General features: G+C 42.2%; 2 protein-coding genes and 1 long non-coding RNA gene across 3 annotated transcripts in view; 1 reads left to right on the forward strand and 2 right to left on the reverse strand.

Moving 5' to 3' along the window:
• Nucleotides 1–9304: 9304 nt before the first annotated feature.
• C8A (complement C8 alpha chain) lies at nt 9305–42748 on the forward strand. Its single transcript, XM_083742748.1, has 11 exons — nt 9305–9659; nt 23256–23352; nt 24333–24477; nt 27241–27379; nt 27862–28051; nt 29696–29896; nt 32137–32377; nt 38017–38151; nt 39175–39332; nt 41882–42104; nt 42591–42748. Exons 1-11 carry the CDS (start codon nt 9544–9546, stop codon nt 42740–42742), a joined length of 1797 nt encoding a protein of 598 aa, XP_083598874.1. The 5' UTR covers nt 9305–9543; the 3' UTR covers nt 42743–42748.
• Nucleotides 42749–43809: 1061 nt separating this feature from the next.
• Nucleotides 43810–47481, reverse strand: LOC310846392. The gene is made up of 2 exons (XR_014565267.1): nt 43966–47481; nt 43810–43935 (listed from the first exon to the last, which is right to left on the reverse strand). It is a non-coding gene; the product is annotated as an uncharacterized lncRNA (long non-coding RNA).
• Nucleotides 47482–52385: 4904 nt separating this feature from the next.
• Nucleotides 52386–72089, reverse strand: part of C8B (complement C8 beta chain) — a 30138-nt gene continuing 10434 nt past the window's right edge. The window contains exons 4-12 of the mRNA XM_083742747.1: nt 69554–69695; nt 67095–67227; nt 66336–66533; nt 63533–63773; nt 58843–58971; nt 57756–57919; nt 55993–56146; nt 54704–54772; nt 52386–53464 (exon numbers count right to left, since the gene is read on the reverse strand). Coding sequence (XP_083598873.1) covers nt 53319–53464; nt 54704–54772; nt 55993–56146; nt 57756–57919; nt 58843–58971; nt 63533–63773; nt 66336–66533; nt 67095–67227; nt 69554–69695 — 1376 coding nt within the window. The 3' untranslated portion in view covers nt 52386–53318. The remainder of the gene's footprint in view (nt 53465–54703; nt 54773–55992; nt 56147–57755; nt 57920–58842; nt 58972–63532; nt 63774–66335; nt 66534–67094; nt 67228–69553; nt 69696–72089) is intronic.

The following is a 72089-nucleotide window of genomic DNA, read 5'->3' on the forward strand; positions in this document are numbered from 1 at the left end:
GATGGCCGCTATTTCCAGGAACTGTTCTCATTGTGAGACTTTTGTGGGTGAGCTGAGAGTTTGTTTGGACCCAGGGTGAGAACCCAGAGGCCAGGAGGGGGGGGGTGTCAGAAGGAAAATGAATTTATATTGATTTATATAGATTAGTACTGGGGCCCGGGTGGCGCTGTGGGTTAACCACAGAGCCTAGGGCTTGCTGATCAGAAGGTCAGCGGTTCGAATCCCTGTGACGGCGTAAGCTCCCGTTGCTCGGTCGCTGCTCCTGCCAACCTAGCAGTTCGAAAGCACCTCAAAGTGCAAGTAGATAAATAGGTACCTCTCCGGCGGGAAGGTAAATGGTGTTTCCATGCGCTGCTCTGGTTCGCCAGAAGCGGCTTAGTCATGCTGGCCACATGACCCGGAAGCCGTACGCCGGCTCCTTCAGCCAATAAAGCGAGATGAGCGCCGCAACCCCAGAGTCGGCCACGACTGGACCTAATGGTCAGGGATCCCTTTACCTTTATATAGATTAGTAAGTTTGCATTCATGCAGCATTTTTAAATGTAACTGCGAATTTTTGTAAGTTGTCAGTTGTTGCTTCGGTTTTCTGTACACCGCTTAGAGATATTTTAAATATAATAAGCTTTATGGAAATTAAATAATCAGTCTCCCATCAGACCCAGCCAGCATAGTCTGTGGCCAGGTATGATGGCAGCTGTAATCCAACAACACTTGGAAGGCCACAAGTTCCCTATCCCTGCATTATAGCTTCAAAGTGCAGGGAGTTTTAAGCCACTCTGTATGCAAGGAGAATGGGCAGTTTTTTCTATATTGTCCCAGGTTCTTTTATTGTGGTGGTGGTGGGGAATAAGAATGCCTGGGGTGAAAATGCCCTTCCTTGTTTTGTGTATGGCAGACCACGTGCTGACAATTACCACATGGAGCAATTTAAAGCAGCCTCGACGCGGCAGCAATGTATAACTCAGCCCCAAGTCAACATCCCATCCTTACGCTGACCCTTGATGTGCGGCTGTCTTTTTAAATGCCATTCTCTTCCTCTTTACCAGCAGTAAGCCTGAGGAGGGACAGCTATCATCTTTCATCATACAAGCAGTGCTTTCTCTGCTATAAATCTCGCCGTACAACCAGGTTTCCTGAAGCCTAAATGCAAAGTTAAGATATGGGAAGAGACACTTCCCCAGAGCAAAAGAGCTGTGCTTTTATTGCCAGGTAACAGAGATCGGTACGTTCCTTCCCACACACAGCCCTCCCCCAACACTTCACAGTGTGGTGTTGTGGGTAGAGAGCAAAGTTTGGTTATGAGTCCTGAAGCAGCAAGCAAGGAAGATCTATCCTGGCAAGGGGAGAGGAGGAATGGGGTGAGATGGCTGAGGGGTGGGGAGGTCAGAGCAGTGTGCTTGGATATATCGCCTCCCTGCTGCTGAAGAATGTTCCAGAAGAGGAGGGAGGATTGTGCAAGCAAGTCATCCCCCTGCCTCCTGAGAGTGAGGTTGCCCTGGCAACTGAGGAAGTGCATAGGACGTGCATAGGACGGAAGTGCATAGGACACTGAGCTGGCCTAGCAGACCCAGGTCCCACCTCCCACGACCCACTGTTGGATGCACCAACACAATATAGCTCATGCTATTTGCAGGAGTGCCTGCCTGCTTGACAAGCTCCATTTCTCGAGGTGAGAATCACATGAATGACTGTGCCTATCTCACTCTTCTAAAGGTGAGCAAAGTGGGCATGTCAGGTGTGGAGTCAACGCTTTAGCTTACTCCTAGCGGCATATCTCAAAACCTTGCTTCTGAACTATATAGGCTGCGTAACCTGTATCTTGATCTGTGTTTTAACTGTGTGCTGACTTTTGGAATAAAGCCTTTGGGAATTCTTGAGTCGAGAGCCTGTGTCTGAAAGTGGGAGCCAGGACAATGGGAGACCCAGAGTCAGGTTCCAATCCGTCATTTCTGGGTTATTATTGGAAGGGTAAATAACTATAGAACTGTAAAGCACTTTGTACACTGAAAGGTGCCTTATTAAAAAAACAACGACTATTAAGCTGCTCATTTCTGCTCTTTAGTGAGTTGCTTCTTAGAATCTGACCTATCACTTTTCCCCCACAGGACAGGACATAGCAATTACTTTATATCTCTCTAGTGGATAATTGTTTATAAGCACAGGGCTGTGAATTCAGCAAATCTGAGAATGAGTTTTCACAATCACACTTGTACTGGTGAAAGGGAAGTGAAACCATAGAGTGTGAAGGGTTTTTTTTTGGGGGGGGGGGAGGCATTAGGCTGTATGATGTCTAAACGCCTTCTAATTTCTGGATCCAGCAAAGGTTAAAATCTAATGGAGGATCCCATTGTTGAAGTAGCCAGGCCGCTTCTGGTTAAAGGGCCCTAGTGGATGGGTCATTAGTCTAAAGAAAGGAAGTTGCTTTGTGCTGGAGGGCCATGGGTGGGCCCCCTCCCTCACCTGGCTGGTAGTGACAATAACCAGAGCTGAGTTGTTTGTGTGAGCTGAACTGCAAGTAGGCCATTGGAAGAGGTCAGGGCATGAGAACCATGCCTGCTTTCTGCTTGAATCCAAGGCTGTGTCTATCGGAGAAGAAAGGCCCTCTTGGGGTGTTAATGCTGCGAGTCCTTCCATCACAGACTTAGGTTGTATATATGTGTAAATAAACCATATATCATAAAGACACCAAAGTCTGCACTGTCCCTTGTTCCCAGGAAACTGAATCTTGGGTAAGTGCCTGGAACCCCAGGAATCTCGCACTACTTGGAGATTAGCGTAGTGTACAACAGTATGTTTCTGTTCCATCATCACCTGAGCTGTGCAGTTTATTTCATAGTGCTGATGCCCAACTCTTTGAAGAGTGAAACCCAGCTGTGGAAAGTCATTTGTTACTTTAGCTTGTAATCCTGGAGCTGGTTCATCACCTGATTGCAGCTCTGCTTCTCTCTGAAAAGCAGACCGATTCTCTGTTAGAAAAACACTGGGGCCTAATTTGAATAGTAGAATGTCTGGCATCTGGTGGGCAGGGCTTTGTGTTGTGCTCTGGAATTGGCCCCTCCCTTTGGGTATTCAATTAAGTTCAGTTAGAGAGGCCAACTGCCATTCTTGCCTCATGTTGTTTTAGTTTCTCTCAGACAGTATGTTATTGTGTTACAATGTTTTATTATTACTGGAGCTTTGTTTGACATATACGCGAGCTGCTTACTTTGCTGAAAGAAAAGAAACTCTGCTGAAGAATGATGGAATATCCTAAACTGAGGGGGGTGGGATATTCCTAGTCTGACAGGAGGATTAGTGTTTTTTTTTAATCACCCCCATCCTCTAAAACATCCCCCCCCCCGCCCCACTGGAACGTCCTCAACACACGTTCAAAGCAATCCAACCTTGAAATGTCAAGGAAATGAATGTGAAATGTCAAGGAAGGAAAGTAGGACCCATACTTCAAGGAAGGGAGTAGCATAGGAAGTTGCCTCACACTGAGTCAGACTGTTGGCTCATCTGACTCAAGATTGTCTACCCTGACTGTCAGCTGCTCTACAGAATTTCAAACAGGGGACATTTCCAGCCCTACCTGGAGATGATACTTGGGACCTTCTGAGATGGTTTGCTGCTGAACTATGGCTCTGTCCTCTTGCTTTATGGAAGGACTCCTAAACTGACTTATCAGCTTGTTGAGGCCTGACTCATAATGGAAGAGAGCTTTACTACAAGATTCAGCAAGACTGTGTGCTCCTTTGAAAATAACAATCAATGTCATTCCTGAAACACATTGATCTCATGAGAATGGCAAAAGCCCACAATATATAATTTGATGTGTGGAATGAGATGAGGGACATCCTAACTGGAGAAAGGGATTTGCTCTTGCAGTATTTGCTTTTATTTTGAGACAAGCATTACAGGTCCACCTGGATTTATCCTAGGAACACAGGGTGAGTGTGGTGGCACTCTGTTACCCCTCCAGCTGTTTTATACCAAGTTAGACCATTGTCCCATCTCCTTTAGCATTGTCTACACTGACTGCAGTGGCTCTCCAAGGCTTCAGGTGTGGAACATTTCTAGCCCCACCTGGAGATGCCAGGAATTGAACATGCCACCTTTTGCGTGCTAGACACCTGCTGAAAACCTGTCCGTTCCAGCAAGCCTATCCAGATGTTTAATTTTGTTACTTGCATTTGTCTCAGTGTCTTATTGATTCTACCTTTGATTTTAGTGATAAATGATGATTTTAGGCATATTTGTATTTAATTGGTTTAGGTATTTTAGCCATTTCATTCATTTATTTATAATGCTATCTGCACACCACTTGGGGAATTTCTTTTGATCAAGCAGTTTTATGAGTTCCCTCAATAAATAAACCAAGTGAATGAGTGTTTTGTTGAATGTAAATTTTATGTGGACATAACAAACCTTGTTGAAGCAAGAACTGTTTTATTTTGTGTTTGTGGAAGAGCCTTTACAGTCTAACCATATGCATATTTTATTGAGTGAAAGTTTCATTGAGCTCAGTGGGAATGGCTGCCGAAGGGGTCACAGGATTGCACCCCAGGCTCCTATGTCCCGCTTGCAGCTTTCCACCAACCTTCCGCAGGTGCCTTTCATCCCAGTTTGGTAGGGCCAGTCATGTTCAAATTGTTGTCTGAAAAGGGTTTGGCTGCAAATCTCCACTAGAGGGTGAGCTAAGCTAGCGATACCCATATTGGGTTTCTTTGATGTAATTCCTCCAGCATTTGAGGAAGGAAGGGGGGGGGGTAGAATATCTGCAGCACTTATTGATCCTTAAGTTAAACACAGACAAGGTGGGTAATGAAAACTTTTACTGGGCCAACTTATAAATTATTTGCCAGACCAATAAAATTTATTGCACATCTATTATTTTTCCCCTCAGCAATTTTTAAGAGAGCTCTAGCCAAACAGGACAATGAAAAAACCAAAACAAATGGGAAAGTGTTTTTTGGGCTGTCAATTGCACTGAATTTCCCCTATGCCTGACCAAATGCTTCTGATATGCTGCTTGCTGTGTCCATAGATAGGGCTGTCCTTGAGATAACAACCTTTCCCAAGTTTGCCCAGGACAATCCCAACCAACTTGAGCCGCCCCACAATTTTTCTAATAGGCACTTCAAATCCTAAATATCCTGGTTTTATTTCCTCTCTTGTCTCCTGAACAGGCCAGACGGGAGAAGCAAAGAAAGCATTTGAATCTGGCTTCTGCTGAGTCATACCACTCTCCATAATGCAACTTCTGATGAGTCATACCACTGATTCATCCAGCCTCGTATTGTCTGTTCGGATTAGCAATGCCTCCTGATGGGTTCGTGGTACGGTCCCAAGTCTGCTACCCGATAACTAAAGGTTTCACTAAAGGTGCCAGTATACTCTATAGACCATGGGGGGGGGGGTTTGCAAAAAAGCAGGACCCTTCTCCCTGCACAACTTTTAATAACTATCTCTCCTGCAGTTTGACATTGTTTTACCATTTAGTTTCACAACCCAGGTCAATCAAGAGTGTCGACCTGCAAATGAGAACAATATGAGCACAAGGGTTAGTCGTGTGCCTAACATGCCTAGCATGTGGAACCACCCAGTTACATGGGTAGCTGTGGTCATGAGAATGGGTCCATTGTTTTGTTGCAGAGCACGTGTAGTGCATGCAGAAGGTCCAAGTTTCAATTCCTGGCATTTCCAGCCCAAAGGATTGGGCAGTAGGTGCCAGGAATGACCTCTGCCTTAGGATCTGGAGAGCCCTTGCCAGTCAGTGTAGACCATGTGGACTATAGGGATGAAGAGTTTGATGTAGTATATAAAGTGGCTTCCTGTGTTCTTATGACATAATGATGGGCTCATCCAGACTTCCTTTTGTACTCTGTTTCTAGGCACAAGTCTGAGCTTTAAATCTGTGCTCCGAATGAGATGATAGATAGATAGAGGATAGTACTGGTGCTTTCCCTGCAAAAACTTGTATTTTACCACTACATCAGAGCAAATGGCAAATGAGTTTTCCATGGATCGCCACTTGCTCCAATTCAGTGGTAAACCATGTTTTTTTTCCCCCCAGGGAAAGCATGGGGGGGGGACCACACCCTGCTCAGACACAGAGCTTTAAACCTGTACCTGGAAAGTGGAGCACAAAAGGAAGTCTGGATGAGTCCTATCTAATAGCATTTATCCACACATTGAACAAAAAGAATTGCATTTCCACAGACCACAGCAAAGTGTGTGGGGTGTTTGTGTGTGTGTGGGGGGGTGATATTTGGTTCCCAGGATTCAGCTCTAGAACTGGGCCATTTGGATGCAAGATTTCTGATGAGTCAGTGGAGGTAGCTTCAAGCCTTCTGCCTCACATCTAAGTCATTCCCCATTTGTTTCTCTTGCCTGCCATCCTATAAGGCTCTTTAGGGCTGTGCCTCTAGTGACTGATGGCTACCACTGAAAGCTGTTGTTTGCCTTTTATGCTTATCGCAAACAAAGGGTTGCAGTAAGAGGGCTACCAGGATTGTGCCAAGATACGTGATCTCTGTCCAGTGTGACAGAATTAGCACCCTTCTCCCTTTTTGTTCCTTTCATACATCTGAAGTTTCATCCAGGTACGGGTCTTATTTTATGACATTCTGTTCCGAGATGGGAGCAATTTTGTGATCTGTGACCATGCATGGATTCTTTTTATGCCTTTTGGATTTGGTGTGGGAAACTGAGCTAGGAGGACAGTCTCTTGAAGGTCATTGTGCCAGCCAGCCAGCCAGCCAGATTGATAGCAGGATATCCACCCAGTATTTCAGGCTACTTCAGCTCCTCATTTTCTTCTACGTATGTGGAAGTATAACTTTTAACTATCATTTTCAATATGGAACACCTTGCAATGGGAGACTTGTTATATTTTACCCGCAATTTGCTCCGCTGCTTAAATCGCTCTAACCCTCTCCTGCCCCCTGCAACACACACACACTACAATGACCTACCTACCAGCACTCTGAAATTGGAGATGTGCTTGATTGCACAAGGCTGTCCGCAGCCTTATTTCTAGAAGAAGATCCACAAATAACTTTAATCACATGTGGTATGTTTCTGATGCTGCTATCAGGAGGCGGAAAATGGATATAATGCTTCTATAATATCTCTAGATGCTGAGAAGGGAGGCATTTGACTGTGCAAAGCAGTCATTTATATTAAAGGTCGGTCAGGCTTTGGACTTGAGAGATTCTCAATGGCTGGGGTTCACTCAGCATATAGAATTAAAGGTGAATTTCATATTTTAAGTTGCCGCTTTCTTCTCTCAAATTGCTTTAGAAAACAAAGATTTAGATCCCAGTGATGCAGTGACTGAGTAGGCAAACATGACAGCCGTTATGAGCTGAGCAATAACTCACTCTGCCTCGGATGCTAGAAACTCTTTTATTGAGACAGGCAATGGGGGGGAAATGAATTGCCATTTCCTTTAGGGCCCTGTACTGTGTACATTTTGTTTTTCCTAAGTGAATTCTTCCGTAAGATGCAGTGCACCATTTTGCAAAGCTCTCCCACATGACAATCCCTGGGTTGCCAGGTGGTAAGTGTGGGTGACTTTGCAGAGGTCCAATGAGGCCTAGATGGTTTAAAGAGTTAAAGGTGTGTGCAATCATTTTGTATTTTTGTAGCAGGATGACTCATATCCAGTGCCAACAAACTGGCATTTTAATACATTCTTGGCTTCATTTGAGTCAGGTTTCACCAGGGCTTGAGCACTGAACTGGTTTGAATGTCAGGAATCAACTGCAAAGGAATAAAAAAGACAACCTCAGCAACTTACTTATCACTCTCCCTTCCTGACTCATCTGAGCTTAAACGGGACAGGCCTCCTGGTTTAGCAGGAATGATGTGGACATAGACCGGACCCTCACACCCTACTTTTTAATAAATCAGTCAGTGGACACATGTACTGATACTTGGTTAGCGGCTCCCATGACATGAGCAGACAGCCATTTACCAAAAGGTAACTTTGCCAAATGGTAACTCAGCTGGATAGCTCAGCTGGCTAGAGCGTGGTGTTGATAATGCCAAGGTTGCAGGTTTGATCCCCGTAAGGGATAGCTGCATATTCCTGCATTTCAGGGTGTTGGACTAAATCAGTCTTTCCCAAACTTGGGTCTTCAGTGGTTTTTGGACTACATCTCCCATCATCCCTAGCTAGCAGGACTAGTGGTCAGGGATTATGAGAACTGCAGTCCAAAAACAGATGGAGACCCAAGTTTGGGAAACACTGGACTAGATGATCCTCAGGATCCATTCCAATTCTATGAAGCTCATAAAAGACTTTAGCGTTCTCCTGCCAAGTGTTCGGAGTGTACCAAGGGCAGCTGTGTGATTACGTGATCATCAGCCCACCCACTGTAGAACAGTCTTGGAAAGTTATGTTGCGTAAAAGTACCCCCTGCCCACAGCACCAACCTGGGCAGTGTCCTAAATCAGAATGCTAGGCCATTAAAAGATCAAGTTATACTTTCATCTCTGCAGCTACCTCCAGCCGCCTAAGCTAGAGTAAATTTGATACTGTGTCAAGGATGAGGTTCAGTGCTTCTGACTGAAAAGGAAGCAATGCTACTAGCACCAGATCTCTTGGCACTGTTAAATTGTATGGCTCAGGCTACTCAATTACTGCATTCCACCAAGCTCCCAAAGCATACATATGTAGAGATTGCATGCATTGATTTCTACATACAGCCAGATTTTTCTAACCAACATGGACAACTCAGGGTAGTTAATGATAGTTAAAGGCAACATCTGCCTCTGGAGGTGCTCAGCGTGTTAAAAGCTCAGTGTAGAAAGGAGAAAAATGAGAACAAATCCTCTAGTATCTGGATGCAAAAGACAGTAACATTGCTTTCCCTTTTCTTAGCCTCACACATGCAGAGTGCATAAGAACAGACTTTTGGATCAGGCCAATGGCCTATCTAGCCCAGAATCCTGTTCTCACCGTGTCCAGTCAGGTGCCTGTGGGGAAACGCGCAAGCAGCACTCTCGTCTCCTGTGGTTTCCAGCAACTGCTTTTCAAAAGCATTGCTGCCTCCAGCTGTGAAGGAAGAACATAGTCATCATGGCTAGCAGCATCCGGTACCCATATTATCCATGAATTTGTCTAATCCTGTTTTAGTTGGTTGATATCACTGCATGCTTAGATTTTTGTGTGTGCTGAAAATGTACCAAACAATAACCAACCACCTGCACCCAAAACTTTATTTTTTAATGTGGCTCCCTTAACAAGGGGGAGTTTTCTATAAAGGAAACCATTTTTGCCTAATGGCTACTCATAGGGTTTCAGTTCAGTTCCACTGATAGCACTTGCATTGACTTTAGCATGCAAACAACCATTTCCCCCTTTGCCCAATGTTCGGGAATCTATTTCCAAAACAGTGATGTCCTTCAGATTATAGTCTGGGCCTTTTGTTAATGATTCACAATACTATGAGAGCTCAGGGTGCAACCTTCTTTTTTAAAAAGCTCACTCTCCAAAACAGGTACCTGGAGGTTTCCAAACCAAAAATGAAAAGCATTTGTTTTTATTAAAAGAAAATGTGGTTCCATCTGAGTAGGCTTTTTCCTCCTATGATTCTCTGGATAGCTTATCTACTATCATGTCAGGATACAGTTGCAGCACACAGTAAGCTAACAGGATTGCCATCCCAGAGGTAAGTCTATCTCCATGTAATTTAAGATACTGCCTTACATATAGAAATTGCTGTCTATCTGGTCAGTGCATCAATTCAGACTGAGAATGAGGCATGTGGGTCCTATTACTTTTAAGCAGCTAGCAGAAAACGATTTATACAATAGTCCCATCACAATATGGTGAGAGGGCTGAAACATGAACCATTTGAAGTCTTATAATTATACCTTTTTTAATACATTTCCTTCTGCACTACAATTTTTTCTTCAAGATTTCATTCCTCAGTTCTCATCTTTCACATATTCTAATTTGATATGCAGCTTTTAAACTGCCGTTGTTTCATAACACAATGAGCTGATACGGTATTTCATATTATTTCGGTGATAATGAAGTAATTCAGACAAAAGTGAGAGAAAATATATCAAGATGCCGTTTCTTCTTCTCTTTCAATATCCTATTGGATAATAAATAATAAATAATAAATAATAATGTTGTGTGTGGGTTTGGGTTGTATGTATTTAAATCATGTATTAAAGGAAACTCTATGGGGTTTTTCCCAAGCTGCTAATTGCAAACTGGACCAAAGGAAATATAATGTAGAAAGATCAAAAAGTGGTATCAGTAATAATTGGGATATAGACGCAGGGAGGGGGGAGGCAGAGGAAAGAAAAGATACATTTAATTATGAAGGCTTATTCTAGTAATCCTTACAGAAACCAAATAAAGAACAGATTTTTGATGTTTGATGAAGTTATCAAACAAAGCAGGATAATGAAGAAGCACATTTTAAATCTAGGTGAAGGTGAACTCACTGAATACTTTTCGGAAAGCTGAAGGATAGAGGCATCAAATCTTTCTACCACCACAATATATGTACACACCCACACCCCTACACCCCTCTCTCTTTGTTTGACTGCTGCTTGTCCACAGACACCCTGCAATTTGATCCTGCACACAACTGATGTATATCCACAGGCTCATCTCCTGAGCATTTGAGTTTTTCATTTAGTGTTCTTTCTTCTGTAGCTTCTGATGAATCTCTCTTCTAATTATCAGTAGTATTACCATAACCCTGCAAAAAGAAAAAGAAAAAAATTACACAGCCTCCTAAGCAAAAAACAGCCTGTCTGTCACACGACAAAACAGGCTCTAGCCTACAACACCTCACTCCTACCAGGATAAAGTGTCAGTTTTTAAGGTGCCCTAGGAGTCTTTGCTGTTTTGTTCTGCTTGTTGGTGTTAACAGATGATAACCGATAATGATGGAGCTCTAGTCAGAAACTCAACAATAACAAGTAATTCTGGGACCATCTCCTCCCCTTCTCCATCAATGAATAATCAAACTAGATGTGTTCCTTATTATGGAATATGTAGGATGCAAATCATGGCTATGTCTCACAGTGGGAAAATACATATTTTGCTTTGTTCTTTGTCTAGGCTCCTTTTAGAGGATATACCCCAAAGGGACACATCCTCGCACTGTTGTAGCTTGCAGGCTCTTGTTAGTCACTTGACAGAATTTCAATGCGGGAAACACAAAGGCCACAGATACAAAGAGCTTCTTTAGTTGTGCTCACTGGGACTTTTGCCCTCTTCCCCCTCCCTTCCTCATTCCAATAGCAAGATACTTATGTCATAGGAACATAGGAAGCTGCCTTATATCACATCAAACTACTTGTCCATACATCCCTATGTTGTCCGCTACAGGGGTGGAGAAACTGTGGCCAGCCAGATGTTGTTTGACTACAACTCCCATTAGCCGTGACCATTGGCCTTGCCAGCTGGGTCTGATGTGAGGACCACAGGTTCCCCATTCCTGCTCTAATTTGACTAACAGTGGATCTTGGGGATCCCAGGCACACCATGACCTAATACTGAATCCTTCTAAATGGAGACACCAGGGCCTGAACCAAGATGTTTAGGGGAAGGGCAGTAGCCCATTGGTTGCCAGGATCTCCAGCAGAGGCTGGGAGAGATTGCCTGTCTGAAACCCTGGAAAGATGCTGTCTGCCAACGTAGACAATATTGAGCTTGATGGACCAGGGGCACCTGAGGTGAAACTCCCCACTGCCACCCTGTGATGGGGGCACAAACTCTGTAACAAGTCCTCCCCACTGGGGTGGTTGTCATTTAGGGTTCTCTCACCCCTGCCCAGCAACGGGGCTTTGCTCCAGCTCTTCCCTTCAAGAGAAACCAGTGCAAAGCCCCATCACACCACTGTGTCAGTCTCTCTGTGAAATCTGCACCCAGTGGCAAAGCAGGATGGTGGAATGCCTCCCCTCTCTGCCCTTCAGCATTCCACAGAGCTTTGCCACCAGCCCCTCTCTGCCCTTAGAGGCAGGGGAGACCAGTGGCAAAGCTGGGGAGCAGAACAGGTGTGCCACCCCTTGAGGGGATGCTGACTGAGGTGGCCATCCCACCTAGCCTCATGGGTGGGTGGGTTCTGAGATGGACTAGTGGGTTTGACTTAGTAAAGGACAGCATATGGAGGATGTTCCTCTCCTATCACACAGTGTTTTTTAAGTCTTGTCAAGATACAAAGGTGGTTTCCCATGCAGCATGGGGAGGGGCAGGGGGAGATAAGAGTGCCATTGTTCCTGCTCAAGAAACACAAGACCAGAGTCCTAATCCCATTTGGGGGATGTTGATATTCCATGCCCAAAATTCTCTGTCAGGGGCAGCTCAGGAGTTCATGTCTGCCATGGCAAACATGGGTCTGTCCCAGATAATTTCAGCAGTGCCCTCTCAAGATTTGGACTTTGTGCTGGATGGGATGAGGGTAATCTGAGGGTGGAGGAAAATGATATAGTTCCATGGTCATGGACAGATGACCTGCTCAGGTCAGTCCATTCACTGAGGCTCGCCTTTATGTCTTAAATAGCTATGGGTGAATCTGTCAGTTTCAGTTCTCTCAATTTCTCATTTTTCCACTCTTAGATTCAATTCTCTATCTATCTATCTATCTATCTATCTATCTATCTATCATCTATCTATCATCTATCTATCATCTATCTATCATCTACCATCTCCTCACAAAATGCATTAGCAGTTTAGTGTGAATTCCTCCTAATAAACACATTTTTGTATGCACTTTTGACTAGTATGCACATTGTTTGAAGCAGTTTCCCCTAAGGCAGTGCAATTTTGCATGTTACTTTCACTTTTGTATGCATATTGGTGCACATTGGATAAGTGAATCACAAAATTCAGCAAAGTGCACCTTGCAATGGATATTTGGGTTTCAGTTCAGGCATTGGTTTGAGGAATGTGAAATAGGTAGCTGCTCATTAAATGAAATATGGAAAAAACACCTCTCCCATGCCATTAGTTTCAGCATCCCCTGAAATGTACTTACTTGGCTGGGAGAAAGCATTTTCCATGGCTTCACCTGCACTCAGGCAGTCGCTTCTGGGGGAAACACAGCCACACTTCTCCTTTAATGGCCATCAAGAACTTACTAAAAAAGCAAAGAAACACATCCTTTTAAAGGTTTCTTTGGGGTGGATGGCTGCTTTATTGTATTAGTTCTTATCTGCATCTTTTGGAATAACTTTTACTGCAGCTGCTTCTGTCTTGTTATTTTTACGGTTCTCCTTAGTGTTTTTTTGCAGCTGATATTTTAAACGATTGAATTATGGTTTGACTTTTTTGCTAGCTTCCCTTACTTTTTTATGAGGGAAAAAAGGTTATACATGGTTAAAATAAATTACAACTCAGCACATGGTGCTAGCTGCATTGTTATTTGGGTAAGTCCTAAATTTTCACCCTCCTTGCAGCAGATATGCTGTCTGTCTGTCTGTCTGTCTGTCTGTCTGTCTGTCTGTCTGTCTATCTATCAGGCTCTCAGGCTATCTATCTAACTTGTTGAATCCATAGCCCAGATTAATGGTTGTGTCTTGGGTCATGTTTGGCTCATGCATTTCAAAGGAATCGTGTGAGCACCTTCATCTGAAAAGATTTAATGGGGATTAATCACCCATCCTGCCTTTTCAGAGTTGAACAGGATCCGACACAATCCTGTCGGATATCTCTGGAGAATGTTGCAGTTATCGTGTAATGGAAAGGCTCAAGAGATCACTCTAAAAAGTGTTTCCATGAGCTTCAAACATTATCTTAGAAATTACCTTTCAGCTCAGGATGGGTAACAAAAGCAGCTGATGTCATGTATTGTGTATGGGCCCTGTGAAGCTGATTGCCAGTCCACCAGTTTTAGGAAAGGAAGGGAGGAAGGCAGGAAATAGTAACTTTCCAAAGACCATTCACAGGCCAACTTTTCAGGCCCAAGTCCAGCATTCTAGCTACAGTACTGTACTGTTGGCTTTTGAAGCCACAAAGACTGCCCAACAGTTGTTTGTATTGCAGATGGCACTGTTTTTAAAAGCCTATTTTACTTGGATTGGAATGGATTTAATTCATCTGCATCTACACATTTAATCTGCTTGCATTGGAATTTATTATTGATTTTGTTGAGCTTTAAAGGAAACCCACAGGACACAGTATATTTTCATGGAGAATTTCTGATGCATTTTTATCCATTCTAGCCCTGAATGTTAAATTTGGCCTTATGCCTAATGCTTCCTGGTTTTATGTGGAATTTGTTACAGGATCAGGAAGAATTCAGAGTGAGTAATGCACTCTGTATTATACCTCAACAATGGGAATATAAAATCAGTTAATTTTGTTTTGAATGGACAGGCTTATGTGTGCCTATTCACACCGCCATTTCCAGGTATAGTTGCTAACGAAAACTCCAATGGATGCCCAGCCTTCATTCATCTACTAATGTACATATACTGCCACACACAGAATCCAGCTTTTGATACACAATCACAATATCTGTGAGCAATAGACTGGGATCTTAAAGGCATAAGATGTAGGGTTGTCTATACTAGGGCATACCCTCCAACACATCAAAGGCAACACATCAAAGGCAAAACACAGGATGCCATCTTCTGGGACTCCATCTTCCTGTTTTTTCTCATGAGAGGATGATGGCCATTTTGGGCGCTGCAATCTCTGTTGGCTTTTTGCAGTATGGTAGCGCTGCAGAGAGCTTGCTGGGGAGACCATGCATTAAAAAGAAAGGGACTCAAAAATAACTTAAACAAGGTTTTAATTACAAAAGAACAAAAACTCCTTATACACTAAATACATTAACAATAAACCAGACCAACCACCAACCCAACCCCCAGGGTAATGGGAAAGCTAGGTGCTGCTCCTTATATACTACATCCAAATGCTGACACACCTTAATCAATGCAACTCAGCAGCACCTGCTATGTTTCACAGCTGTAAAGCTGGGTCTCGTTATCTTGCTCAGGCCCTTGCTCCGGCCCCTTAAAGACATACACATCAGGTGGAACAATGATGAACCTTTACATTTAAAGAAACCATTCAACATTTCCCCTGCGGTTCATCATTGTGGAACAAAAACATAAAGCATACTTTGTACATGTCTTTCATGTGTAACCTTTGGAAGTGCTTTTGTAAAAATGTCCGCAATTTGATTATCACCTGGGACATATTCAAATACAATCATTTCGTCAGCAGTTAATTTCTTTACAAACTCCAAACGTAATCTTAAGACTCTGGTGCGCTGCGTATTGGTTTCTGAACATAGGATAGCAAGTCCACTCTGGGAATCAAGGTAAACTTTTACTGGTAGTGTTACTTGCATCTGTAGGTCTGCAAATACTTGCAGATACCATTCTACATCACGAGTGGCCTGAACGCATGCACATAATTCACTCTCGGTTGTGGAGAGACAAATAATGGTTTGTGTCTGGGACTTCCATTCAAATGGACAACCGTTATAACAAAACACCATACCAGACACACCCCTGCAATTATTTTGTTCCACTGCATGAGATGCATCACAGAAAATTTCAAAACCTTTGTCAATACTTGACGTAAACTGCAACCTATAATGTTTGGTATGTTTAAGGTACATTACCACTCTCTTAAGAGCAGAGAAACATTGTGTAGTAGGCTTTTCCACAAATTTTGCCAGAAAGTGAAAAGCATAAGTTATATCTGGTCTTGAGATTCTTTGAATGAAATTTAGCTTGCCTATAGCAGAACGATACAACGTTTTGTTAGGAAATGGCTTATCTTCATCTGTAAAGGTGAAACCACACACCATAGGCGCTTCCTTCCCATTTGCATTTTCTAAATGTAGCATTTCAACAAGATCAATTTTTGCAGTTTGATGAACCAGAAAAGATCCATTTTTGCCTTTCTCAATTTGCATGGATAAGAAATTTTTAGCTATGCCTAATTCCACCACATCAAATTTCTTCTGTAACTGTGAAACTACCTGCTCATATTCTTGTTTAGTTTTTGTAGAAATTAACACGTCATCTACATACACACATATTTTTGTTACAGAGTTTGCCCTTTCCTTTATAAACACACAATTGTCTGCCTTTCCTTGTGAAAAACCAATATCCAGCAATTCTTTTGCTAAAGTTTGGTGCCAATTCCTTCCACTTTGGTGCAGACCATAAAGGGATTTATTTAATTTGCATACCAAACCTTCAGCAGCGTCTATGCCTTCAGGAACACGCATAAAAATTTCTTCTTTTAAATCGGCAAACAAATATGCAGTTTTTATATCTAGGTGATAAACAGAATGTCCTCGTTGTGATGCATCTTTTAACAAAAGCTGAACTGTTTCATATTTTACACTTGGTGAATAACACAAATCATAATCTTCGCCTGGAATTTGTTGAAAACCTCTAGCAACTAATCTTGCCTTGTACCTTACAACTTCATTTTTGTCATTCATTTTAACTCTGTAAACCCATTTTGAATCAATAAGTCTCATATCTGGGGTTTGTGGTACAAGAGACCAATTGTTATGCTCTTTTAAAGAAGCTATCTCAGAGTTCATAGCTTTATACCAATTTACAGCTTGGTGCTTAGGTAAATTCTGAACGTCACTGTAGCTTTTTGGCTCAAAAACCACCTTATTGGCATACACAGTATTAAAATGTTCATCTGCAAATCGTTGTGGCTTCTGCCTCTTTCTATCTGAACGTCTTAGTCCAGAAGGAGAGTCAGACTCCTCAGACTTAATGGGACTAAGTGAAGTACTAGTTTCAGGTTGTAAATCATCATTGTCAGATTGAAGAGGTCCCTGTAGGCTAAGCTCACGATCAGAAAACTCAAGAGAATCTAACCTATCCTTGGGTGCCTGTGACTTTAAATCATCAAACAAATTATCAGATTCAACAGGCTTTTTGTCTTCTTCAGTTAATTCAGAAGCACTATTATTCCCTGCTGCTGCTTCTTCCTCTTCTTCCTCAGTATTATCTATACCCATCAGTATCTTGGAAAACAGCAACTCCATTCCAATTTACAGTTTGTATCATGCTTCTGGTAATATGAAATTTGCCAGTTGCTGGTATGTAAATTCTGTACGCCCCCTGCTGGTATCCCATGAATTTTCCCTGAACACTACGCTCACCCAATTTCTGCTTAGCGGGATAATGCATAATTACATCTGAACCCCAAATGCGTAGGTATTTCAGATTAGGGCGTTTTTTAAACAACTTCTCATAGGGGGTGACATCTAAACCAGAATGATAACTGTGATTTCTGACATAACAAAATGCATTAAGCGCTTCAGCCCAAAAGTCTTTGGGCAGATTAGCATCGTGCAGATAAGTTTTAACCCCTGCTTGCAGGTCACGCTGCACAACTTCAACAAGCCCATTTTGCCAGGGACTTCGGGGACAAGATAACTCATGAGTAGTCCCCTGCGCTTCCAGGAATTTCTCAAAATCGTCAGAAACAAATTCCCCACCCCGGTCAGAAAACAGGTTCTTAATTGGTTTGTTAAAGTGCGTTTTTACCCAGTTGCAAAAAACTTTGTACTTCTCAAATGCTTGTGACTTTTCAGATATTGCATAAGTCCAACAATATCTACTATACTGGTCTATGAGGGTAAGCCAGTACTTAGAACCTCCTAATGATGGTGGGAGTGGCCCAACTAAATCACAATGTACACGTTCAAATGGCTCAGTTACTTTCCTATCTGAGCACCTACCCTTGCGTGCAACCTAAATCTTATTCTTGCAACAGGATAAACATTGCATAAAGAATTTACATGGTTTTAAGTTGAGGCCATTAACAATATTCTTTGTCTTAATTACATCAGCAAAATTCAAGTGTCCCAGAATTCCGTGCACCTCATGGACACACCCAGAATGTGGCCTTACATTCCTCAACCCCTGGCTTGACTGTGCTGCTCTGCAATTTATAGGCGATTTGGAGTAGGTGCGAAAATACAGTCTATATAAACCATCAGAGTCCCGGGCATACAATAGACGTTTGTTCCCCTCAAAAAACTCACACATTAAATTTAAGAAACGCACACTTATGCCTTGACGAGCAAAACACCTTACTGATAATAAATTGTCCACTGATGGGCAGTAAATGCAATTTGCTATTGTAATGTTTAAAGAGTCAAGTTTAACAGTACCTCTGCCAAGTGACTGCAAGACTTGTGAATTGGCTAAATGTACATTACCAACTTCCTCTTCGAAAGAAATAAACAAGCTTCGATTGTTGCAAACGTGGTGAGAAGCTCCTGAGTCCACAATAAAAGAATTCCACTTGGCACCTTTTCTTTTATGACCTGTTGTCCGAGCATGAAAAGCTCGCGGCTCGTTTCTGTCTTTACGGTACGATGTTGGCTGCTGAGATGACAACCGTGACTGACTAGCAGAAACAGGGTTGGGAGTACTTTGCTTTCTTTTGGCTCTGCAGTCCTTCGCAAAATGTCCCTGCTTATTGCAGAACCAACAACACTTGGCAGCTTTAAATGCAGTTGTATCACCACAAGTTTGCATATGGCGTTCCTCATTACTTCTGGAAATAGGAGTGCTTATGGCACAAGCCTCCCTTCTATCCAACTCGCCCATTAATCTTGCCATTACCCCTTCCACAGATAATTGTGCTGGTGGAACGGCAGATATCTGGCTAGCTATACCATCAAAGTCCTTATTAAGGGAACAAAGAATGATAAAAACATACTGAATATCACTGAATATCAGGTATCTCCATGTCCCTTCGAATTAATTCACAGCGTATTGCCTCCAGACGTCTCAAGTGTGCTGCCAAATCACCACCAGGCTGCAACTTCGTCTGGTACAGCTGCTTGAAAAACGTCAATGCAGACGCTGACTCTTTTCTAATATGCACTGCTGCAAGACTGTCCCACATTTCTTTGGCAGTTTTCTTATTCCTTATATAGACTACTTGCTGGTCGCTGACTGCCAAATTAATTATCGCCCTGGCTTTTGCATCTCCTTTCGACCAAGCATTAGTTACAGGGTCAGGAGGGTCTTCAGTTACATAGGTCCATACTTCCCTAGAGGTCAAAAGGGCCTCCACCCGAAAAGACCATAAACTATAGTTCTCATCTGTTAGCTGTAGGAAGACCAGAACCTTCTCAGCTTCAGGAACTCAGTCAACCATTCTGGAAATCTTCCAGACCCACAAAAACTACACTAACAGGAGAAGGAGTTTTCAAACCTTTCTCAGAGTCCAAAAATATGCAGTCATCCACTCAGCAGCTGGGCCCATAACCAAAGATGTTGGCTTTTTGCAGTATGGTAGCGCTGCAGAGAGCTTGCTGGGGAGACCATGCATTAAAAAGAAAGGGACTCAAAAATAACTTAAACAAGGTTTTAATTACAAAAGAACAAAAACTCCTTATACACTAAATACATTAACAATAAACCAGACCCAACCACCAACCCAACCCCCAGGGTAATGGGAAAGCTAGGTGCTGCTCCTTATATACTACATCCAAATGCTGACACACCTTAATCAATGCAACTCAGCAGCACCTGCTATGTTTCACAGCTGTAAAGCTGGGTCTCGTTATCTTGCTCAGGCCCTTGCTCCGGCCCCTTAAAGACATACACATCAGGTGGAACAATGATGAACCTTTACATTTAAAGAAACCATTCAACAATCTCATGTAATTTCACTCCCTAGAAAGCGTGAAATTACCGTACATGAGATCATGGTGCTCTAAATGGCTGCTGCCCTCTTGTAAGAAAAAACAGGATGCCCCAGTTTTTCCAGGACACTTGCAGGGTATTCTAGGGCTGTGCAACATATCTGGCCAAATTGCAAATCCTAAACCAAATGGACATGATTTGGGCCAAATTAGGACTCTTCTGCATTGGGTCAAGGCAGCCCCAGATAGGGTTAGGTTCACCTGGAGCAAATCCAGAGTTGTCAGAAAGGTATGGGAGGATCAGGCAGCAAGGGAAGGGAGGAGGAGATGGAGATGGTGAAAGCAGAGAGTCTCTCCACCACCTTAGCCCCAGGGATGTACAATGCCCTTGGTTTGGGGGCTGCATAAGATCAGGTTGTAATGAGGGATGCCTCTACTGGAGGTTTAATTAGGAATAATATCTCAACTATGGCAACTTTTTGTAACATCACATATATAATAATCTAATCTAATCTAAATTTTAAAATTTGTTGTTCATAGATGAGTGCAGCCTTTCCCAATCTTTTCATCAATAGAAACCCACAGTAAAACCACTTCCATTTTTTAAACATGAAAGTCACTTATCTATTGTGTGTTTTGTGCTCCTCACACAATTTTTCAGCGTTCATACTTCTAAGCCTTGACTTTAAAAACTCACAACTTTAGGAATACATAGTGTATTTTCACCAGACCAGTAGAAGGGAGACCAATGCAATACTCTCAGACATTTGGCATTATATAAACTGGCAAAAAGGAGAAACTTGGATGGTCGCAAAAATAGAAGGAAAATGTCAAGTCTTCACTTGACCATTTAAAAAACTTCTGCAACCGAAAGCATCCTCATGATAATTTTCACCAGATTACAACTTTTGCTAAATAGTTTTTCCTTGACAATTGCATACTGTGATGGGACCTATCATCTTGATTTTTTAAGGAATAAAATAGCTGGGCTTTAAAATGATTGAATGCAGAAAAGACCACTTGCCTTAACTATATAGCCATTGCTGGGGCTGTGTAATCTTCTATCTCCAAAATGAGACAAACTAAGGGGAAGACCCTTAGTGTGTGCAAAAGGAAAATCTCAAATAGCCAACTGTGTATTGTGGAAAAAACCAAAAACGAACTAGTTTTGACAGAACTTCTAAAGGTTTATCACAGCAAACAGCTTCCCACATGCATCTCATACGTATACTGATCACATTTGCTCTTATCCAGTTAAACCAATGGAGAATGCAATAGGGCAGGATTAACAGTAAAACAATTAATGCAGCCCCAAACCCGATACTAAGAACTGCTTTTGATTTCAGGTGTGCGGGCAAATTGTAGACATGTAGTTCATCCCTTGAAGCATAAATCAGGCACATACTGACGTTTGTTCGTTTCACCTACATGTTTTGAAGCATTATCCAAATGTGAATTGCTGTTTAATTTTATTTTGCTGTTGTAATGCAGTGGCTGCCGTGCACTTGGAAATGTCATTATCTTGGCACTTTGGTGCTGAGATGCTGTGAAAGAAGCCAAAAACAGGATTTGATTGTAACCTTCTAATTTTTTGGCATCTCTCCACTGTGCTTCAGGTTGTTTTGCTGCTCTTTCCCCTAACACAACTGAGTCATATTTTCCCCCTAGTGCTGAGGAGGAAATTAACATCCAAAATTATTTATGCACATAATAGGACCCCACAGTAACATCCATATGTATTTGTGCTTATAATAGTCTCTGACCCACTGAGGGGCAACCTGCATGCAGAGGCATGTTTACACACATTGATCTTCCATTACCACCTGTGCAAGTTTAAGTTGCTCTTGAAGCAGTAATAATAATAATAATAATAATAATAATAATAATAATAATATTTTTTTATTTATACCCCACCCTTCCTGGTTCAGAAAACTGGGCTCAGGGCGGCTAACAACAAATTTAAAACACTTAATTGATGCAACAAAAAAACAGCATAAAATACAGTATAAAATGTGAATAACAATAAATTCAGAATTCAAAAATCAATTTAGAGGGAAAATCCATCCAATAAACATTGGATGATCACCAGGACTAGTACTGGGAAATATTTTTGCATCTTCACTCTTGGATTACAAATGAAGGTGGCATTCCGGTCTAGAAATCCATTGACTCATCCCTTTTGAAATGGGGGGACACGGTGTAATCACCCTACCATGTACTATCATTTCAGCAGAAGTGGGGTTAGAGAGAGCTCTGTAGAAGTACTGATGAACTTGCTGGCTTTTGAACTGGGTGTCTCCACCTTATCATTGCTTTCTTATCACTCCATCAGACTTTGATGTTCAGAGGTGAGTGTCATTCCTTACATATCCAAAAGGGCAAGAGCCATGCATTAGAGGGTGACATCAGTAGGCTTGGATGAACCCCAAGGTGTGCAGACATACAAAAGGCTTTCAGAAGGGAGAGAAGAAGATGGGAACCCCCAAACAGCCCACTGAGACCTGAGGATGCTCAGTGTCCATGGGATGTTTTTGGAGTGTGTGGGTGGGGGGATGGAGTGGCTGGAATCTTGAACAGCATCACTCCACACTGCAACATTTTGCATGGTCAGGTTTCAAAAGCACCCAAGAAGCCTCTATGTACAGCAAGGTGCGCAGCTGCTCATCTTCCCACATGTGGGTGGCAATGTGGCTCGATGGTGGGGATGCAGCAGGGTGGTGGGCAGTGAATATACTCCCATTAGAATTCTAATTGCATCAGGCTTCTCTGTGCATCACCAGGTGGCCCCAGTTGGGAATGCACATAAGAAGGTGGACAATCACACTGGCTGCCCCAAGAGATGCCTACTTCCATAAACAGATTTATTCTGCTGGATTGGGACTGAGTTTAATTTTTCTTACATTTGGTGACCATCAACAAAGGACACCCACATATATGCATTGAGGAAATATGGTATTTGCAAGTATTTGGTGCTTTCTCTTATGACTGCTGAGAAATAACAGCTTTTCATCAAAACACATATAATTACACTTCAACCATTTATTTACTAATATGTCATGGGAGTCCATTTGAAACCTCACATATAAATTTCTATCACTGTAAAATTGACTCTCTCTCTCTCTCTCTCTCTCTCTCTCTCTCTCTCTCTGTGTGTGTGTGTGTGTGTGTAAGTGTGTAAACTGAGTCTAATTTCTTAAAAGTTGCTCTTTGCCCGGGGGCCTTGAGAATAAGACTGTGGTCCTAAGATGTAGAGGCTGGGGAGACTGAAGCTAGTTTAACCACCTCTTCACCAGACATCCTGCTGGGCTCTGTGAGGGTGGAGGAATGCTCCATCTGTTTCTAGGCATTAAGTTTTTTCAACCCCCCCCCCCCCCCATTTTCTCTCTCAGTGGGAAGGGAAAGAGGAGGAAAAGGTTTAGGCACACTCAGGAACCTGTCTAAATCCCCACTTCCTGTAGTCAGTGCTTAGGCCCGAATTAAAGCAGGACTGTCTGAGAGGTGCTCACTTTCAAAAGGTGTCTTGGGGCCCCTCAGCTGTAGATATTAAATCTATTGCAGCCATGCGTATCCTGCTGAAACTGATTTCCACAGGGAGCATGCAATATAGGGACTTTCAGCATTGCCAATCACTTTTATTCTCCTCAGGAGAGCAAGAAGACAAGCTGGAACACCTGCTCCCATCGATTGCCGCCTAAGTCAGTGGTCAGGATGGACTGAATGTTTCCCTTGTCAAGGAAGAAAAGTAAGGCTCCACTCTAATATAGCCAAGCGTTCTTTATAGCTGCCTGCAGCGAAAATAGACACAAACTTTGAACACAAAGGGCAGTATCCAACCTCAGTCCCATCGGCACAAGGATTTCCAGTGGCACAATGGGACCTCCCACCTCTTCTGCCTTGTACAACCCATGCCTTCCCCAAATCTTCTCCAGAGGGTTAGGGAACCCCTGGAACAGATTTGAGAGGGGGGTGCATCAGGGGAAGTGTGTCCCATCGCATAAGTGAAAATCATTGCGCTGGTAGAATGGTGACTTAACACTACACTGAATACAAGCCAGTGGTTTACAGTTGAAAACAGATGCATGTTTACCCAAGCCCATTAAAACCAATGGGCCTAAGCTGAGAGATGGAGTGTGGCCTATGTGACTAGCAGTTCAACAATGCAGGATGCCCATGAAGAATATAAGAAGAGTCCTGCTGGAATGGAGACAGCTTCATATATGCAAGGCAACAAACACATGGAGTGCACGGGGCAAGCCTCTTGCACAGACAAGTAGTCTGTATACACATACAGTAGAACTCTCAGTCATGTGACATTCTATCATGACTGGATTGGCTTTTAATCAACCAATGAAGTTACTCTTCCATTTAAGACATTGGGAATGATTTGACAGGCATGGAAAAAGTCAATTGCAAATACTTCTGCTGTGTTGTTAACCTTTTCATCCCTTCACATTTCTTCCCTATGAACTTCAAATTGTGTTTTAAGTAATTTTTTTGGTTTTGGCAGGCATAGCTGTACTGATAAAGCCTTAATTTGTTTTACATTTTTAATACTTAAATAATTAATGCTTGCTCTTGCTAGGTTAATATATTGTATAGATCTGTTTTTATTGCCTCCTGATGTTTAATTCAAATTTTATCATTTTGTATATATATATATATATATATATATAATTTATGGCAAATATCCATTTTTATTTTTATTTTCAATGCATATTATAGCACAGATATCGAACTTTGCAACAGCCAGCCAAATACAAGGGGAGCATATGTACCGGCCACTTTTGGGATGAAGTTGCGTGCCAGTCAGCAGGAGAATGTATTGTGAGCCAAGACTGTGGAGCTGATTTTCGGTGTGAGGAGACTGGTGAGTATGATGCCATTACAGATCCATTAACTGATGCAGTGATACTCCTTCACACCATTAACCCATTTCAGGAATGCGGAAAAGGTACTGATCTACTGTTCCATGCGATAAAGTTAAAGTGGGGCACAGTGACATCTAGGGAAAGAAGGAATCACCTAAGGATCTGCCACAGCCAGCCCTATCATGTAGTAGCGTGAGGTGAGCTTGATCCAAAGGTACCTACCTGCATGTGTTCAAAAGGACAATGTGTGCAGAGAGTGCTCTGCTGCACATGCAGATTCTGGAATGACTGCCTGACCAGCTGCACTGTATCCTCATTTGTGCCAATCTCCACATGTGCAACATTTTGTGCTTGCAACAATAGATCTGCAAATCTGCAGCTGCAGAGCCAAGCTAACCCTGGACCATGGCCCAAATGATGCCCTCTGGGTACAGATTTGCTGAGCCACTGATACACCAATTGCCTTCTTGTCTGCTCCTCACTCAGGTTGAGTGCTGTATGGCAAAGCTGTTGTTATTGTGTGAAAAGCCACACCTGCCTTTTTCTTCAGGAACACTTCCCACACTGCTAACTAAGGCAGGAGAAGGCAGGAATCTACTCTTAAGGATGTTCCTTGAGTGTTCGTGCCTTAGCCATCACTATTGCAACAAATTTCTCGAGCACATTCTGCAACATCACAGCGCCAGCCCATTCTTTAAGCTGACAGTGTTCATTTCTCCAAAAAGTAGCAGCAAGAGACTTTTAGGCTTATAGTTGTTTTTAAAAACCATAAGCAGGGATAACAAATGCATCCTGGGAGCTTTGACAAAGTGAACCTGACAAGGAGAAGCACACGGTCTATTCATAATCCATTATTTAGAACTGAAAAGGTGCCCAGCTAAAGCTTTTCCTGTCTTACCGCAGTGGCAGAGAACAGGGAAAGTTTCAGGATTCTTTCTGCAACTAGTTTTGGGAGCACCCTTGAAGCAATGTGCTTTCCTTCATTCATACAAAGAGAGATCTCCAAAGTCCAAAGTCTGGAATGATAAAGAATACAGTAAAGGGTCTTGAACAGGAGATTCTTGTAAAGAGTGTGTAGTTCACTAAATCATAGAGTTGGAAGGAATCCTAAGAGTCCCTAGTCCAACCACCTGCAATGCAGGAATCTCAACAAATTCAGTCGCTATATAGTTCAGTCCCTAGGTGGCACAGGTGAGGGGCTGTAGTTCAGTGGTAGAGCATCTTCTTTGAATGCAGGACATCACAGGTTCAATCTCTGGCAACTCCTGGTAGAGTTGGGAGAGGACCCTGCCTGAAACCCTGATGCTGTTAATTAGTATAGACCTTTCTCAACATTGGTTCCATAGATGTTGTTGGACTACAACCACCATCATTCTTAACCAGCATGGCCAGTGGTCAGGGATGATGGGAGTTGTAGTTCAAAAACATCTGGGAACCCAAGGTTGAGAAAAGCTGATGTAGACCATACTGAGCAGGATGAAGCAATGGCCTGATTCCTTATCAGGCAGTTTCCTGCATTCATATGTACGTTGCTTATGGATGGAGTCTAAAGTTCCCTGTTGCTGTTTTGTTTTTGTTTAAGAGAGACAAGAAAGTTATTGTCTAGTTTCCTGGCTGGTCTCTCTCTCTAAGCCACCAATAAGTGAGGCCCAGTTGCCAATACAGGCCTGAAACTGAGTCCAAACATTTACTCCTCTGCTAGGACCAACACTTTTAAAAACCTTGCTGCAGACACACATTCCTACTTCACCTATCTTCTCATGGTTGCTTCATCCTGCAGCATAGCAAGGTATGTTCTGCCCATTGCTTCCCCCCAGTGATACTTTGCAGGTATGGTTAAAAGGTGTTATAACAGCTTCTAGCCCAGAAATAATCAGGTGACAAAAGGGCCCCTATAGTAAGGTTACCAGACGTTCCTGTTTCCCAAGGACAGTCCCCAGATTTACAAATCAGTCTCTTGACAAAATCCATCCATTCTGACTGAAGTTGGAAAGTGTCCCCGGATTCACTGAAAAAAATCTGATGACCTTACCTTATAGGGCCCTACAAAGCAACATCTGTTGTTTGGGTATGGATTAACCATTCCTTTGCCTTCAGGAGACCAGCCTTGAGGGGTACTGGCAACTGGTTGCAAAACAAAACTCATTAACTTCAGAGTAGCTTGTGAAGACATAACAATTCAAATTCTAAGTGCTGAGAGCCAGTGTGGTGTAGTGGTTAAGAGCGGTAGTCTCGTAATCTGGGGAACCGGGTTCATGTCTCCGCTCCTCCACATGCAGCTGCTGGGTGACCTTGGGCCAGTCACACTTCTTTGAAGTCTCTCAGCCCCACTCACCTCACAGAGTGTTTGTTGTGGGGGAGGAAGGGAAAGGAGAATGTTAGCCGCTTTGAGACTCCTGAAGGGGAGTGAAAGGCGGGATATCAAATCCAAACTCTTCTTCTTTTCATTGTCGATATAAAAAGACACCTGGGGTCGTGTGCAATTTTGTATATGATATCTTGTTGCATTTGACTGGGAACTCTGAATAGGAAAGGAAATTCCATGCCACACGCACAAAGCCACTCTTGTTCTCAACATATTTCTCTTTGAGTATTCTTCACAAAGACCTCCTCCTCAGTTAGAAAGTGACAACAGCACAACCTGAGCAAGGTCCTACACTATCTTTGTGATTTGGTTTAAGTGAACCATTAAGTCCAGCCTTATCTAGCTAGAGCAAACATGGATTCTAGAAATGGATAACAAATCTTTATCTGCGCTGCAGGTCGCTGCATTAAACGCCACCTTGTATGCAATGGAGAACCGGACTGCAGAGATCAATCTGATGAGGCAAGTTGTGAGGATGCAGAAAGATTCTGTGATGATCTGGATCCAGTCCCCGGGATCAGTAAAGTTGCACAGGGGTGAGCTGCCATACCCATGTACTATGGTTCTTACACATGATTTAAGCATTGGGAAATTTTCTCTTTAATTTTAACTTGCTATGTTGTGTAGTTTAGAGAACTCCCAAGTTTTAAAACTTCTTAAATAAAGGAGAGAAATAGGAGTCCATGTGTTTATTTATTTTCATGGACTTTGTCTTATAACTCATGAGCCAATTGTTCCTGTTTTGCTCTTCCACATGAGCACTGGCAGAAAACAAACCACAATCCCTCACTCTGCATTAAATTCAGATCAGGAATTGTGGTTTGTTATATTCAAACTACAATTGATGAGCCTAGAAGGCAACAAGAAGGATTGTATGGAATGAAAGTGAGAGTCTCTCTCCCTCTGTGTGTGTGTGTGTGTGTGTGTGTGTGAGAGAGAGAGAGAGAGAGAGAGAGAGAGAGAGAGCACTAGCAAACTCTCCTTACATGCCTGCTCCTGTCTCTTTTGCTCCTGAAAGATACAATATCCTTACACAAAAAGAGGCACAGATAGTGTATGATCCTACATTCTATGGAGGCCAGTGTGAATCTGTCTATAATGGAGAATGGCGAGAATTGAAGTATGATGCAGCATGTGAACGTCTGTATTACGGGGATGATGAGAAATATTTCCGAAAGCCATATAACATCCACTACTATCAGTTTCTTGTAAGTATTTGTAGGCCAACATTATCGGTAAGGCTGAGTGGGCAATTGGACCTCAGCCAAATATAGACCCTTGCAACACGTGAGCTCCTCTGAAGTTCCATACCATCTACTGCTACCTTTTAAAATTTTCCACTGTCCAGAATATCACATTAGCATGTGATACCAGTTTTAGGTGTTGTATATTGGGGGGGGGGGGAGCATTCTCTTTATTACATATTATCCGCATATCAACCAGATAATATGTGAGTGCGGAAGCATATGCAGATCCCTCTGAATCCTTTCTAGCAGATTTATCTGTAAGACACTTACCAGTGGGGGCCCCCATGCATCTTTCCTCTACCAAACTTGGACACCACATGCAATGCTTTTGATGTGCATACCCCTCAATACACTGGGCACAAATGGCTTCTCAAAAGTCTCCTACTTGAGTATAGAGACATCAGGGAGACCTGATTTCTCCAGGGGAAGGATAAATTATCCTACCATTTCCCAGTGGTAAGGCTTATCATTAGAAGTGACAGGAGCACAGCTCTTTTCTTTTGTGCCTCCTAAGTGGTTTTTTTTTAGTGGGGGGGGGGTTGAGGGGTTGCTGCCACTGCAGGTGACATGACACCTCTGGCAAGTGGCAGTCAGTGATTGTGTTGGCAGCCTGGCCCCCATTTTGTATCTTCTGAAATGGCCTGAACTCCGGCATTGTTCTGGGGCACTGGGGTGGGGAAACAGTGGCCTCCATCAAAAAATGGTGGAAACAGATCTGTGAAGTAGTCTCCTTTCTTCCACCATGCCCCTCCTGATCACATGTTTAATCAGGGGGATGGGAGCAGGGAGGAAGAAGGAACGGCAGATGTGTGGAAACACTCCAGCTGAGAAGAGAGGGCTCGCTGCTGCAGGTCCTGCTTGTCCAGGGTCTTCAGGAAGGCTCTTGAAAAGCAGTTCCCTGCAGCATCAAAGCCCCTGAGGGCTGCATGAGAAGATGCTCTCTTCTCTCTGACCAAGAGCATGGAGCTCTGATTGAATCCTCTGTGGGCTGCACAGGGGTCCATGCACAATCCTCTTGAAAGCGCTCTTGCAGAGGGCTTTTGACCAGCCCCTTGCTCCTGGTTGAGGCTTCTGAAAACCCAGACTGATCAGGATTTCAGCCCCACTCATCAGCTGATGAACAGAGATTGAATCCTGATGCCTTGGTTGCGCAGCCCTGTTCCCTGCTGGAAACAGGAGTATGTGACCAATGCAGGATTTAAGCCCGTCCTCCCACACAGTGGTATCAGGAAATGGGCATAGCTTTAGGGGAAATGGCCTCGTGGCCCAAACTGGGCTCCCTGGGAGGCAAGGATTGGCCAAAGAAGTAGAAGTTCCCCAGGCTCATTATAGAGGCTAACCACACAGGCACTTCATCCACTCATATAAAATCCTTACAAAAATGCAATGCTGAGTTAAAACAAGATGTCATCCTGGCGCATCATTTGAAAATATTTTGCCACCAAACTCTAGCATTAAAAAAAAAAAGTCTTGCAGTACCACTGAAAACTGCTCAGGCTTGGTTTTTGTTGAGTCTCCAGAGCAAAGGAGAATCATCCCCCATTAAGCCAATATGCTAATCTAAAATATCTCCATCCAGCTAAGATGTTTCTCTTTTCATTCCAGGCACATGCTGATTCTGGCTTTTCTTCAGAGTATTTCGATGATGCCAAGGACCTACTGAATGCCATAAAGAAGGACACCTCTCGAAGCTATGGCTTTACATTTGGCATAAGCCCGGAAGATGTCCCTTTGTCTCTGAGTATAGGCATTGGCTTATCAAAGGGTCAGGGGACCCTGAGAAATTTTACTGAATACGCAGCAAAGGTAATGAGAAAATAGGCGGAGGGGGCTTCCTATTCCTGCGTTGCTAAATCGCCCAAACACTCTGTTACTGATATTGCTTTATTTCCCTGCCCACATGTTTTCCCCTTGAAACAATAATCATCCTACCTTAATTTGTTCATGTAATTGCACGTGTGATCATTAGCAATTCTGTTTGCCTTCCTTATTACACTGAAGCAAACAGAAGCATTGTAATGGGAATGAAATTGAATTACAAGTAGAACAACGCATGCCATCTCGCCCCATCCCTCCTGTTTCATGGTGACATTAAGTATATAAATGAGTAAGTGCTTGGAATGGCAAACAGAGTGGGGGAATTCAAAGAATTGCACGTCAGCAACAGTTGTCTTTGGGGAACATGTTCCAATGTCACAAATATATCTTGTTTAAATTAGTGCAAACCTGAGTGAATGGCTGCAAGAAGCATTTGTTTTCTTAATGGATATGAAATCTTTGGGAAATCCAGAGATGTAAACAGAACTGGGCTTTGTGTTTTGTCTTGCTTAAGCGTGGAAACCTTGTGTAATGGGTAGTTGCAAGCAGGGACCTATGGTAAAAAAAGGTAAAGGACACCTGGATGATTAAGTCCAGTCAAAGACAACTATGGAGTCTCTCGCTTTTCAGGCCGAGGGATCCAGCATTTGTCTATGAACAAATGGATGAGGGAGCACAGATTGAATTGTAAGGGAGCAGAAAAACTACCTCCCCAAATTAAATTATCAGCTCTGCAACCCTTGCAAGCCCTTTGATGTCTGAAGAATACTTTCCTGAAGTTTCTGAAAGGATCTGCAGGGAGAGGGGCAGTTAGGCTTGGAGGATTCATAGTGCATGGCATGTATCCTTTGGTCCCTGCCTTGCATATCACCACTAGCTCTCCTCAAGGTCATAATTAAAGGTAAAGGGACCCCTGACCATTAGGTCCAGTCGTGGCTGACTCTGGGGTTGCGGCGCTCATCTCGCTTTACAGGCCGAGGGAGCCGGCATACAGCTTCCGGGTCATGTGGCCAGCATGACTAAGCCACTTCTAGTGAACCAGAGCAGCACACGGAAATGCCGTTTACCTTCCTGCCGGAGTGGTACCTATTTATCTACTTGCACTTTGACGTGCTTTCAAACTAGCAGGAGCAGGGACCAAGCAACAGGAGCTCACCCCATCACAGGGATTTGAACCGCCGACCTTCTGATCGGCAAGTCCTAGGCTCTGTGGTTTAACCTACAGCACCACCCGCGTCCCCTAAGGCCATAATTACATAACCAAAACTCTGTAGCTTAGGATCGTTCCACAAAGAAAATAAAGATATAGTCAGCCCTGCAACAGGCAAGATCTTTTCATTCATTCGTATTCTAATACTAGAGTTGCTTCTCCATCTTTAGAAATTATTTCCTTCAGTTTGCTGTTTAATCAGATGATCATTATCCACAGCATCATTTTAGATCACCCACTTGGAAAAGTTCTAAAGCATCCCAACATGTGTTGCTTCATGCTTGAAATAAACTGGGATTGTATAAAATGGGGTGGAAAACCTTGTTCACTCTGAGGGTCACATTCTCCTGTGGAGAACCTGCTAGGACCCACATGCAAGTGATGCACAGGGCTAGAGGGCAAAGGATATGACTCTTCCCTTTGTATAGCAGGCTACATTCTAGCCATGCAACACTCAGAGGTTTATACCCACACACTCCTTTTTGTCCAGGCTACATGGGAGTTTATCACTGTTCAAACACATTGTAGCTTGGCAATAAAATTTGAGGGGGATGCAGAGTAGGCTGGTAAGGAGCATGGTCTGGCGAGGTGGAATGGCCTAAGAAAAAAGAAGAAGAGTTTGGATTTGATATTCCGCTTTACCATTACCCTAAGTAGTCTCAAAGCAGCTAACAATCTCATTTCCCCTCCTCCCCCACAAAAAACACTCTGTGAGGTGAGTGAGGCTGAGAGACTTCAGAGAAGTGTGACTAGCCCAAGGTCACCCAGCAGCTGCATGTGGAGGAGCAGAGACGTGAACCCGGTTCACCAGATTACGGGTCTAATGCTCTTAACCACTACCCAAGGGCCAGGTAGAGAGGTATGGAGGGCCAAATTTGCCCCCCAAGGTTCTGCAGCCCTGGTATAAGAGCACAGCCTTGCCCTATTGGTCTCTTTTGGTTCCTGCCAAAAAGAAAGAAGGATGTAATTTCAGAAAAAAAGTGGATAAATTATGTATTTTGCCCTGCTTCATCTACAGAATGTTGGATTTATTCGAGCTCTTACCAAAGTACAGACAGCCCGTTTCAAGATGAGAAGAGATGACATTGTCCTGGATGAAGAGATGCTTCAGTCTCTGATGGAGCTTCCAGATCGGTACAACTACGGAATGTATGCCAGGTTCATTAATGAGTATGGCACCCACTTTATGACATCTGGGACCATGGGAGGCATATTCGAATACATCCTTGTGGTCAACAAAGATGAGATGAGAAAAAGAGGTTTGCAGGTTTAATTTATTCTACCCGCTTGGCACATTGTAGGATACTAGAAACTAATTCCTTGATACACGTAAAGCATATTGATCAGCAATATGTTGTAATGACCCAGAAACTCAAGATTCCTATTCAACAAACTGCTCTTTTATTCAACAATGTTATGAACCTGCATGCCCAAATGTGTATCTTGGAGTTAATAAATAATTTCCTTCCAGGTATAGCAAAAATAACAGCAATGATAACTCTAGGAATTTCTTGTCTTTAGCCTTGAAATTTCTGCATTTCAAAGCGCACGTGACAGCATCCTGCAGACAGACCTAGATAAATTCAAAGGCATTTCTTGACTCGTAAAGTGTAAACAAACAATGTTTTTGGCATTGCACCTACCATTTTACACAAGGTGGCTTTCAAACTGCAGAATGACAGAGATCTGCTAGCTTCAGCTTTCAGCAAATGAAGGCATCCAAAGACAGCATAGTTCTGCCTACACTTTGTGTTCATGTAGCCAAGCTTCTGCAGTTGTTGCCATGCACATTTCATGATAGTTGAAGCATAAAGTCTTCTAATCATCAATGGGAAATTTCCTATAATAACATGATTCTCTTGTTCATTTTTACAATGCCATCTACTGTGTCATAAAACCCAGAACCTGCTGTGCCTTCTGTGATACCAGTATATTAGTTATTCACATTCTCTTCCAAAGGTTCTGGTTTGGTGACTTCATTCTGGGATTCTCTATGGAAAAGGGTGACATCAGCAACACCAGGCTTAGCCAGGTATCTCTAATCTTAGGGAGACATCCCTGGTCTTCACAGTGTGTCTTGGCTGCTACCCAAAACATAGCAACAGGTGCACCTGGCAAGGAAGTAATGCTTTATTAAAGCAGATTAACAGTGCAGATTCAGTTGCGAGGAAAGAGCCAGATATAGTCCAGAAGGTTTTACAAGGCAAAGGGTTAGCAGGGAAAGTCTGGTCTAAGAGCAAGGGCTAGGGTTCATGAATCCAAGATAAGTAGTGAGAATTGCACAACTGCACAGGAACTGTGAAGTTGTTCCAACAAGTTTCCCCACCTACTCACCAAGCTTTTAAGCAGAGGCAGAGAATGCCCAGCTACTCACAAGAATCTTGGTTGTTTGCAGAAACTCCTGGCACACAATTAAATATATGTAAGTTTAGGGGTCACTGTCCTCAAAGAGAATCCTGATCCACTGTAGCCCTTGTTTATTTATTTGAATGATTTATATCCCAGCTTTCTAAGCTGAAGTGTACTTAAGGTAGTTCATAATAAAGCAAATTGGCAACACCATCATGGGCAGGGACCATCACTAGCAACTCACTAGCAGGTTCTGCACTCTGTCATTGCTCTCTTTGTGCCACTGCCTACGTCTTTGTCAAACCTAGATTAGGGTCAGCAGGATTCCCAGTGATTTTCTGGATGAGTTTCTCTGTTTCCCATTTTTCCCATCTTTCCAGTCTCAGTTCTCCACATTTCCACAACAGCTTGTGATTATCTTTTTTTTTTTAAAAAAAAAAAAACCTCCTAAAACTCACTGGCATTATAGTGATTATTTCTCCTAATATATAAATGTTTGCATGCAATTTTGCCTAATATACATTTTGGCAAAGCAATTTCATCCCTAATATAATGCATTTTCATCTGCTATCTTCACTAACATTTATGCACACTTTACCGCCATATTTAATTTTTTTGTACACATTCCTTCGCTGGAGAACTGCATTTCAAAATTTGGAAGAAATATGAATTTTGAAGGATGCCTGCATTTCAGTCCTTTTATTGTTTTGGAAAGTGTGAATTAGGTCAGTTCACCAACTGAATTGAATCCCCATTCCTGCTTGGGAGTAGGGAGACTGCTATAAAATTCCCAGTCCCCTGCCAGCCGACTGCAGCCCATCATCCCTCCTTGTCTCCCGTTAATTTATTTGTCCTTAATATTCTTGGGAAAGTGTCTTTCCTGGACATGAAGGCTGAATGATAAAGAAAAGAGCTTGCCAAGAGGGGCTTCAGGAAGCTGACTGCCAAGTGAAGAGGAAAAATGAATTAGCAGCATCTAGACAGAGCCATTATTTTACTTTATATTTTGCTTACTGTATTTCAGAAGTGCTGTGATTTATTGCAACAAGATGGCCCTACTGTAAGGAAGAGGGAAGTTGAAGTCTAAAAGAGACAAAAAAAATGTGTCCCAGAACGGACATAATTTTTACTTTTATGTAGGATACTTGTATAATTTCATCTACAGTGCATACCATAAAAAGAGGGCACATTTATCAAGCTGGTGCTCTGGTTAAGTGCTACATTGAGTAAGGAGACGCAAATCAATGGTTCAGTGAACAGCAGCCCTTTGCTTCAGCACGGCCAGCGTCTGAAAGCAAATGTTTTCTCGAGAATTATGGGTTTGTTTCCCTTCTTTTAAATATGCTGGTGATGGATGCAACTGGTACCCACTCCGGCATGGATGGCCTGATGAAATGCCGCAGAAAATACAGCCTCGAGGGCTTGACTGCTGAAGCTTGCCTTCACAGTCAGGGTCGGAGCAATTGCTAGATTAAGGCTGTGATCCTATATACATGTACTTGGCAGCAATTTCCCATAGCCGCCCATTCTGGCTTCTGAAATTTAACCAGATATTGCCCATGCACTTTCACGCGTGTTTTTACACTTGCAAGGCAGAAGGTCCCAGATTCAATCTCTGTCATCCCCAGGGAGACCCCCAGGGAGCTGCTGCCAGGCCATGAATGAGAGAGACCAATGCTCTGACTTGGGCTGTTCCGTTGATTTTTTTCTTCTTTTAATGAAAGCAGAACCTTGTACCCACAAAACAATGCTACACTTGGGTGCATGTAGAACTGCAGTTGCATACAATCCTAGCTTTTTTAAAATCTGATGACAGTTCCTGTGGATAATAATAATAATAATAATAATAATAATAATTAATAATAATAATAATAATTGTATTATTTATACCCCACCCATCTGGCTGGGTTTACCCTGCCACTCTGGGTGGCTCCCAACAGCACAATAAGACATCAAACATTAAAAACCTCCCTAAACTTGTTAGAAAAGATAATACAGTGGTACATCTGTTATGTACGTAATTCGTTCCAAAGGTCTGTTCTTAACCTGAAACACTTCTTAACCTGAAGCACCACTTTAGCTAATGGTGCCTCCTGCTGCTGCCATGCCGCCGCTGCACGATTTCTGTTCTCATCCTGAAGCAAGGTTCTTAACCCGAGGTGCTATTTCTGGGTTAGTGGAGTCTGTAACCTGAAGCGTATGTAACCCGAAGCGTATGTCACAGCAAGGAAGTTTGAGGAAAGCAGGATCAATGTTATCTTTTGCTCTTTCTTTGAAAGGAAAATGCTTTTGTTTTATGACTTCGCTGAGAAACAATGCAATTTACTTGTGGTTTATCACTACACAGAAAGATATTTTTTCCCCTTTTCTGATTAATTCAAAAATTAAAAGCATAAATCAATCTAATTGGTGGGTCATATTCATATCATTGGATTTGCATTCCGTAATAAGCAATCTTGTTTACTCCTTCCTTAAATTGCCAATATTTTGTATGATCATCATTTTGCTGCTTCTGCTGCATTCAGATTGATCAGCCTTGGATTCTTCCCCCTGTGGCAACCAATAACAAATTGTATTGACTGGCCCTTGCTGAAAATAATTACTTAACAGGAACAATAATATATCAATTAATCAGAGTGTAGTTCAACTTTAATTTTATGGCACTCAAACAGTGATAAACAATAATCATTCCTATTGCTTACAGTAAATATATTTCACCCGGTTGTGTTGTTAACAGTTGTAGACTAGTTAAGCACAAGCCATTGAATACTATAGATTTATTAATACACTGTCAGCAGGCAGCAAATGAATATAAATTCAGCAATTGGGGAAATTTGTTTTATTAGCTGTGGTAAAGAACTGACCAAGCTATAACTTTATTGAGAGCCTTCTCTCTAGGGAGCTAGAAGCCCTAACTTCTGTTAATTAGAAGTTTTGCCAAACAGCGCAAGCCCCACATCTTAACATGTACACTTTCAGGATTGAAAAAAAGCAAAACTCCAAACTGTGGATTAAATCTGGTATCTGCTTTAACTAAAATCTCATAACAGTAGCTGATTTCGATTAAAATTTGCCATTCATGTGTTCCCCTTTTCTCCCTCAGTCTCTGCCTTCATTGCAGCTGCAAGGAGAATACAGTGGTACCTCAGGTTACATAAGCTTCAGGTTACAGACTCCGCTAACCGAGAAATAGTACCTCGGGTTAAGAACTTTGCTTCAGGATGAGAACAGAAATCGCGTGGCGGCGGCGTGGCAGGCCTCATTAGCTAAAGTGGTGCTTCAGATTAAGAACAGTTTCAGGTTAAGAACAGACCTCCAGAATGAATTAAGTGCTTAACCCAAGGTACCACTGTAATTCAGAAGCTTTTGCTTTCATTTTTAATTAAACACAGTTTGTTGTTTCATTCAAATGTGGCAAACTGTGGTTAGTCTTAACTATGGAGTGGAAGAAGCTGCCTTGTTTCAACAGGCCATAGTTGAGGTTCATCACAGTCTCCTTGTGGCCACACCAGAGGGGAGGGGAGGAGAAACATGCAAGCCTAGAATTTCTTCTGGATCCTTTCCATTATAATGCTCTATAGTTTTATATAGTATTTACCCCTTTGTCCACATATATCCAACTTCTCAACGGCTGATTAGAGGCACTTGTGATTTGGGGTGGGGCCAAGAAAAGTCTTTGCCCAGGTCCCTTCTTGTCATGCTAAGGTTGCAGTGGTGTGTATACCAGTAGTGCTATTTTACATTTTGTACAATCCCTAAGCACAATGTTAGCAGCACCAAAGCAAATAAATAACTTGAGTAGCTGGTAGTCATTCTTGTGACTCTGATCCACACTGCTGGTTGGTACATCCCCTTCTAAGTACATGGTGCAGCATGCCACACTGATAGCCAAATACTAGAGGGAGGTGAAAGGGGACATGACCCAGCAGAGAGCATTGAGCAACAATGCTGTATGATCTGTCGAAGAAATATCACCCTTTACAATTTATGGGAGACAAACAGGGCTCCACAGGGCTCCTCCTATGTTTCAAGAAGAAGAAGAAGAAATCAATAGACGTTCTGCTGCTGACTCCAATGGAAAATGAATGAAGTTCTTTGCCTGTCGTAACATCAATGTAACCAAATGACTGCTGAGCCTTTTTGCAGCAAATTCTCTCAAAATTGAGATTACAAATCAGTGTTGGAACGAGTAGCTTCAGTTGCCCTCACACATTTCTTGGTGGTGTTTCTAACCTTTTTAAAAAAATAATAATAATGGGCTGGGGCTTTATTCGGTGGCAACTGTAAAATAAAATTTATATTGTTTTCAGAAAGCAGAATTGTACTTACTGCTTCACTGGTGATAGCTTTCCAGGTCCCAGCTATTGATTTTTTCTTTCTTTCTCCCTCGGACAGTGACTAATGAAAAGTAGCTCAAATGGAACTGTACGTTTTCGAGTTATTGTTTGCATACATGTATTGAGTAACATCTTAACACTTGAAGATTTATAGTCAGTATCTAGGGATATAAAACTGTGATTGACACTTGCCTTCCCTCCCTTTCCCTCAGGGGTTACAAGGGACATGGTAAGCTCCTGTTTCGGTGGATCCTTAGGGTTAGGCTATAACCTTGACAACGCAGACATAACCATAGGTGCCAAGGTGTCCTTCAAACGCTGCTCAAAGGATGCAGGCCAAGACACAGGTAGGAAATGCATTCACGTTTTCCAAAAACCTCTTCCTCTTTTTCTTATTTGAAAAGGATATATTGCCTTCCAGGAAAGTTGAATCATTTGCTAAAGTCATTCTTTTGTAATCACAAGGACCACACCCACAAGAACAGTCCTATACCTCTCCACTTTCTTCCAATGGGGCTGGTGTAGTAGAAAGTGCTGTAGAAGTCAGTGGGACCTACTTCCATATCGTGTTTAGGGAGAGATGCATTTGATAATGATAATGCTCGCTAATAATAATAATAATAATAATAATAATAATAATAATAATAATTTATTTCTACCCCACCCATCCGGCTGGGTCTCCCCAGCCACTCTGGGCGGCTTCCAACAGAAGGTTAAAAATACATTAAACCATCAGTTATTAAAAACTTCTCTAAACAGGGCTGCTCTGTTAAGTGTTCATGACGCTTCATTCATGCAAGGCACTCGATATGGAGCTTCTATTGTGCTTGTTCAGGAGGATGCAGCTAGGGCAGAATGCTGCAGCACAGCTCCTGACGAGAGCAAGACCCTGTGCTCAGAGGAAAGACATGCCTGTTCATGGCTCATTCACTTAGCTGCTACCCACACCACCATTTGCAACCTTAATGTCGTCCTATGTGTCCCGTTAGTAAAACAAACAAACAAACAGCAAATAATTTAATTTAAAAATCCTTAATTGTCTGGCATTTTCAGGCACTTTTACCACCTGCAGCTGAAAAAGTGCAATGCATGCGATGCTATTATACTGTTATTACTCTCATCTTGAATTGTCTTTAGATAAAACAAATAACAAATAAAATAAAGATCCTCCTAAGTGAGCTCAGGAGACACAAGTGGCATGTGAGCTTCCTTTGGCATCTTACCTCTATGAGTGTCTGCTAGGCCATCGCCTTGTAATAGTGCCTTGCTGTCAAATGTCCTCCACCGAGTCACCTTGACGAAGCAATTTTGACTCCACTAGTGGATTCATAGAAGCGAACAGTAATCCATTTCATTGCCCAACTTTCCAGACTCTCAAAAGGAAAAGGCAGTCATCGAGGATATTATTCCCCGGGTTCGAGGCGGAGACGCAGCCTCGATTGGCAGGCTGATGGGAAGCTGGAACGCCAATGCATACCGTTATTGGGGGAGGTCATTAAAACTTAATCCCACTGTTATTGATTTTGAGGTAAGCCTTTTTCTTTCAGTTGTAGAAACGCCACATCTCCAAAGGATTGAAAGTGTACTAGACCAGATCATTTTATATTTTTATTGCTATTCCATCTTAGGACAGGATTAAATGTAATGGGCCACTGATCTGCTGACCTATTTCACAATGAGCAAATGCATTTTTTTAAAAGCAGCACCTTCGAAGCAAGGGAGATAAGACACAGAAGCTATCTCGAATATCGAAGTTTCAGTTCATTGCAATATGGCGACTAGCTTGTCAAAAAGAAGCTTTAAACAGTCATATTCATCCATGTTATATAATTCTTGGAAAAGGAGAAGCAGAATCATGCACATTCCCTCTCCCCAGGATACCAAGTGCAGCTCTAAAGCAGGCATGGCCAAACTCGGCCCTCCAGCTGTTTTGGGACTACAACTCCCATCATCAGGACCAGTGGTCAGGGATGATGGGAACTGTAGTCCCAAAACATCTGGAGGGCCGAGTTTGGCCATGCCTGCTCTAAAGAATCCTTTCTGCAGAAGGATTCATATGCACAGACAGGTGACATGGAAGTGGCGCAGGAGACTTGTGGAGTGGACTTGTGGAGCAATGGGTATTAAGAAGTCCTGCTGGGGGTGCATCCACAACCATGCAGCTTTGATGCACGGTCTCTGATAAAGGACAGCAGAGAGATGGGTGGATACGAAGCTTGCAAGGATACTATCCCAGTTCAGATGGGCAGTTGGAGCAGATGCTTTGCGGAGCAGAGTATGGGGAGGAAGGGTTGCAATCCCTCCGTATCGGACTTCTAAGGCAGGTTAGCTGTGCAGCACCAAGTGAGCAGCTAGCTCCACAAAAAGCTAGAGGTGAGTGGAGGCCTTAAGAATCTCTTCCCACAGCCCATGTTTCTCAAGGTTTAGCCCCTGGTTTGAAGACTGCGTGGTTGTAAAAGGGACATCCCTGTGGCCCGAAGGGGGTGTGCAACCTGTCTGTATTGGCTGTACCAGAAGCTCCTGATTTCTCTGCTGAGCCAGGCTTGGTGGGGTGGCACCCAAGAGGGTTCTGGCTTGGGAGCTGAGAAAGAAGCCATGATGTGCTCTAGAAGGTCCTCCTCCAGAGCAAGGCATTGTGAGTGAGGCCGCATGGATGGAGCCTTCACCACCGGTCCTTTGCTGCAATGGGGGCAAGTTACTATTTAAAGTGACCTAAAACCATTTAAAGTGACCTAAAACCATTATACTTGTTTACCACCGTCATCCAGTGCACTATGGATGATCTCACCTATAGTGCCTCACTCTGAAGAAGGACCCCTCTGAGCTGCTGCTTTGTCAGCAGTTGTGTGGACAGGAGAATGGGAGGGGGCTTCAGAGTGACTGCAGGAAGGAAGGTTGAGGTGATGGTGCTTTGTTTTTGAGGCTCGTCACGAGAAAAGGCTCTTAGCAGTTCCTGTGTATTCTCTGCACAGATCTTCCATTAATGCTGCCCAAAACACACTACTGTTTGCCTGTAGCCTATTCTATAACCTTTAAATGGCTGCTGCAGGAGCTCTGCCAGTGCTTGTAGTTTTGGAGCGGATTCAAGCACCCAATAATTAGTTATGTCCACTTGAATGTCCTCTTATCTTGACTCATGGTTGTTTGCTAAAAGGCCTTGTGTAAATATTGTTCCGGAACATCATTTTTCAAGGCCATGTCACAGCTCTTCTGTGGAAATCCCTACTGCCCTTGTGAAGTACAGAAAGCAAAACCTCTGCAAATAAACTGTCCTGTGTGGTCCTGGCAGCTCTAAGCGTTACTTGTATCTATATCTTGCTCTTTGCTGTTCCTTCCTGGGTGGCTCACTGTCCTCCTTTGTGCACATGCACGTGCACACCCACCCCAGGATGGCTGTTTGACTGAGGGTTGAGACAAAATGGTTTCCCTGATCAGGTGCAGGGCAATCCTGATTTTCTGTGGTTGGTTTTTTGCTTTGTTCTGCAAGAAGTTGTTTTTCATTTGTTAAGATGAGTTGCTGCCCCAGCAGCATATTTCTGCAGTGTTCCTGCTCTCTGCTTGTGGTACATTATGGTTTGTGCTGCAAACACTGATCGTGAGGATGCATGGCCCTTCTGTGGGTGTGGGCGCCTTATGCCCTATGTCACAGAATAATGGGGGAGGTTGTGACCAGGTGAGTTGCAAGCAAGCTCAGTCTACTGTCCAAGTGCTGACTATTGCAGGGCAACTTCAAGGTCCCTGCTCACACTTCCTTCTTACGGCTCCTTAAAACTTGGGCCAGAAATCCCTTCAAATTTCTTCAGTCTTCCAATAGCCTTTCAGATAGAGGGTTGATCTCTGTAAAGTAGGACATATGACCACTCTGAAGTGTGTGAGGTGTCCTTAGTAAGTGAGAAGTTTTCTTCAGGCCACCCACTGCCCAGCATTGTCAGGTAGCCTACCAAAGGGCTTTCCAAGCTACTATTTAACAGTTATTCTGCCAGTTTTGAGAAGCTATTCCTCCTGGGTATTGCATTTCCAACCCTTTACCCATCCATTAGCAACGTCACGGATAATTCCCCATCTGTTATTCCACAGCTGCAACCCATAACTGAAATACTGCCTAGAACCAACCTTGCCAATATTGAAGCCAAAAGGCAAAACCTGAAGAGAGCTTTGGATGAATACTTAATCGAGTTCAGTGCCTGCCGCTGTGGGCCGTGCCAGAACAACGGTGAACCGGTGCTGATGGGGTCCTCCTGTGTTTGCGAGTGCCAGCAGGGTTCAGAAGGCCCAGCGTGTGAGAACACAAGACAGAGGGGTAAGGTGAAACCATTGGAGGGAAAGGTCTGCTGAATACATCATTCTGACTCTGGCTAATTGATACCTCCCGAGATCTATCCATCAATCAACACCTCCTTTCGATGCCTTTGATCATCTTGCATGCCAGGCAACCTAAGGGGCCTTAGTCAGGAATAAAATTAACAGCTCAAGTGATTATTATAAGTAAGCCAGGTTAAGCAAAGAAGGTTTTAGAGGTAACAAATGTTCCAGTGTCATAAATCATACCAGAGGCGGCAGGACCTGAGCCAAAGTATGGCACCAACTGAATATTAATGTTAAAGTCTTGCAGCCTCATCCCTGGGGCAGATGTGGGTGTGCCTAAGCTGATTTATTTCAGCAGGTTTTGGAGCACCTAAGTCTGCATAGGATCAGGCCAGTCCTCTTGGCAAGTCTTGCTCAAGGTGCCTTTGCAAGGTTCCATTTCTTGTCTTTAAGTTTCTACTCATAATGTATTGTGTCACAGGTCGTCCAACGGATGGTGGTTGGAGCTGCTGGACACCATGGACTCCCTGCCAAGCTGGATCTAGAAGGCGGACAAGACAGTGTATCAACCCAGTTCCTCAAAATGGTGGAGCCATGTGCGCAGGGAAGAGTGTAGAAATACAGAGATGCTAACATCTTGCCATGAGTGGGTTAATGAGTCGGGTTGCCAAACAAGAAAATGATGGTATGAGTGCTGAGTCAAATGCATTGGGCTATTAATATCTGTGATAAAGGTGCCCAACAGAATGAATAAAGGGGAGGGGGCTCATTGCTTAGGGGCTAACAACTATGGCAGCTATTCTAGTTGTCATGTATAAGGCTGCAATGAAAAGGAATATAGTTCCCCCCCCCAAAAAAAAAATGAAAGGAAAGGGACTGCCGTGAGTATTACTGGCCTTGTAGTATCACAGATTGACAGTTACAACAGGGCTGTCCAGTAGCTCACCCTCCATATGCACATTCAGTGTGCAGAGCAGCACTGAGTGTAGGTGAGCTGCCTCAGGGTTATGGTTGCGCAATTTCCTCCACCATGAGACCAACTTGCAACTAAATCACTTCCACATTTCCATGATGTGGCAAGTGTGGACTTAGCTGGAAACTGTGCATGGAGGAACAAGGTGTTACACAACCACTTCACTACAAGGCCAAGTGGATACAACCAGAGTTTATTGTGTCTGTAAATCTCACGGCTGATTCATATAACCACTTTTTATGCCCCCTCCCCCCTTGCTGCTATGACTGGGCCATTTCAGCAGTCTAACAAAGCCCTGTTTTCTTATTTAGTCTCCACAAAAGGCCATTTTGTGTTAGTTTTGCAATAGTGTGCCAAATCAGGAGCTCATGCACGTAGTTTAACACCGCCATTTTCCTTCCATAGTAACAAAAATGTTACCCTGGATGGGAGAAAATGGTCCTAGGTATGGTCATGTGATGATGGGGTCCTCACAGTCTTCAAAGACTGTCTATTGAAAGCCTGAGTCCTGTTAGGACATTTTGATGTGGCATCTCCTTCTCAGACTCATGTAGAGATACATTGGTGGGGTGAGAATCACAATCACTGAGCAGACCATATACATTGCCTCTTCCATTCACCACCATCAAGTGAACAAATTTCTGAAACAAAGCAATCCTCATCCTTACATGGTACTTAGATTGTACAACAAATATTGCACCCTTATATATTGTGCTTCTTCTAAGTACAATTGATTCCACTTGAATAGCCCTTCCAGACAATTAGTCCCCTAGGTTTTCAATCCCAAAGGAAGCTTTAGCGTCCTTTTTTAATATCTCTCTCTCTCTCTCTCTCTCTCTCTCTCTCTCTCTCTCTCTCACACACACACACACACACACAATACTTTTGTAGCCCATGGAATCACACAACCAAAGCATTTGACCCAGAATTCAGTGCAACTCTTTTGGCAGTCATATCAAAACACATTTCTGTAAATTCTTCCGATCTGGTTCTGAAATGTTGGCAGCAGATATGCACTTTTAAAGAAAGTGGATCAATCTGAATTGTTACAAAGATAATAAAAGCATTTTTTTAAAAAAAAAAATCAACAACCAGATGCCACTTATGTCAGAACTACATAACATATAGTGCAGTGCAGCATATGCTTACAAGTGGGCAGAGGGAAAATGCTCCACAGGTACCCTCCATCCTATACATGCATCGCAGAGAGCTATACAGAAAGGAAAGAAGGGCTCATACACACCATTCATCTAATTCATTCAATTGATATATTTGCTAATATCAGTAACTGCTTATTTGCTTGGAAAATGACACATTCCTGATTCACAGAGCATAGAATGGACTGGATATAAAACAGGGGTGAATAGTGGACAAGAAAACCTGAATAATGCTTTACTTTTGTTCCAAGCAGATACACTGCCAACTTCAAAGATTCTAAAATCCAGGCTGCTATAATTTTTAATATAATGTGATGATGAATAAAAGAATCATAGTCACATGCAGCCTGTCCACAGAGGACATTGCTGCACAAATGAGGCTATTTTCCCTTTAAGACTGGCCATGAATCATCTATTAGAACACCAGCATTTTATCTCCAAGGGTTCCAGAGCTGGAGATGTTAACAGTCCAGTTGATTTAGGAGCCCTTTTGGAAAACAAGACATAAATCTCAGTACAGGAATATGCACAGGATTGAACTGATTCCAAAGACTGTAGTTGGGAGTCCACAGCAATATGCTTTGAATGAATGACTGCAAAAAAACCAATAAAAACAGGAACAAACAAACCAATGCACACAGTGAATACCAACCATGCTGCATTTGATTGTGCTGTGCATTTTGCAAAGGAATTAAAGAACTATGATGGTGGACTGGCTGTCAATAATAGAGGAGGAGAAAATCAAGCAACATCATGCTTAAAACCAGGTTTCCAGATAGCCCCTCTCCATTTGCTTCTCCACCCATTGGTTGTGTGTGTCTCTCAGTTGGCTTAGCTGGAAGGACTAGAGGGCTTGGACTGGTAAACACAACAGCTGCCATAGGCTAGAAGAGCCATGAGAACAATCCTTGTGACCAATGGGAGAGTGCAAATACTGGGAAAAGAAACCTATATCCTCTGACTTTGATGTGCTAGATGCAGGTGTGTGGCTGCCAGGAGGCGCTGGGTTTGAACTGGGAATCTTTGGAATTGTGAACAGTGCTCCATGTGGTGAGCCATGAAACTACACATTACAACTGCTGTAGTAGTTTAGGGCCTAGACTGACTCCATCTAACTACATAAAAAGAGCGGTCCTGAAACAGACCATAGGCCCTTTCATCCAATGCTCACAGTGAGCAACCAAATGCCACCGTAAAGCCTGCAAAGTAGGAGAAGAAGAGCTTGACACACTATCCCCACTAAGGCTAGATATTGGAAGGGATTTGAGGTCTTTCTGGCATGTTTCTGTATCCTGTGGTTGTTATTTGGCCCTGACTTTTGACTCTAGTTGGGATAACTTAGAGGGACTAACTGAGCAAAAGGACAAAATGAGCACATTCTTCACACAGAGCTGCACTCAGAATGGTTATCTCACACCGGAAGAGACTAGAATGGTGGGATGCAGATCCTCTCCTGACACTGGGGCTGCTGCTGCTTATTTGGTCAGGGTTGGGGCAGTGGCAATTTTGGCATGTGGAGGTACACCCATGGGAGTACCAGCTACTTCCATGCTTGATGAAGCAAAGTGGAGAGGACAAAGAGAGAACGCTGAGATAGAGCCACTACTTAACAAAATGCCTTTTAATAACAGCCGTGGTCTTGAGATGCATGTTTTCCAACAGTATATCGATGAGCATTTAGAATTTATCGTAGCTTCACTAACTTGACTGCTTTACACCCTGGAGGATTAGACCAATGCTTCATGTGACCTTTCTAGATAGGAAAAACGTCTTCTTCTTTTTTAACGTTGTGTGTGGAATTTTTTTTAGCTCTTGTCAAAACGAAAGCAATTTTCTTTTGTTCGAAGGGCTACGCCATGCTGTTCTAAACACCAAGATTTGATTTTCCTGTAGAAAGAGAGAAACCAGCTGTATAACGCTTTCAAATTGATAATAATTCATGGTTTTGTACAGATGGTGCAGTATTTTGCCATTTTTATAAAGGGGGAAAGAATCTTTATTTTTCACAGAGATCTGAAACCACATATATTAGCTCCAGTAATCCTTTAAGGTTCTGATCTCACACCAGGCTCCAAACAGTGGTTCCCAGCTTTGCTTATACTTCCATTACATTTGAGACCCAGCGTAACTACCTGCTGTATGCTAATGTCCAGAATGCACTGCCCAACCAGAGAAGGGGGATGTCCACAAGCTACACATGATGCTGATACCTGGGAAATATAGTCTCGTCTCTTGTTTGGGCCTAGTGGCGTCATCACACTTCTGTGAGGTCCGTAAAGAATTAAATGAGCGAAACTCAGACACCAAACAAAATTGTACCCAGCCTCTGTATGTTCTTCAAGCTTGTAGTCATAAAAACATTTCAGCCTTTGAAAAATAAAAAAATGCAACCCCTTCTCATCACATCCCCAACCCAAAATCTGGAAGACTTTATAATTTGATCCAAAGGACTGTGGTTTCATTTTACTTCCACAACAGCCCATTAAGTAGGCTAGGCTGAGAGAGAATGATTTGCTTGATAATTTGTGGCTGAATCATTCCCACACTTCCAAGGCCAACACTTTGGGTACTACTGCACCAATCTGGCAAGCATCATGTTTAAAAATAAGCAGACAAGCAGGCTTGTTGTTGTTTTTGTTGGTACCAATATCCTTCTGTCTCAAGAGACAATGGAATGTGCCTCCAGGAATGCAGTAAAATTGCTGGAGAATTACGGTGCCTGCTGTGGCTGCAGAGACTGCTAACTACAGCCTCCCATGTTGTTTATGCTGTATTAGAAGCAGCAAAGTGACCTCTCCAGAGTACAAGCCTGGACAGTGTGTTTGGAGGTCCTGGGATGCCCAAATGACAAGAATCCCCTGTATGTATGTGTATGTGCAGCATGTGTAAACAGGACTCCCCTGTGTATATATCAACATCTGAAACTGTATTACTGAAGCCTAATATTCTATAGCAGCAAACTATTTAGGACTTTAAGGTGCAGCTACATGGATATCTTACCTCAGATCCCCAACAGGTAGTATGTAACCATCATGGCTGTCAACCAGCTTTCACTCTTTCTGAACTTCTGATGCAGTTCTCAGCACACAAAAAAGCCAAAATGCATTCAAAAAGGCATATTCAAAGCAAATGTATTTGGAGAAATGTGTATTTTGAGAGAAATTGTGGAAATGCATATTTTGAGAGAAAAATCTGTTTAACTGTGGAAGAAAATCTATTTAAAGATACATATTTTAGTAGATATGAAATGCATATTTTGTCTATATGTATATATACATTTTTAATGCTAATTAATAGAGAAACAGGACAGTAAGTACATGTGCAAAAGTGACAGACTGAAAACAGATTGATTCACCAGGCACCCACCCTTCCAGTATACAAATTGGATGGTATTTAAAAGGACACTAGAAGTAAAAGAGACTTAAAGGAAATAATTAGCAGTAATTGAAAATGGAGAAGGTGTATGCTGGCAACATGTTCTGCACGACAACCAGAGATCACTCTGGGTGGAATGTTTAATTCAATCAGTAGAATTCAGCCCCTATTTCCTATCTCCTTCCTGAAGAGTTTAATATGTCTGAGCCCTGGCAAAAAGACAAGAAAATGTACAGGAAGGCTATACACCGCGAGCCACCTAACAAATGGCAGCAAAATGCCCCTTTTGAGGCTCTCTTCAAATGTCAAAGAGAAATCTCCTCAAGCCCAAGGCATCCCTCTCGCCACACACACACATTTTATCCGAGGCTCACAAATCCTTAACAATGAAAAACAGGAGTTTTGTGCAATGAAGCTGAAGTGCGGGGAGAGAGAGAGGGAGAGAAAGAGAGAGAAAGGAGAACCTGCCTGCCAGGCCTGTAAAAGATTATGAGCAATTACACATTTACAGTGCTAGTCAAAGAAACTAATATAAGCTGTGCTGAAGGGCCCAGCATGTGAGCCATACCAGATGAGATAAGGCGCAGCCATTTTCTGGCCTAAATTAAAAGCTCATAATAGGAGATTTTCTTTAAAAAATAATAATACTACAGTTGCCATCCACTTGTAACAAAGGAATTCTATCCCCATATACATACTGACACACATTCAAGGCAGCTGTTATCCTACATATTTTGCAAGGCGTATCTTCTGGGAAACCTGATTTCTCTGTGTCCGACTCATGTGATGGTGGCACTTGGGTTAAAAGGTATGGGACACAGATGTGGATGTGAACAAACAGGCTTATTAACAAAAAGAAGAAGCAGTGTATAGTAAATGACTGAAGGCTGTGCACCTTAGGTTTTCTAGGTGCAGAGTCAAGATAGCTAGATAAGAGAACTGCTGAAAATGGTAGAGGCAGAGAAAGGTGTCTTCTGTCTGTATGACAGTGTTCTCCCTCTACCTGACTTTTCAGTTCTCTGAAATCAGCCCTCACCAATCTCAAGATGTGACTCCCACACTACAACGCTCATCATCCCTGACCAAGCTGGCTGGGTCTCAGGTTCAGATTTAGGGTGTTGCAGGCAGTTCCCACACATAGGGAACCAAGCTGAGGAGGTGCAAAATCAAGAAGATCTATTGAGAAGATCCATTGGGGGGGTGTGCCAACTTTTGGGCTCACTTCAGAAGCCGTATTTACCAATGATTACCAAAATCTGCCCCTGCTGGGTCTCATAGGAATTGTAGTTTAACAGCATACAAAGAGCATCAGGTTCTGGAAAGCTACCATATAGGTTAGGATTTACTTTTTACCGCAAGCGAAACAAAACAAAAATGAGAAGAATCGGGACAATTGGAAATTGCAGAGTCAGGAGAAAATGAAAGACAAAGTCCGAGATTGGTTACATTACGCTCAGATTAAAGAAGTTTTCAAACTCGATAAAAAGTTAGGATTCCAGGTGGAAAAATCGAAGTTAGAAACGGAATTGTTAGAGCCTAAGACTAAGGTGCTTTCAAGAATGTATAACTTGCTGTTAAAATGGAACACACAAGATGAAACGGTTAAATCGGCTATGATAAAGTGGGCACAGGACATTGGGTATAATATTATGTTTGAGGACTGGGAAAGGCTGTGGACTACTGGGCTGAATTTCACTGCATGTAATGCTTTGAAAGAAAATGTAATGAAAATGATATATAGATGGTACATGACCCCAGTCAAACTTGCAAAAATATACCACTTGTCTGATAACAAATGTTGGAAATGTAAGGAAAATGAAGGAACGTTCTTTCACCTTTGGTGGACTTGCCCTAGAGTGAAGGCTTTCTGGGAAATGATATATAATGAGCTGAAAAAGGTATTTAAGTATACCTTCCCTAAGAAACCAGAGGCCTTCCTTTTGGGTATTGTCGGCCAAGGGGTGCTAAAGAAGGACCGAACATTTTTTATGTATGCAACAACAGCAGCAAGGATACTTGTCGCTAAGCATTGGAAAACCCAAGATCTACCCACACTGGAAGAATGGCAGATGCAACTGATAGACTACATGGAACTGGCCGAGATGACTGGCAGAATCCGAGACCTGGGAGAGGAGACGGTAGAAGAAGACTGGAAAAAATTTAAGATTTACTTGCAAAAATATTGTAAATTGTATGAATGTTAAGCAGGATGCTTGATTATAAACAACTTGGCACCATTGAAACAGACGAAGTGAACTATGAAGATAAGTCAAATTCAAGAAAAAACAAATTTTTAGATAATTATTAGGCTAAGTTTAATGTTTTAAGGAGTGAAATAAACGTATCTAAAATTCAAGATACAACATTGGAAAATTAGATAGTAAGGATAGATAAGGTGATAAATTGCTGGTTTAATTTTTATAATTTGGAACGCAGGAGCGGGAGATGTGAGGAAGTCCAAAGGAGATAAGAAAATATGTTATGATATGTAATATTTTTGCTTGCTTTTTATATTGTAATCAAAAAACCCTTAATAAACATTATTTTTAAAAAAATGAGAAGAATCTTCACTGGAAAAAATGGCTGTTGATCTCCAGAGGTTTGCCTTGCACATGAGAAAAATACTTAGGCATAATAATGTCTTCAGAGATTACCTTCTTAACAGACATTCTTTGAAGAAGTACTACATACCCACATATTTGTATGCTAAGCATAAGTTAAATTTCCACAAAGCAGGCCAGAGGTTGTGGGGTTGTGAGTGAATGGAAGAGAAAGCAGTACTGCTCAACACTACACATAGCTGAAGGGATTCCTTCAGGAGTAGGTGAGGTTAGTCACTTCCCAATATATAGGTAGCTGCTGGTAACCACAAAGAAGAGGAGAGCTGAGGCAGGAAGAAGGTCAGGATGGTGCAAGTGCAGCAGCAGAGCCAATCCAACACTCCTGCCATTGCATTTGCACTGTGCTGACTTCCCCACTGCCTCACTCCTCCTAGCTGCTGGCAGTGAGCTCCACATTGGGAAGCCAGGTAAGCAATGTCACCCTGCCAACCTCTACTGAGATACTGAGAGGAAATTGTGTGTTTATGCAAGAACAGGGAACCTTTGGTGCTCTAGATATTGGGCTGTATCTCGTGTATCTCTGACCATGCTGGCTGGGTGTTATGGAAACTGGTCCAGCAGCATCTGGAGGGACACATTTCCCCACCCTTGTGCATGTGCAAAGGGGCATTTCCAGCATTGGATTCAAGTGTGTGGTGTATATTTTGATTCCCCCCCCCCCGGGCCTGGTGAGTTATCTAGAGCCCCCCCCTGAAAAACCCTTGTCTGGTTTAATCCCCATCAAGAACAACTGCTGTCGGCATTCATATACTGCATGGTAGCCTGGATTGCTTGTTGTAATACTGAAAGCTTTTGCTCAGAGAATGTGCACTCTAATCCAGAGCAAATATATGCTGGCGACTCATGGTCAGAGTATTTGCAAAGGAGAAAAAATGAATAAATGTGGAATTTCACCCTTTTTAGAAGTACTTGCACTATACATTTATAAGTGCTTATTGCCCTGGGCTCCTTTGGGAGGAATGGCAGGATATTAAATAAATAAATAAATAAATAATAAAATTAAATCTGTTTCCTGATTAACTGAGGCTCTGTTTAAAGAATTAATTGGCTGAATATCATGGTCTTAGGGAAAAAGCCCAAGAAAATATTTTGATTATTCCCAATCCTTTCATTTTCATAATGAGATGAACACCTCACTGATTTTTTTTTTGCAAAGTCTCTGAGCCCCCCCCCCCAGCTCCCCAATGCTGCCACGCTGTCATGAATCCTGATTTATTTTAGCTCAGTGAGCCATTCAGCATTATGATGTGGTGTGTGTTTGAAACAGCAGATACAATTGATAGATGCAGAGTGAGCTTCCAGCCTCTTGCCAGCTTTGCTTCATATTTATGCTCAGGAACGATGGTGAAATTTACATAAAAGAATTTACTCTTGTCCAGAAAACAGCTCAGTCAACTTCCATTCTTTACTCACTCGAAAAATGACGAGCAGTTCTGAAACTGGGCCAAGGTGGTGGGGGAGCTCGTGTAAAAACACTCCAAATCATAATTCAGCACTGGAAATTCCAGGGACATCATTTTTCTGCTTCCTTCTCTGCACACCACTCACATGAAAAGGGTCTATTGTGATGCCTTGCTTCAGATATGACCATGGCTGGCACTTAATCAGTTTTCTTTGGCTGTGGGTGCACCTCAGAATTTGCTCTTTTAGTTTTCAGATTTGGACTTCACCTTTTCACCCAGTTGGGTTTCCAACAGCAATAAAATGCAAAGTACAAAACAGCAATCAAAGGGCATAAAAACCAGCATATTTATTGTGGCCATAATGAGCCAGCTTATGAGGCCAAAGGCCTGCCAGCAGAAGGTCACTGGAGACAGGAGAGCTCAATGGGCTTCCCAGAGCCTGGGAACAGCTATGGAAGAGCAGGAGCAGCTCACCAGTGGCAGAGCCATAGCAATAGCCTTCCAGCAACAGCCACTTGCTTACAAGGCAGGGCGAAGTAGTGGTGTGGTCAGGGCAGAGTGGATAGATCGGTGGAGACTACCTAGTGCTCCCACAGTGGGCCATGCAGTCATGGACTCTTAGTGAGTGGCACTGATACCTGCAAGATCACCTGTACCAACACTGCTTCTGCCCAACAATTAAAAGCACATAGCAGGTGGCCTAGTCTGTTTTGCATCACTCCTAATGCAACATGCTGACTCTCACTGTACGGCATAATGGTTAATCTTTATTTGTGTGGATCAAGTGTTTTTGCCCATAAGCTTTATGAATTTTAATTTATTTCATTTCATTTTTACATTCAGTTCCAGGTTGCTTGCGAAGGTCTTTCTTATACAGGGGAATCTACAGGGGAAAATCATCCAATGAATAAGCATATCATTATAACACAGTTTTGAAATTATTGGGTGTCACAGGGGTATTTGAGAGCACTTCACAATTCACTTTTCTCCCTTTAAGGCAATATCTAATTGGTTAAACAATTTATGTTCAATGCAATAAATGGGAAACTGAGTCTATCGCCACCACATTGGATTCAAGTTTCACATTTGACGAGGCTGCTGTGATTGAGATTTAAAGCTTTCATTTATCTCAGCAGGATGAAGCACCCTCCAGTGACTATTAGTAAAAAGTGTATTTTTAGGCATTCATGGGAAATAGTCGATTGAAGTTCAGCCAAATAAAGAAAAAGGTGTGAATTTCTTGATGTCAGAGTAACAGATGACTTTTTGTATATATGCAAAATGAAAAAAAGTGGCAAATATTAAAAAAAATATATTTGCTGCATGTTCTGAACATGTATCTATTAATTATATTTTCCATATGATTTATATTCTGGTTCAAAAGGTCATATGTATTCATTCAGAAATGTACAGAAAAGTCCTGCGCAAGGGGACCATCAACACTGCTCATGCAATGTGATTCCCTCTATCCATTGAACTGCAAAGGAAAACATATATCAATACTTTTGTCAGAGTCTCCATGCCTGAAGGGAGTTTCTATATTAGACCATAGCCATTTAAAGTGTCTACCTAAATAACAACAATAACAATGTAAAATAACTGGAATTAATACTAGTGGAAAATAGAAAACGCTTTTAGGGCCCTTCTAATGCTCTTCCAATTAACTTCTCAAATATTTCACTAAGCAGTTTCAGTGTTTGACCCCATGCATGGCTTGCCACCATTTTGCACTGCTGGGTTGTTACATTCCCGCCTTCTTGTCCGTTGTCCTCCGGAACCTGCAGACCAGCTAGACCAACAGCTCCAGTTCCCATCTATAGCAACATCTGGAATAATGAAAGATTAAAATCAGGGTTACTGTAAAAGTATTACAGATTTGGTGCTGGCCCGGTATCAATCTTCCTCTCTTCTGCTAGTTCTCCTTATTTAGGTTCTGCACTAGCAGACATCTTGGATATGGTGAACGTGACCATGCATCAAAGTGATACATTTAGCTGTGAGCAAGACGGGTTTGAAATTGATAACTACACCTGAATCTAAAAGACATTTCTTTATCACACACCATGCTACTGACTCATTTAAAAATCTGAAACATTATTCAGGGTGTAGTAGCTTGAGAACTTACTTCATACAGGTGCCTTCTCCAGATCAATTCATAGCATGAACATGGAGACTAAGAAATAACCTCATGATAACGTAACCCACCCAACACCTTAAAATGGCCACGTAAATATTTATAGTCAGGCAAGAGGTACAGGTGGTTTACATGTGAGGTACAGATGTTTGCATTAGAAGGGGGAGCTCTGAAAGTGCAGATCTTCCAGTCTGCAGCAGATACATTTCTTCAAAGGTGTCTTTCCTCAAGAAGGAGGCTGCCCAGCCCTGAGCACTGGGGTGCCAAAGAGTTCTCGAAGGCACCGATCAAGCTGCCTGTCAACTGACTCAATCCACACTTCCAAAGATCTCTTTTCAGGTAGGAGCCTGACGACCATTGCAGAGGGATGCCTTTAACAGCACAGGCTGGCAGTCAGCTGGCTAGATCTATACCTTGAAAGGTCTTCTTCCTATGGAAGGAAGTTACCCTGAGCTGGGAGGGAGAAAGCAAGAGGGGGCAGACTAGTAACAAGCAAAGGAACACACAGTTCTAGGCAATCTCAGGATTTGTACAGCGCAGGAAAATCAACCAGGTGGTTGCAGACCACAGATCCCACTATCCTTGACCATTGGCCATCCTAACTGGGGCAGATGGGAGTTGCAGTCCAAAACATCTGGAAGGCATCTGGTATAGTGCATGTCAATGCTTTCAGAAGAGCATTAGAATGGAGAGATGCACCCCCTCTCCACCCACAAAATATACATATTATAGACTTATATTTTACTTTGGCAAACCTTCCTAGATGAGTAAGAAAAGGATAGGTAGCATCCAAATTGCTTTGGACAGCTTAAATATAAAGCCGTATGTAAATACTTCTAAATAAAAACAAACAAATACATCATTCTGTAGTCATTTTCTCCCAATAGTTGGTTCTTTTTCTTTATATAAAAAAATCCTTTTAATCTCTTACCTGTCCTTAGTGTGTTTTCACAGGCAAGACCCCGATGTCCCAGGGGGCATATACACTCGCAGTGAGTCCCTGAAAAACACAGTAGGTAGAGTCAACCCATTCTTCTGAACCCATTTTATATATACACACAAAGCCTCAAGAAGCAGGTAAAAAAAATTTGTAGTGCAGAAAGGGTGGGAAGCAATCGGCACAGTGTTGGCTCTTTCCCAATCCTTTATAAAGAGGTGGCAGTAACAACACAGGAAAAGCTGACCTTGTACTTCTGCAAGAGGGTTGTAAATGGGAGTGCTCCTCGCCCTTATCTCAGTAGGGTTGAAACTATGCTTATCACGAACACTAGTCTTCAACTGGTTGTTCAGGAGCCACTACTAGACTGAAGCCTGATCTGACAGTAAAGAAAAAAGAAAGAAAGGGGTCCCTAGTTGCATGCTTCAGTTAAAGGTGGGTCTGGGTCCCAAAAGGTTGCTGATCTCGCAGAACTTATGATGCACCAAGCCAAATGCAACCCACCACCAATGCCTACAAGGGTCTTGGTGAGCCTCATGTTTTGCCAACAGGTGATGTGCAAGACCCCTGAGACCCTGGAGAGCAACTGCTAATCAGAGCTGGACAAACAGTGTGTCTTGATATCAGACAGTTCACTCTCCCCCCCCCCCCCCCGTCTTTGCACTGAGACTTATTGGGTAGCTGCTCACAGTGCCGATCATTCTTGATGTACCGATACCCTTACAAAGTATGAAGACAGCTTCATATGTCTGAGTGACTCATTTTATTACAATTCAAAAATTACTTTCCCCTGTGCAGTGAAGCCAGTGTCATCTTCAAAGCAAGAGCAGCCCAAAACGTGAGCGGGGGTGGGGGAAGCGCTCAATGCAGAATCTCTGGTGATGATAATGATAACAGTCTTTAGCAGTTGCAGATGGCATTTCATCTTCCAAGAGCTGGGAGAAACACTAATTAATGGCCAGAGAGCTAGTCAGCTTGCTAAGCTTAGCAAAGCTATTTCCGAAAGAGATTTCAAGCAGATTGCAACTTTGTGTTTTATGCATAATTGAGTTGGAAAAGCCTTCCTAAATGTAAATGATTAAGATTACATTCCACTTGCCAAAGCGGCACAGTCCGCTATCTCGCTGCACTGCCCACGAAACAATAGTGACATTTAAATGAATATCTCTTCTTATTATATTCCCTTCGTGATATTTAATGGGAAAACGAAGACAGCTGGGGCAAAAGCACACTCTCTCCTGATCAGCGATGTGGGGCATGAAAGGGGAGAGGCCAGATCTTACCTTTCAAAAATGCATTTCCATTGCCCTGGCACTGACTGCAGTGACAGCTACTCGTTTCCTGTTGGAACTCTTCCAGGGCACGCCTCAAGTTTTGTTTCAGAGTATTTGCATTTGCAAAGGTGGTGGCAGTTGCTAATTCATACAGTGGCTCCACCTACGTTGAGAGGGGAGAAGTGGTAATATACTTTAAATTAAAAATGTTTTTAGAGTGCATTGCAGTCATCCAGTCTTGAAGTCACTTGAACTACGTGAACTACTTGAACTACTGTGGTCATGCTTTCCTTGTCCAGAATCAGCCATAGTTGTCGCATCTGTCACAGCTGGTTAAAGGCACTTCAGGCCACTGAAGTTACATAAATTCAAGTTTTGGATTATAACTTCCATTAGCACTGACCATGCTGGCTGTGAGCCTCAGACCCAGCACCAGTGTTTGCTCAGGTCTGGCACTGACCCCAGGGCTCAGAAGAGCCTCTCATTGGTCTGAGCCAGATGTGCCACCCATCACTACTCTCCCCCTCCAAACCAAGTGGTGGGTGGGCATCAGTGGCACCTTTGAAAGAGAGTCAAGCTCAGCTTCCCTCCACAGTCACTGTCTTCAGAGTTAATACTTGAACACTACATTCATTATATCCACCCCTCACAATCAGATTTTAATAGCTGTTGTTAAACTAGAGTTGGGGGACCTTTTTGGGCCAAGGTCCATGCTCCTGTGATGGTAATCTATTGGGAGGCCAACTTGCTCGTGGGTAAGGTACAAACCAGCTTTCACTCTCTTTCTGAACTCTCCTTTCTCCCCACAAGTGGAGAAGAGATTGCTATCACCAGAGGTCTGCATTGTTAGCTTACAAGGGTCTTTTGAAATGAGGCTCAGGGCTACATGCAACCCAAGGACTACAGCTTGCTCACCCTTAGGTTTCAATCCAAAGATGTGCTAATGGAAGGAGACCAGTAGAAGGTGATTTTTGTATCCCTTCCTCCTCCAGAGTAAACACTCCAGAATAGGGATGGAACAGAAATTCAACTCAGTTTTCATTTAAAGTTTAATCAATGAAATTTTCACTTTCCAAAGCAAAAGTGTAGTCATACTTCAGAATTCGCACATCCAATTTTTGCAAAGCAGTTCTCCAAATAAACAATGTTTGTATAAATGCTTATATACGGGGAAAGTATGCATAAAAATGAAGACATTGGGGGGAGGGAAATAACATACAAAAATATATTTGGGAAATTGCTTGCAAAAATGTTAAACCTGCATATAAAGTTGTGTTAAGAGAAATTTGCACAAGAATGCTAATGAATTTTCATGAGGATAATTGCACATTGCTGCAAAATGTGGAGAACTGAATTTATGATCAGAGAAATGTGAAAGAGGGAACCAAAATTGACAGATCCTCCAATCTCTATTCCTGAATTGGGTGGAAAATGCTTTTTTTAAAAAATGGATGAGGACACCTTCCATGAGAGCACCCAGCCCTTAGGAGAGACATGGGAGCTCCTTGGGGAAGTCAGGGCACTGTAAAGTAATCTTCCACTGACCGCTTATAGTCATTTTTCTGGTTAGAAACTAAAGTGAAATTTAATTGATCATGTCTTTTCTCTTTCAATCATATAATCAAATTTATTTTTCCATCTTGACTACATCACAGTTTCAATTTCAATGTGAAAATTTGAAATTCACATACTTAAATTTTAGCAAATTTGTACAAGCTTTCCTCAAACACATTTCAGTGTGTCAATATAGCATTGTGATTGCTTTACATCACCTTCATCTGGATGATTTCAGGGTTGTACTGAACAGCATCTCCCCACTCTTGCATCAGTTCTGCAGTGGGCAGGTCTTTGTAAGCAAGTGTTGTTATATATTCACTTGCACCTCCACGAACAAGGGCGACAAAGTCCTCCACAATTTTCCTTTCTGCTGTGTTATCTGTAGAGGCACAATTAAACACATCAGTTCAGATTACGTGTGCATCCGTACATGAATATTTATCATCTGATAACTGTAACATCAAGCAATGATTTAGACAAGTGGAAAGACCTCCTGCATACAAGGCTGCCGACGGAATGCCACCCTTCTTTCTAATAATGAACACAGGATGGCAATAAAATCCCCTGATGATAAAGCTTCAACATGTTCTAGTGCAGGTATCTGGAACCTTTGGCGTGCCAGATGTTGCTGAACTACAACTCCCAGAATCCCTGGTAATTGGGCATGCCTTCTGGGGCTGACAGAATTATAGTTTAGCAACATCTAGAGGGCCAAAGGTTATCCACACCTGATCAAGTGTTAGTAGTATAGCACAGCAGGATAAGGCAAGGTAATTTTTTTTAAATTAAAAAAAGGGCCCATCAAGACTTCTCCACTCTTGAAACTTCCCCAACCCCAACCTGAATAGCACAAGATTCCTGCACCAGGTTGTCCAGAAATGTGAAGAGGAACACGCCACTTAGCAGCCTGGGACACTGCAATGTCCACTCGTATCACCTTAAATTTAATATTGGTAAACTGCTGATGGTCCTTTTTCTGTCTTCCTTTTCTCTTTCTTCATTTGTGTTATTATTTTAGTATGTTTTGAAGGATATATACAAAAGGGCTGCTATTTTCTGTTTCCTATGTTTGTATCAACCACTAAAACATTACAGCAGCCCATTGTTTTTCAATGGACTGGTACATTTCAAAATAAAATACACTTTTTACAGAACTGTCTCCTTTAAAATTCACGTTTTATCAACAATTGCAGTCACATTTTAACAAAATTGTTTCCTTTTTGAAACAAGTATTTTGTTCATGAATGAATTTTCTAAATTAGCGTATGGATTGTTCACATTCCTTGACCATGGTTCACTTACCTCCAATTTCTTTTAAAATGGCATCACAACCTGCAATTGATATCCCAGCCGATAGATAAACACCATAAATATTTCCACCAACTTTGACTCCGTGATTTGTACAAGACTGGACATCGCTTAAAGAGTAGCCTTAAGGAGAAAGAAAGAGAAAGAGAAAGGGAGAGAGAGAGAGAACACAATATTTATTAAAAGAAACAAGTTTGGATCCAAAATCTGTGTGAGTGTATGACACTTCCACTATCAGGAAGAATGCACCCAACCCCAGCTGCTCCGAGTGTCTCCTGACTCTCTGGATCCATGTCGCTGGGAATTGCAACAGAGACAAAAAATGGGAACATGGGAACAAAAGAAGCTGCCTTATATTGAGTGAGACCTTTGTTCTATCTACCTCTGCACTGTCTACAATGACTCTCCAGGATTTCAGGTAGGTAACAATCCCAGCCCTACCTGGAGATGCTGGGGATTGAACCTGAGACCCTCTGTATGCAAAGCAGATGTTTTCCACCACTAAGCCAAGGCTCCTCCCAATTGGCGCTGGGTAAGCAGAAAACAGTGGGACACGGGTGGCGCTGTGAGTTAAACCACAGAGCTTACAGCTTGCCGATCAGAAGGTTGGCAGTTTGAATCCCTGTGACGGGGTGAGCTCCCGTTGCTCAGTCCCTGCTCCTGCCCACCTAGCAGTTTGAAAGCACAGCAAAGTGCAAGTAGATAAATAGGTACCGCTCTGGTGGGAAGGTAAGCGGTGTTTCCATGCGCTGCTCTGGTTCACCAGAAGCAGCTTAGTCATGCTGGCCACATGACCCGGAAGCTGTACGCTGGCTCCCTCGGCCAATAAAGCAAGATGAGCGCCGCAACCCCAGAGTCAGTCACGACTGAACCTAACAGTCAGGGGTCCCTTTACCTTTACCTTTAAGCAGAAAACAGCTAGAGAACACCCCAGAAGGCCATATAAAAACAGGTGCCTACCTGTCTACTTGGAAGGAGGGGGAGTTTAACCCATTTCTCTACCATGGTCTTGATGGAATGAACCCTCTGTTCCTGCTATTTCCAGTGGGAGGAAAGCTGTCATTAGCACCTGTTGTAAATAAAAAATATGCTCTTTTCCCTTATGGGGTATCCAAGAGCCCGTATAGAGGCCTTACATACGTTCCCTATTGGTAGGAGAAAATAACAGAGGCCAACCAGAGAATATTGAGAAGCAAAGCAGCTAGTAAGCTTGATCTTTATTAATCTGTTGCAACAAGGTGCTCCCCTCACACGCAGGAGAGGAAGAGGACCCCCAAAAATGCTGTGCAAGGGCTTATAAAGACTTTTGAAATTCCCATCCTCTAGATCAAGACCACCCCCAGAAACATTATGCATTCATCACAGAAGGGGTGTAACCTAAGACCACCCCTCAGATACATCCCAGAAAAGGCGGTCTGAAACAGAACATTTGCATGTTGTTTTTCTCCTGTCCCAGTTTATCTCCTGTCTGGCAAGTTAGCGTACTTGATTGGATTGCCTGGGGAGCCTGGCCATTCTTTTGTAGTGGTAAAATACTTATTTCCTGGGCCAGGTCACAGGCTTACACCTTATTCATATCTTAAATGTGTCCTTAAGACAGGATTTGTGAGGAAAGAGACAATGGGGAGACTTTTCCTGTTTGACCTTGCAGAGAAAACATTTGGTCAGTTTAGGAATCAAAATGGTTCCAGGTTGGCCTTCCTGTGTTGATCTATGTATGTGCGGTTATGAACATTGCCATATATCTAAGACCATAAAATTCCTATCACATACCAATGGGAGCTTTCTCCCCTTTGCAATTAGTGGGGATGGAGTTTGTGCATGAGGCGAACAATGACGAGTTAAAGCTCCCCAACTATTTGTTAAACAAACAAAAAACAGCTGCACAATGCCAAAGTATGGAATAAATATCACATCTACCTTGGCCCTTAGAGAAAGACTTGGGCTACTATCTATATATCAATATCAATATCAATATCTATCTATCTATCATCTATCTATCTATCAATCATCTATCTATCATCTATCATCTATCTATATCTATCTATCTATCTATCTATCTATCTAATCTATCTATCTATCTATCTATCTATCTATCATCTATCATCTATCATCTATCTATCTAATCTATCTAATCTAATCTATCATCTATCATCTAAACATACACACAATGAAGGATAAATTCTTCACTAACAATAGTATTCTATACTATACTATACTATACTATACTATACTATACTATACTATACTATACTATACTATACTATACTATTCTATTCTCTCCCTCCACAGCTGTGTTTCCAACGAAAATAGCACCCTTCACAAAGCAATCATGCTTAGATTGGGGTTGGGGTGGGGGAACTTTTCATAGGTTCTAATGGGATTTCTATGCTGGGGTGTGCAGGGCTGAGGTGGAGAGGCCACAGACTAGATGTGTCATGGCCCAGATATGGCCTAAGGGCTAGTAGTTCCCCATCCCTGTCCTATCCTCTTGCTATCCAATAAATGAGAAAACAGATTGCATGAGATTGGAAACACTGAATCTTCATGACCAGGAATTTTACAGCTTCCCATCTCCTGAGCTCCCACATCCCCCGAAAACTCCCTGGAAAATGCTGCAGGACTTCCAGAGCATCAGCCACTAGAGAAATGCTGGTTGCACAGAAGTGCTTTGTTTGTGTGCATGGACTTCTCTGGATCCGAGTCACTGCATGTCATAGAGAGGAATCCAGTAAGACCTTCTACAGACAGTTTGTCAAGCTCCCGTTGCCAATGGGTAAACAAGAGACTGAAGCTATTGATTAACAGCCCAAAGCTCTCTTTGTTCTACACAACAAACACTAGCCCTTGTGAAAGCACCATCCATCAAGCAGTAAGAGCAATGTCAGATAGGAGAGTCGTCCCAGTAAATTATTTACCGCTCCTCAGAGTCCTACGATCTGTATGCTTACAGAAATGGAGAGGAGTGGCACAACTAGAAACCTTAGAGAACCTACAAGATTGAGAGGGGGTTAGCTTCAGATTTTATCAATGGATTTAGCCACTTTATTGTTCTTGGAAAGTGTTTCCCAGCCATTTTCAAGTGGTTGAAAAAATACTTTAACAGTGCAACCTTATACACCCCTGTGTGCACAAAGTATGTCCCACAAAGTTAAATGTGGCTTCCTTGCTGGTACTGGATTGTAGCTTAAATGACCATCATTTCTGTGATGCTTATAGGCCATAGTCATCATACAGAAGCAACAAAGGAAACACGAAACATTGCAGATATTTCTGCATGATACCAACCTATGTGACAATAATTATCCCACACTAAATTTCCACTTATTACTTATTACTTCCTTGTTATATATCCTGGGATTTCTTTTTTTAAAAAAATCACACCTTCAAGTGGTTTGCATTGATCTAAAATAATAAAAGCAGCAATATCAACAATCAGACACTAAAATGTAAAAACAAAACAAAAAGGGTAAAAGGGTAAAGGATAAAGGGACCCCTGATCATTAGGTCCAGTCATGGCCGACTCTGGGGTTGCGGCGTTCATCTCGCTTTATTGGCCAAGGGAGCTGGCATACAGCTTCCAGGTCATGTGGCCAGCAGGACTAAGCCGCTTCTGGCAAACCAGAGCAGCTCACAGAAACGCCGTTTACCTTCCCGCCGGAGTGGTACCTATTTATCTACTTGCACTTTGACGTGCTTTCGAACTGCTAGGTTGGCAGGAGCAGGGACCAAGCAATGGGAGCTCACCCCGTTGCGGAGATTTGAACCGCTGACCTTCTGATCGGCAAGTCCTAGGCTCTGTGGTTTAACCCACAGCACCACCCGCGTCCCAAAAACAAAAACGGAGTTAGTATTAAAACCTGGAGCTAAAACAACAGAACAGCCTGGCAGAATTAGAAGCTTTTTAGACTTTCCAGAAAGGCCAATTATATGCATCTGTCACACCTCCTTTGGGAAAGGATTCCATTAAAGAGAGCTGGAGCCACCACCAACATCTTATGAATGACAATTTTGCCTTTCTTGGTGGCCGGTCCTGTAACCTCATTACTTCATCTCAACTCTTGGGGGTGAGGGAAATGAGTACTGTATACAAGAAGGAATGGCGTCAGATTAATACCTTCCTTGTTCCTTAAGGGACTAAATATCAACATGACTTGTTACATTGCCTTTATTTATCTTGTTTCATACTCAGGAATTAAATTCTAGATTAAAAAATTAAATAATATATATGCAAGTTTCCAAGGCCCCCAAGGTAAATGCACTGAGCTACAAGCCAAATGGTTAGGCCTTGAAAGTTCTGTGTCAAAATGATAACCAGGTCCATTGGGTTCGGGAGTCTAAGATAGTGGGATTAGCAGCATCACACATAATAATAGCAAATGCTCAGATCAGACAGATGGTTTTAAAATCTGAGCAAATAATAACAAACAAAGTCACCAGCAGAAAGGTACAGACATGTAATCACAAATATTTGTTGCTTTCTCATTGCAAGAGCCTGACAGTCAGCATCCAGCTAAATCAAACAAACAAATCTCTTTGCAGGAAAATGAATTAATCAGGTAACTATTGCTTTACTCAAATATGCCACCTTGTGTGATGTCAAATACCTATGCTGGGTTCAGAACATTGTTCTATGTCAGCATAAAACAATCTGGTTTGTCTACAGCCGTCTCTGCCCACATACCTGCACTTTGAAGCTGCTCATCATTCAAGATCAAAGTATATTCATAAATTCCACCAAGGGTAGCTTCAGTAATGTAATGTGTTCCGTAGTCTCTGTAGAGTTCTCGATATTCCCCATAGCTGTACTCTAAAGGCAAGTGAAGAAGTCTCTGGAAGAACTCATGGTGAAGCATTAAATTCTGATTCTTCAGTTTATATTGAGCAACTTCCAGTTCGGAACGGGCATGGATAAATTTTCTAGACTAAATTGAAGCAAATGTATTCAAATGAGAGATAGGATCTTTGTAAAGTCTTCCACCATTGCATTGCAAGGCCCCCATATATATTTATACATCCATAGATATGTTTACAACAATCTGTGTTGCTGCTTGTATTAAATACATTTTGGAAAATATGAAAAATATATCACACTGAACCTCAGTATGAAATAAATGTACAGGTGATGATGAAGATGCTTTGACTGATTTGTTACCTTTTACGTTTGTTTCAAGGTGACTTATAAACCACTGCAAATAGATTTTAAAACAGTACAAAAACAACTGAAAATAGGTTTTAAAATGATACAACACTGAGTTATATGGTAGTCTATGGACTTTGTGACAAAGATACCCAGACTCGTGTCTAAGCCAAAAATATGAGAAAATGTAATAGCAGAGTAACCTTCAAGAAAGTTGTGCCAGCTAGATGTATATTTTACATGGGGGGGGCAGGGGGGATATATGTATAGCTAACTAAGTGTATTCACAAGATTCATTCATCGAAATAAATCTTCAAGCTTAATTAGTGAATTAAAAATACACTAATTATTCTGGCACTCAATCAAATTTCCTAATGCACTTGATAAATAATAATAATAATAATAATTGTCAGTGCTATTTTTCTAGAAAAAGAGGTGCCAAAACTCACCATGAATGCCTCCCTCATTCTCTTAAAATGGCAATGGGACCTGAGAGGTGCCGGAACTGAGTTCCAGTTGGACCCCCCCCCCTCTGAAAGTTGTGTTCCCTAAGTATCTAAATCTTATAACCATTTTTTAAAAAAATATTTATTTTTTCATATCAGTGATAATAAAGTTTCTTCCCCCCATAATTTTGTGAGCTGAAGAATTTGAGGATTTTGTAGTGCTTTTTAAGTATCAAGTGGTTTGTTTTGAAATAAATTCTACATGGATCGGTATCATCTTCCCGCAATGAAACTGCGAGTATTTCATGCAACCCACACTGCTTTCCTGAACAAGGCATTTCAGTGGATGCACCGACTCTTCCAAGGTGAATCGGCATGCTTCAGTCTATAATTAAACTATGTAAGGCCTGCAAGCAGTTTTCATTATATATTACTGTCATAACTGCCCTGCAGTGAAATAGCTTGGTTTCTTTGCTTCTATTGCCATATTCTGAACTGACAGCACCTGTCTTGTTTCACCAGTCTAACATTAGCATGGCCTTTTATGCGCATGCTGACACCCCTCTGGAAATTCCAAGGACAGGAAGGCAGCCGTCTCAGAAAGTACCCTTGGAAAAACAGATTCTTAAGCAGCAGTGAGTGGTGGGGCATCAGGGCTTTGAACCCAGCCTTCCTGTCAAATTCCGATCATACCTGCAGGGTACTCTCACACATCCCCTGTAGCCTTATCCAATAAATGAAAATGCACACTTTTACATGGCCAGATCTTTTGCATACATCCCTCTGCAGACATTCATTCCTATTCCTTCAAAATATATATCCTTGATGCCCATATATATCGCTGCACAAATTTCCTTCTGTGGAACCTCAATGAAATTATGGATCTGTGCAGCATTCTGTTATTGTTTGCATGACAGTTGGTTTTTTTTTAAAAAAAAGTATATATAGATCACTTTTCAGGCAGACCTCACAAAGTTGTTGACATAAGGTTATGACAATGATAGGCATCACTTTAAAAAGAAAAAGGGGGAAAGATTACCATACAATAAATACAACAACTTGTTTAGAAAAAAGCTGTTACTGTATCTTCTTCCTTCCCCCTCAGGGCATGAGGTTATGGGATAGTTGGCATATAGGTTTATAATAAATCAATAAAAAACATACTTTAAAAAAAAATTAAAATGGATCACCTGTTTGGGAGGGGAAAGCAGATAAGAGTGTTTGGATTCAGGGCCCCCTAGGTGGTCAACACTGACCCCGATGACAACATGGAAATCCTACATATGAAGCCAGGACTGCAGAAGATATGGCGTAGTAAGTCACTGTAGCTGCATCCACAACATACATTTAAAGCACTACGAACCTACTTTAAAGAGCTATGGCTTCCCCCCAAGAATTCTGGGAGCTGTAGTTTTGCAGGGGTGCTGAGAGCTGGTTGGAGACCCCTATTTTATCCTCCTAGATCTATAATTTTCAGACATGCCACTGAAGAGAGATGGATTGTTAAACCACTCTGAGAACTGTAGCTCTGTGAGGGAAACAAGGGTCTCCGAACAACTTTAAGCACCCTTAACAATCTATAGCTTCCACTATTCTTTAAATGGAAGCCATGACTGTTTGAAGTGCAAAGTTCATGCTTTAATGTATGGTGTGGACTGAGTAATGTGTCAGACTGATCCCAGACCTGAACCATTGTTTTGGAGCTTATTCAGAAAGGGTGATGTGACAACAGAAAGAAATCTCTGAATATAGTGATTTTCAGCTCTAAATGTGGTGTGAAAACATTTGAGCAAAACTAAAAACACCCTTACTTTTCCTAACTTCAAAACACAGTACACAGTGTTTCTAAAACTGTCCATGTTCACTAAAATGAACCTAGAGTTATGGAGAAGCATGTTTACCGTTGAAGAAAATCGTTTTGTCCTCTGAATGTACTTCTGGTACCTCTGGTCATCCTCACTGTAACCAAATTCAAACATGCCTGGTATTTTTATGCCAATGCTGAAGCTTTGTTGTTTCGCTTTTGCCTTGGAGACATTCTCTTCAAAACTTGAATAAGATTCATATTCAGTCAACGCAAATTCATACTTGCCTTTGGTCTAAACAAAAAACATGAATAAGGAACTTTTTGTATCCTGATTCCATGCCTAAAGTTATCATAATTTTTGTAGTTTTCATTCTATATATTTATTGCAAACCAGTAAAACAAAAAAATAAATTTATTGCAAACCAATATTCTGTATGTGACAGCAAATAAATGGCATTCATAATTAAATAAATACATAGGTGCCCACATGCAGACATGTTTTACACATAAGGCATATGGCTTGTTGGTAGAAAGTTAAGTGCCTCAACAATATATCACAGAAATATGTATTGCTGATTCATTAAAAGAGAGACAGAATCCTTAGCTGCTTTGCTGAAAATATGAAAAATCTTCCTTATGAAGGAAAAATGCACTGATATTATCAGTGAAGAGGTCTTCGGGATTATCTCTAACACACATATGTTGAGAAAGCCCAAGTGACTTGGACTTCACATAAAACACGTAAGCATAAAACATAACTATTTGGTTGAGCATTATTTTCACTTTAATAAGTGACTTGATGTATCAACAATCCTAGAAATTTTAACTGCACATACAGCTCTTCAATACATACCTCTGCCAAATAGCTTTCTACGTTGTATGGTTTTCTGAAATTGGTGTCTCCAATATACTGGGGAGAACATGCTCCAGCATAGTATTTATAGTCTAAAACCCATCCTTCCAGGTCATTTGTGAAAATATTTAATCTGGGGAGAAGGGAAATGGATAAAGTTGTCATGCTTAGACATTGGTTATTCAAAGTAAGTTATACATCTTCTTTTGGCAACATATTTTAGTTCATATGAGGCCTGTTTTGGCCTTGGAAAAACTACACAACTTTTTAAAAAAGCAGTAATGCAGCAAATGGGGGGTGGGGTCAAAATTGGGTCTGTAATAGCAGCCTATCAAGCATACTGATATTCCCAGACACAGTGAACAAATTATATTCTGTTACCATCCAGGAGAGAACCTCCAAAGTATTATGAATTTTTTCATACTTGCACTACTTGTAACCCACTAAGCTGAAGAGAACCCAGCAGTCAGGTGTGGCAGTCCATGAGAGTTAAAATGGTTAAAACCTGAAACAGTTAAAACCTGTTCCATTGCTTCCTTCCTAGATGTATATATGGGTGGACAGGGCCTTGTGTGTGAGGGAGGCTATAGGATATGCAATAGAAACATAGCAAGTTGCCTTAAACTGAAGTCAGACCATTGGCTCAGTCAGTTCAGTATTATCTATACCAGACTGCAGCGACTGTGCTTTCCAGAGGGGATGGGAGTGGGGGTCAGTGCACAGGAAACAGAGCAGCAGGACCCATCACCAGAGCCAGAGGGGTCCCTGTCTCCACAAACACAGCAGGCTCTTAGGTGTAAGGAGCAGCAGCAGAGTCTGTCCTGGAGGCTGGGGCAAGCAATAACCCACAGCCTATCTCCCTAGCTAGCCAGGTGGAGCTCGCTATGTGATTCTTCAGCTGGAGTAGGCTCGGAACAGGTGAAGGTCACATGCCTCGTTAAGCCCAAATGCTGCAATCATTGAGGTGCTGTGTCTGCTCAACTAACTGCCTATGTTGATGCTCCAGGATCTCTGTGGGACTTTGGGCATGTGGACTGACCCTGGACTGGGAACTTGACATACTGACTTCCCACCAGGTAGGCCAGGGGTTTGGGACACCGAGGGTGTAGATTTTTTTTTTAATTTTAAAAACGTTCTAATATTAATTGTATTGGACCTTTGGCTAGAATGTATTAGTCCTCTTTTGGTGTGCCTGCATTTTATGACTCTTGCAATAAACTCCTTTCCTATCTGACCCTGTAAGTAGCACAAATGGTCACTCAGGATGTTTTGCTACTTCTGCTTTGAGCTAGCATCGGGGTGAAGAAATCCAGCATCTCCTTTAGAGGTTCCAAGGAACAGATAGGGACAGGAATGCCAACAACTGGGTGGAAGGCCTGCTTGCTAAGGAAACTCTGATATAGTAGGACATTTGAGACCCAAATGACCTGAGCAGTTAGTGGCACCCAAAGGTATTTGCAGGGGCGAAGTTACTGGTATGGAGCCATGTGTGTTTTACTTCTCATGACCTGTAACCTTTCTTGATGTTTGTAGGAGGGTGTTTAAGAATGTTTCAATGTTTTATAACTCTTTGTGTGCTGTGTTTGAGCTACTATATAAGCTTTGTTCTGTTTTTACTCTGGTCAGACCTTTTTCTGAAGTACGTAGTGGTTCGGCTAGAACAACCATGTTAAGTTGAAACTTAACGGCTACCTATCTGTACATGTTAAGTTGAGCTATTAAAATAGTATCTAAGCTTGCTGTAATTCTTTTGGTTCCATGTTTTATTTAAAAGCTGTCTCCTTGCCTGGGTAATGAACAGGTGGAGGAGAAGTAGATTCTTCCCATGAGTTGATGAAGGTTCAGATGTAGCTAAACTATATGAAGTTTCTAACACCTGTTGTAAACTTCTGCTGCAACAGAGTAACATGGCTACTTTTCTAGGAAGTATGAGAATGTGTCTCAAAACTCCCCTTTTCTCTAAGCAGTCATAGAATTTATTGATAGCTCTTTATTGATAGCAGGAATGTGAAATCTCAGCCAGGCCCCTGAGCCAAATGTGGACTTCTAGGCCTATTTATCTGGCCCTTGAGAATCCCCAAAGCCATTTCCCCTCCCTGATTACCTCATCTCTTCCCAGGCCACAGCCTCACCAGCCTAGTTTCACACCCTCCTTGAGTGTTTTTGGAATGTTTCCTTGAACTCTGTTAATTCCTCATGGTGGTCTGAATGTAGGGTAGGGCTGGGTGGGTGCAGTAACTAGTCTGCTGAATAAAGGTAAAATTTACATTTGTTGCTCCGCCTACTTTTACCTCTGGTCCCACCCACCCAGAGCACATAGCTCTGGGGAAGATTGCCCAGAAGTTAATGTGACCCTCAAGCTGAAAAAAAAAGGTTCCCACCTCAATTCTAAAGGTGGAACTGCAAATTGTTCCATTTGGCATCAGTCCTGTTTCTGGAAATATAATGGAACTGCTTACCCACTTGCTAGCATTTGTATTCCCCAGTATTGTTCCATCTCCTGGCTGCACTTTTTATATACTTTCTTACAATTTCTTTCATCTGACTGATCCCCACAGTCATCATCTCCATTGCAAAGCAGCCTCCGATTAATGCATCTCCCTACAACACAGAGTGGGAACACACTAATTAATTGTTAATCTGATATTTCCCTTTAGCTCAATCAGTGCAATGCTTTGCCCCTGACCCCTGAAAATGTGAAGATGCAATTATCAATTTATTTCAGGGAAAGCGCTTGGCTTATCTGCTCCTTTACAAATTCGGGTTTAATAACCAGACACATTTAATTGATTAGGATGAGTCTGCATAAACATTTTTGTAATATTATTTTGAACTTAAATTAGCGGCAAATTGTATTGCATTTCTTAGCCGAAAAGTCGTCACTAGCAGAAAGAACTTGAGAAATATGGTACAACTGAAATTGCAACATGCAGCCAATGTATAACCTAGCAATCTGGTTGAAATATAGAAGGTACTGAGTATTGAGGATCATTGTTTTGAAAAGGCAATGTTTCTGTACTTTAGAATTGTGCTGAAATGCTTGAAAGCATGCTCGTACTGGCTTTGTTTGGATGTAGTAATAAACTATGGTTTACTGTTACATCAATGTTCCTGTGCAAACCTCAGGCTCACACCTTCCCTCTTCTGCTTTGCACTGCCATGAGAAGCACTGCCAGCCTACTGCTAGGCAGAGTAAGGGAATTATCTCAGGTGCAGATGCTAGATTAGGTTGCAGTGGTCCCTTTCAATTCCTCCTGAGGCCTCTGTTCCTCAACAATTCTCCTCCATTGGAGATTAGAAATATGTGTGCAATATGCCTAAAATAGCCTGCTATCCTCAGGTGCACAGAGACATACGTACAGACAGATGCTATCACATTGTATGTGTTAAAGCAAGACTTAACTGCTAGTTAGTTTCTGTACATGAAAGGGGGTGTGTGGAGCTTGTTGCTATTTGTTTCAGACAACAAGATGCCTTGGGTCAGTCCTGGAGGAAAATGGGAAGCTTTCACTTCCACTTTTTAATTAATGGCCGATTAGTGTTATGTCATAAGCTGGACAAACTGTCGATAGTTTTAACTCTGATTTGCTGAATGCAAACCTCACTTTATGAAGCTGACTTGTCTCCATACACCTTAGTTTGGATTAGCTACAGTTTAGGATTCGGATGTAAAATTAAACTGTGGTCAGTTGGAGGTGAAATCTTCCAATCTCCTCACTGTACTTGTGCAAAAGAAGAGACAGGAAGGCGGCCACTCAAACCCAAGGCTTGCACCGTCTCATTATATTTTGAAAAATAACAGTTCATCATTATATTTGAATGAGGCCACTGTCTGCAAAAAGTTGAGAAAATGAACAGCCTGCACTCAATGTCCTATGCTGAGAAGCAGCACTTGATGGGCCACGTTTGAATACTGAACCTGGATTATAGAAGTGGGTAAATACAGTGAAATGGCTTTATGTCCCTGTTCTCTATTCCCCAAAACTACAGTAGGATGAGTTGCCTACTAGTGGTTTTTTATTGCTATATTTTAATCTATTGAAAGCTGCCTAGATTGGCTGGGGTAATCTAGTTCAATGGGTGGCATATAAATAAATTATTATTAGTAGTAGTATATAAATATGGCCACCACCTAAGGATTCCTCATCTGTAAGCAAATTTGTACTGCAAATCCTACTTATGGCACTCTTGATTCTATGTTTTCAAAACCTCCTTTCTGCCCTGCCATCACTCATATTCCTGTGCCAACTTCCTGCCTTTCCCCCTTCTCCTTGACCCCCAAACAGCTTCTGGTTCTGCTTTCACTGCTTTCTTGGCTTGAATAAGACCCTGGCCTAAACTTCTTGAAAACTTGGGACCGCCTGCTTGCTGTGAAAGCAGAATCTGCCAAGGTTGCATATAGCCTAATGCAAATTCCCTTTCCCATGGCATCCCATTTGCATTACCAACTTAATGCTTCCTGCATCCTTTCATCACTTGCTGCAACCACAAAAAAGTACAATTTCTGTAGGAATTCCAAATGTTGCCGTTGCATAAAAAAACAAGCAAACAGCAACCTGGAGTTTCCTGGCTGCAGAAATCGAGATAGCACTGCTGAGCCTAATAAATCCTCATTTTTTTGTTTTATAGTAAAGTTTGAGGAGAAAGCTGATGAGGAGTAATTTTTAATATATTACGGATGCTGATGATTGTTGCTGCAGTATCTTTTTTAATATATATATATATATATATGACTGCCATATTTTGAAATTCTAGCTGTGTATAATATGAGTCATTAGAAGAGCTTGGGAAGGCAGTTTTCTTATTTTCCTTGCTGCAGTTTATAACCCAGAACAGATCTGAAATTCTTTGCAGCCTGTCTAAAGCATCTATACCTCCAGCACCCTGCCATGTATACTGCTGGAAAATGCACATGTAGGCGTGATTACCAAGCAGGCTTGGCTATAATGTAATCCAATAAATTTTAACAGCAGACATGAGAGAAAGCGCATGATC

The sequence above is a fragment of the Podarcis gaigeae genome (assembly GCF_964106915.1).
Source record: "Podarcis gaigeae genome assembly, chromosome: 6".
Taxonomy (NCBI): Eukaryota; Metazoa; Chordata; class Lepidosauria; order Squamata; family Lacertidae; genus Podarcis; species Podarcis gaigeae.

Bases quoted from the DNA above. Each gene is read 5' to 3' on its own strand.
- C8A (XM_083742748.1), top strand. From the start codon at position 9,544: ATGTGGTTCCATCTGAGTAGGCTTTTTCCTCCTATGATTCTCTGGATA. The intron at 32,378-38,016 runs GTTTGCAGGTTT...CCTTTCCCTCAG, and splicing joins AGATGAGATGAGAAAAAGAG to GGGTTACAAGGGACATGGTA. The intron at 39,333-41,881 runs GTAAGCCTTTTT...GTTATTCCACAG, and splicing joins CCACTGTTATTGATTTTGAG to CTGCAACCCATAACTGAAAT.